This window comes from Thalassophryne amazonica, chromosome 10, assembly GCF_902500255.1.
Source record: "Thalassophryne amazonica chromosome 10, fThaAma1.1, whole genome shotgun sequence".
Lineage (NCBI taxonomy): Eukaryota > Metazoa > Chordata > Actinopteri > Batrachoidiformes > Batrachoididae > Thalassophryne > Thalassophryne amazonica.
The window spans coordinates 6,224,287-6,296,375 of record NC_047112.1 but is presented as its reverse complement, the minus strand read 5'-3'; the positions used below and the strand labels follow the sequence as shown (position 1 = coordinate 6,296,375).

The following is a 72,089-nucleotide window of genomic DNA, read 5'->3' as shown; positions in this document are numbered from 1 at the left end:
ATCAGATGAATGCTGGTGGTTGAAGGTGATGTTCCTGCTGACCTGACGTCTTATATTCTCCAGCAGCCATAACTACAACGTCTGAGTAAGACTGGGTGGAGAACAAAGAACTGGTTTTGTGGGCAACACCCTGTTTAATTATTGTCAGGAAAACATCAGACTAGAACAAAAAAGTAACACAAAGTTTGATTATCCTTGTCATGAGTTTTCTAATCGTTTGTTCTAATGTCTGGAATTTTTACTGAACTGACACAAATTGTCATTTTTATATTTTTATCAGTACTTCCTCTGGTTATAACATGTCCTGGATATGATGTAAAACTGGATCCAAGGAGTGCCGGTGGTTTTCCAGTTCCAGCACGTTGACGCCTCAATATTTTGGATTCCAGAAGCTGCAAAAGGCCAAAAGCACGTCCACGTTTCCAGGTTGTAGCAGATAACATGGTTACAGTGTTAAACAGTGTAAGTCAGGCTGGAGTGTGAGCTGCACCTCTTAAAAAATGTTTCTTGTCGAGAAAAAAACACACATATAAGTTGCCCCTTTTTTCTGTATTATCTGCTCCTTAATACGGGATTTTCATGTGTTGTTGTTGTGTACTTTTTATTGTTGACATTTATTCTTTTATTAGGAGAGTTTATTTTGTTAAGTGATTTGATTTCTGGGAAAGTCTGGTATAAATAGTCACTATATTTAATGTTATTAAAAACAAATATGTGGGGTTTTTTCGGAGGTAATTATTCACAGGACCTTCCAGTAACAACAAAGCTTCAGGGCGTTGGTGGTGACGTCTGTCTGTCACTCAGTCACTTTGATCAAAGCTTCACACCAAAAATAGTCACAGGACAAAACGTCCCCATTAAAGTTTCTTTATGTAAAAGGAACAAAGCCGTGGCGTCAGTGTGTTTGTGTGGCGGTTTGCTCGGTAACAAACTGTGAGAAAGAGCCTCCTTACAAACAACACATTGGACGTTTATGTGTATTTTGTTTGTCATGGGGAATGTTGAGAAACTGGTGTCTCTTCTAAGGACACAATTCAACTCTGGCGTCAGTTGAGGTGGAGCATTAAGTCGAGGTGTGGCTCCACACCTGTCTGGGCTGTTTGACTCATAGCCAGAAGGTCATTCAAGTGCATGAACTAAACACATCCATTTGATCACATCTCATTTAGCTGATGAAAAGTCATTTCTAACAGGGCTTTGAACTTGAATTGGAAACTAGTGTTGGTGGAGGTTTGTCCTCTACGAGCACGGTGCTCTGGTTTTGATTGTTTCATTTCAGCTCCATTCTGTTGCACAGAAGTAAAATTACCAAAATGTTGTGGCTGTCCATTAGCTTACAGACCTGACCATAAACGTATCCAAACAGAAATGCCAAAATTATTTTCCAGTCTCTGTAGCAAAACACAACATTCAACTGTATTGAAGGTTGCACTTTGGTCCAACAACAGCAAGACAGATTGACTATTTAAATCATGCACCTCCTTTGCACTCTTGTAAGCACAGTCCTGACAGAATGATGTCCCTAAAACTTGCTGCAATATCTAAAAAAAAAAAGGTCATGGTCTCACCAATGCACACAAAGTTTCTGAGTGAGCACTTTTTCCATTAACTTTGAAGAAAGACACAAATTGGGAATCAGTCTACAATTCACCAGCAACCCAGAATCACAGCCAGCTTCAAAGATTATGAACACATCCAGCAGTGAGCAGCAGGTTATGGCCCCTTCACACACAGTGTGAAGTTTGGACGGCGTTTGGACGAAATAGCGCAAAAAACTTTGAAATTAGTGCACCACGACAGGCAGGCATGCATGAACCTGGTGCAAGAGTTTGTGCAAGCGCCGGTGTCTTTCGGGCAGGAACACACAGTGCCAGCTGCAGCACTCGAGCCACTTATGTGGAGGAAATATAAAAAACCAGCCGGTACCTGTGGGACCACATCGCACCGCTTATGTGGAAAAAAAATAATAAATCATATGACCCACTGGACACGAACCTGCGCCATCCAAAAGCTCTGATTGCCAGTCAGAGACTTTACCACTGAGGTCCAGAGCTGTTCTTTAAAAGCTGCAGGAATCTGCCTCATATCAGGAAGGACATGGAAGTATTACAAACAAATTAAAATCACAAACCGTATAAAAATACCACATTTATCAAGCGAGCAATGCAAATATGATCCGTCTGTTCCTCTGTAAATAACCCATGGTGACAGACATACAGTCATGAAATGACATGAATGAGAAGCAGTTCGCTCATTCATGTCCACATCTGTTGGCACGTCTACAACCAGCCGCGCACGCATGTTTTGTGGACGACGGACACTGTGTCATGTGGAACAGAGCTCACGTGGGTGACGTGACAGTGAGATCGCCTGCTGCGTGTTTTGATCTGATGGCCCGTTTCAACCTGGAAGCAGTCTGTCCATGTGTGCGCCGTGTGAGCACTCGCTCAGTGCAGCATGTCGCCACAGTGATATATGCTTTTATTTATGTCCACTTAATAACAACAAACAGACATACGAGCATCACAGTGGGCCGTTGTTTGTCCATGTCCGTCCAAACACAGTACATGTTTTCCAGCTGGGATGTCCAGATCCACAGATTTTCACAGCCACTTCAGTGGGAGGACACACCTCCTGTCATCTCAGCGCAGACACCAAAGCCACACTTGTGTGGGACTTAGATAAATTTTTCTGCAAGTATGACAGTGACTGTCTGCAGTCTGTTGTCATGCTAACAGTGCGACTGGCCACAGATTTTCTAAGTGTCATGCGAGCGGAGTTAAATGTTTGTGCGTGTCACCTGGAATTTGGCCGGCACCTGCCGCAAGAGGGCACAGTGGGTTCGCACAGTGCACAATTTGTCTTTCAGGTGCTTTTGTGTGCAAATAGTTGTAGCAACAGGTGTATGAGGCATTGGAGGCAGGGACGACATTACAAAACTACATTTAAAAAAATGCTTAAAGAGGCAGGGGGTTAAGAGGGCTATAATTAGGGGGGTCAGCTGAAAAGCAAAAAAAAAAAATAAAAAGAAAGAAAAGTGCATATTAGTAAGATTTTTAAAAAAAGTCACGCAAAATGTGACTCATTTCGTGATGTAAGCACAAAAAAGAACTTGTGAGACTCGTGAGGGGTTGATGTATTCGAATGAATTCTGAAATTCATATTAAAAAAAGAAAAACAGACTCAGGAGCACTTTGACCCAGAAAAAACCTTGAGGTGTTCATCCTCATGTGCCATCCTCATGTGCATCCTCATGTGAAATCCTCATGTTTTTGGACAATGATACTGTAATAAACAAAGCTGGAGAGACCAGTGAGCTGTTCAGGTGTTTATTAATGTTTAGGGTCGGCCATGTTTCTTTGAAACTGCTCTAATGCAGAGGAACAAAAAAATAATGGCAACATTAGAAATTTATGTTATACTGTGATTAATAAACTTGCACAGAAAAGTGCACTAATTATTTTATTCTTTGTTCATACAGAATAGATATCTGTGAACACTGATTTGCTTGATATTTGATGCTGCTGAAAAGGACATTCTGATGGTGTTGGGAAAGTGAAGTACACGGACCCACGCCAAGGGACGTAAATGAACGGCCAATAGGATTTCTGAATAAATAATTTATTCTGAAAATGTGCACAAAAACCCAAATATGCTTTAGACAGTCAATTACAAAAGGGTGCCGCGTGGGCAGGCCCGAGGGTAGGAGACGCCTATCCAGAGAAGAGCCAGGACCCACGAAGTTCCACCGCCAACGGAGACCTGCAACACACCAGAGCCGCCAAGTCCTGAATCCCCAGGTGGCCACCGCTCCAGCTGTCAGACCAGGTACTGCTGGCAGGAACAAACACAGGTTAAGGTGGGTGTGTGTACACCCAGCAAACAGTCAGTAACTCACAGAAATCCTCCTGGAGGAAATAATCCAGATACTCCCAGAGTGCAGAGGAAAACTGGAGAACGTGCAGTGTCAATGGTTATACTCAGTAAGTCAGAAGTGAAGAGTGGAGATGCCAACTCCTCCAACTTCCACAAACTCGGCTACAAGCTGCAAGTATAAGTCACAACTGCAAAGACTTCAGTAACAATGAATGTGCGTACGGCACAAAACAGCTGAGTAGGTTTACCTGAAGGGTAAGCAGATAACTCGGCAGAGTTATGGTGTCTCTCCCAGGCTTTTATGGGTGGTGTGATGATGATGAATGACAGCTGACGGCTCCGGTGCACTTGGTGATCCCACCAGGCCACTGCGCCCTCTAGTGCCTGAAACCCGCCAACAGGCAGGGCGCCCTCTGGTGGTGGCCCACACAACAGGACCCCTCCCCCCAAAGGGCACCTCCCGGCGCCCGACCCGGCTTGTCGGGGTGTCGCTGGTAGAAGTCCACCAGGAGGGCGGGATCCAAGATGAAGCTCCTCTTCACCCAGGAGCGTTCTTCGGGTCCGTAACCCTCCCAGTCCACCAGATATTGGTACCCCGACCCCTCCGACGAACATCGAGGAGCTTATGGACTGTCCAAGCTGGCTCGCCGTTGATGATTCGGGCAGGAAGCGGCGCCGGTCCAGGGGTGCAGAGGTCCGAGGTGTGGTATGGTTTTACTTTCGACACATGAAACACCGGATGGATCCACAGTGAAGTTGGGAGTTTGAGCTTCACTGCGGCAGGGATGATGATCTTCAGGATGGGAAATGGTCCGATCTAACGGTCGGTGAGTTTGGGTGAGTCCGTGTGCAGAGGAATGTTCTTCGTTGACAGCCAAACCTCCTGCCCGGGCTGGTAAGCTGGGGCCGGGGCTCGTCGGCGATCTGCATGGTCCTTTGCCCACGTCCAGGCTCTCAAGAGAGCAGAGCGGGCTGTCTTCCACACCCGACGGCATCTCCTGAGGTGGGCCTGGACCGAGGGGACCTCGACCTCTCCCTCCACGGCTGGAAACAATGGGGGCTGGTACCCCAAACAGACTTCAAAAGGGGAGAGGCCGGTCGCAGATGAGATTTGGCTGTTGTGGGCGTACTCGATCCAGGCCAGATGTTGACTCCAGGCCGTCGGGTGCACGGAGGTAACACACATCAAGGCCTGTTCCAGATCTTGATTAGCCCGCTCTGCTTGGCCGTTGGTCTGAGGGTGGTACCTGGACGACAGGCTCGCTGTGGCCCCCAGTTTCCTACAGAAACTCCTCCAGACGTGCGAGGAGAACTGAGGACCACGATCTGAGACGATATCCGTTGGGATACCATGCAGACGCACGATGTGGTGGACCGGTCCACTATCGTCAGGATGGTATCAGGTGGATCCGACAGCTTTGTTTTAACTTCCTCTTCATGCACCCGGGACAGAGTGTCAGACCTCTGGTTTTTGGTCCCGGGGCGGTAGGTGATCCTGAAGTTAAAATGTCCGAAAAACAATGACCAACAGGCTTGCCTGGGATTCAGACGCTTAGCGGTCTGGATGTATTCCAGGTTCCGATGGTCAGTGAGAACCACAAATGGGACCACGGCTCCCTCCAACAGATGTCTCCACTCCTCGAGGGCCTCTTTCACCGCCAGGAGTTCCCGATTGCCAACATCATAGTTCCGCTCAGCGGGGGTTAACCTGCGGGAAAAGTGGGCACATGGGTGGAAAACATTATCGTACTCCCTGCTCTGGGACAGCACGGCTCCTATCCCTGAGTCAGAGGCATCCACTTCAACAACAAACTGGTGGTTAGGATCGGGCTGCACCAGAACTGGTGCAGTCGAAAACCAGTGTTTCAACTCCCTAAACGCGGCTTCGCACTGATCCGACCAGGTGAAGGGGACTTTTGTGGAGGTCAGGGCTGTAAGGGGACCAACAACCTGACTATAACACTTAATGAACCTCCTGTAAAAATTGGCGAACCCTAGGAACTGTTGCAGTTTCCTACAGTTTACCGGTTGGGGCCAATCTCTCACCGCCGCTACCTTGGCCGGATCAGGAGCGACGGAGTTGGAGGAGATAATGAACCCCAGGAAGGACAAAGAAGCGTGGTGGAACTCGCACTTCTCGCCCTTCACATACAGCTGGTTCTCCAACAACCGCTGCAGGACCTGACATACATGCTTAACATGGGTCTCAGGGTCCAGGGAGAAGATGAGGATATCGTCTAGATATACGAAGACGAATCGGTGCAGGAAATCCCGCAAGACGTCATTTACCAAAGCTTGGAACGTTGCGGGGGTGTTGGTGAGGCACGAGGGACAGCGTGCAACCCGGCCACACCCTTCGTCTCACTCCCACTTAAATTCCACTAACCAATGGTCTAATCGAATAACCAGATCAATAAGCCCATCTAAATCCTGCGGCTGATCCTTAGCCACCAGGTGCTCCTTTAGAGCCGGAGACAGCCCGTTTACAAAGGTAGCACGGAGTGCTACTGAATTCCAACCGGACCTCGCTGCTGTGATGCAGACGTCGATTGTGTAATCAGACGCACTCCGCTGTCCCTGTCTCATAGACAGCAGCATATTTGAAGTGGCCTCGCCTCCATTGGGATGATCGAACACCAGTCAAAACTCCCTTATAAACTCAGTATAAGTAGAGAGGACCTGTGAATCTCGTTCCCAGAGTGCCGTAGCCCAGGCGTGTGCTCTGCCCCCAAGTAAATTAATTACATAAGCCACCCGGCTGTGCTCAGACGCGTACATAACGGGCTGTTGTGAAAAAACGAGCGCGCACTGCATCAGGAAGTCCACGCACATTTCAACACAACCACCGTATGGTTCCGGGGGACATATGTAAGCTTCGGGGCGATGAGGGGGGGGACCTCTGAATGACCACTGAATTGATTCTGTTTGGCGGCTGATCCACTGGAGGGGGTGTGGCTGCAGCCGCGCGCGTCTACCTGCGCGGTGAGAGCCTCTATCCAACAGCTGAGGTGAGCATCCTGCTCAGTTAATAAATACAACCGAGCAGTGAGGTTAGACAGAATGTGCTGCAGCTCACCCAGCGATCCTCCTGGTGGATCCTGCGTACCTTGCACTTCCATTGATCGGTCAGTAGGTGATAAATGCCCCTCGGAGTCCATGAAGTGGCCGAGTTATCCTGTTGGGAAAGTGAAGTACACGGACCCATGCCAGGGGACATAAATGAACAGCCAATAGGATTTCAGAATAAATAACAATTTATTCTGCAAATGTGCACAAAAACCCAAATATGTTTTAGACAGTCAATTACAAAACGGTGCCGCGTGGGCAGGCCCGAGGGTAGCAGACGCCTATCCAGAGAAGAGCCGGGACCCACGAAGTTCCACCTCCAACGGAGAGCTGCAATACACCAGAGCCGCCAAGTCGTGAATCCCCAGGTGGCCACCGCTCCAGCTGTCAGACCCGGTACTGCTGGCAGGAACAAACACAGGTTAAGGTGGGTGTGTGTACACCCAGAAAACAGTCAGTAACTCACAGAAATCCTCCTGGAGGAAATAATCCAGATACTCCCAGAGTGCAGAGAAAAACTGGAGAATGTGCAGTGTCAATGGTTCTACTCAGTAAGTTAGAAGTGAGGAGTGGAGATGCCAACTCCTCCACAACTTCCACAAACTTGGCTACAAGCTGCAAGTATAAGTCACAACTGCAAAGACTTCAGTAACAATGAATGTGCGTACGGCACAAAACGGCTGAGTAGGTTTACCTGAAGGGTAAGCAGATAACTCGGCAGAGTTATGGTGTCTCTCTCAGGCTTTTATGGGTGGTGTGATGATGATGAATGACAGCTGACAGCTCCGGTGCACCTGGTGATCCCACCAGGTCACTGCGCCCTCTAGTGCCCGAAACCCGCCAACAGGCAAGGCGCCCTCTGGTGGTGAGCCAGCAGTACCTCCTCTTCGGCGGCCCAGTGTTGGAGATTTACCTCAAGTTCTTGTTGTATGGCTGGGGGGGCCTGGCTGCCTTTTGTTTCTGTTTTCTGTCTTGTCTTTTGTTTTTCCTTCCAGGTGGCTTGCATTTGGGACTGAGTGGCTGTGTGGCTGAGTTATCAGGACCTCACCCTGATCACCTGCGGCTCGTCAGGACTCACAGCTGTGGTGCATCTGCGTGGATTGGAACATGGTGGCATTTAAGTCTGGAGTACACAGTGTGTATTTGCCAGAGACTCGACCTTGTGACCAGATGGGTGAGATCGTCGTCTCAAGAGCCATCTTATCATCAGTGGATGCAGAGAACGTCCAGGTTTGATGCATGGTCTGTGAAAGAGGAGGAGGGGGTGGGGTTGGGGTTGTTTTGTTTGTATGTTTTTTTTTTTCTTTTGTTTTTCCCCCCAGTTTCCGTCCTCAGGGTGTGACTGTGGTGTCCTCTGGGGGGGAAAGGGCTGTGGGTCCATCTAGCCATAGACGGCCGGGGCTGGGTCCGTTGGTCATCAATCAATCAATCAATCAATCAATCAATCAATCAATCAATCAATTTTTTTATATAGCGCCAAATCACAACAAACAGTTACCCCAAGGCGCTTTATATTGTAATGCAAGGCCATACAATAATTATGTAAAACCCCAACGGTCAAAACGACCCCCTGTGAGCAAGCACTTGGCTACAGTGGGAAGGAAAAACTCCCTTTTAACAGGAAGAAACCTCCAGCAGAACCAGGCTCAGGGAGGGGCAGTCTTCTGCTGGGACTGGTTGGGGCTGAGGAGAGAACCAGGAAAAAGACATGCTGTGGAGGGGAGCAGAGATCGATCACTAATGATTAAATGCAGAGTGGTGCATACAGACCAAAAAGAGAAAGAAACAGTGCATCATGGGAACCCCCCAGCAGTCTACGTCTATAGCAGCATAACTAAGGGATGGTTCAGGGTCACCTGATCCAGCCCTAACTATAAGCTTTAGCAAAAAGGAAAGTTTTAAGCCTAATCTTAAAAGTAGAGAGGGTGTCTGTCTCCCTGATCTGAATTGGGAGCTGGTTCCACAGGAGAGGAGCCTGAAAGCTGAAGGCTCTGCCTCCCATTCTACTCTTACAAACCCTAGGAACTACAAGTAAGCCTGCAGTCTGAGAGCGAAGCGCTCTATTGGGGTGATATGGTACTACGAGGTCCCTAAGATAAGATGGGACCTGATTATTCAAAACCTTATAAGTAAGAAGAAGAATTTTAAATTCTATTCTAGAATTAACAGGAAGCCAATGAAGAGAGGCCAATATGGGTGAGATATGCTCTCTCCTTCTAGTCCCCGTCAGTACTCTAGCTGCAGCATTTTGAATTAACTGAAGGCTTTTTAGGGAACTTTTAGGACAACCTGATAATAATGAATTACAATAGTCCAGCCTAGAGGAAATAAATGCATCAATTCGTTTTTCAGCATCACTCTGAGACAAGACCTTTCTGATTTTAGAGATATTGCGTAAATGCAAAAAAGCAGTCCTACATATTTGTTTAATATGCGCTTTGAATGACATATCCTGATCAAAAATGACTCCAAGATTTCTCACAGTATTACTAGAGGTCAGGGTAATGCCATCCAGAGTAAGGATCTGGTTAGACACCATGTTTCTAAGATTTGTGGGGCCAAGTACAATAACTTCAGTTTTATCTGAGTTTAAAAGCAGGAAATTAGAGGTCATCCATGTCTTTATGTCTGTAAGACAATCCTGCAGTTTAGCTAATTGGTGTGTGTCCTCTGGCTTCATGGATAGATAAAGCTGGGTATCATCTGCGTAACAATGAAAATTTAAGCAATACCGTCTAATAATACTGCCTAAGGGAAGCATGTATAAAGTGAATAAAATTGGTCCTAGCACAGAACCTTGTGGAACTCCATAATTAACTTTAGTCTGTGAAGAAGATTCCCCATTTACATGAACAAATTGTAATCTATTAGACAAATATGATTCAAACCACCGCAGCGCAGTGCCTTTAATACCTATGGCATGCTCTAATCTCTGTAATAAAATTTTATGGTCAACAGTATCAAAAGCAGCACTGAGGTCTAACAGAACAAGCACAGAGATGAGTCCACTGTCCGAGGCCATAAGAAGATCATTTGTAACCTTCACTAATGCTGTTTCTGTACTATGATGAATTCTAAAACCTGACTGAAACTCTTCAAATAGACCATTCCTCTGCAGATGATCAGTTAGCTGTTTTACAACTACCCTTTCAAGAATTTTTGAGAGAAAAGGAAGGTTGGAGATTGGCCTATAATTAGCTAAGATAGCTGGGTCAAGTGATGGCTTTTTAAGTAATGGTTTAATTACTGCCACCTTAAAAGCCTGTGGTACATAGCCAACTAACAAAGATAGATTGATCATATTTAAGATCGAAGCATTAAATAATGGTAGGGCTTCCTTGAGCAGCCTGGTAGGAATGGGGTCTAATAAACATGTTGATGGTTTGGATGAAGTAACTAATGAAAATAACTCAGACAGAACAATCGGAGAGAAAGAGTCTAACCAAATACCGGCATCACTGAAAGCAGCCAAAGATAACGATACGTCTTTGGGATGGTTATGAGTAATTTTCTCTCTAATAGTTAAAATTTTGTTAGCAAAGAAAGTCATGAAGTCATTACTAGTTAAAGTTAATGGAATACTCAGCTCAATAGAGCTCTGACTCTTTGTCAGCCTGGCTACAGTGCTGAAAAGAAACCTGGGGTTGTTCTTATTTTCTTCAATTAGTGATGAGTAGTAAGATGTCCTAGCTTTACGGAGGGCTTTTTTATAGAGCAACAGACTCTTTTTCCAGGCTAAGTGAAGATCTTCTAAATTAGTGAGACGCCATTTCCTCTCCAACTTACGGGTTATCTGCTTTAAGCTATGAGTTTGCGAGTTATACCACGGAGTCAGACACTTCTGATTTAAAGCTCTCTTTTTCAGAGGAGCTACAGCATCCAAAGTTGTCTTCAATGAAGATGTAAAACTATTGACGAGATACTCTATCTCCCTTACAGAGTTTAGGTAGCTACTGTGCACTGTGTTGGTATATGGCATTAGAGAACATAAAGAAGGAATCATATCCATAAACCTAGTTACAGCGCTTTCTGAAAGACTTCTAGTGTAATGAAACTTATTCCCTACTGCTGGGTAGTCCATCAGAGTAAATGTAAATGTTATTAAGAAATGATCAGACAGAAGGGAGTTTTCAGGGAATACTGTTAAGTCTTCTATTTCCATACCATAAGTCAGAACAAGATCTAAGATATGATTAAAGTGGTGGGTGGACTCATTTACTTTTTGAGCAAAGCCAATAGAGTCTAATAATAGATTAAATGCAGTGTTGAGGCTGTCATTCTCAGCATCTGTGTGGATGTTAAAATCGCCCACTATAATTATCTTATCTGAGCTAAGCACTAAGTCAGACAAAAGGTCTGAAAATTCACAGAGAAACTCACAGTAACGACCAGGTGGACGATAGATAATAACAAATGAGGTCATGAGGGGAGGCGTCTCCTGGGGTTGATGGAATGGTCCTCTGGGAGGCGCTGGGAGTCCCCGTGGGTGACGTTGGATCCCAGAGGGACCTCGGTTAGCGTTTTTATTTGTAAGCTTAAGTTTGGGTTGTGTTTTTCTTTTCTCCTCCTCCCGGGGTTTGATGGGACGGTCCCCTGGGGAGGGGGGGGTGGTTTGGTTGTTTGTGTTTGTCTTTTTTGTTTTATGACTAATCAGACTGTGAACATGGCTGGACAAAGGCTGACCGCACAGGTTCAAGAACTCCTGGCCATACCTGTGCTAATTGACTGACAGAAACAAAGGCAAAGATGCAGCCAGAGGAGAAGACATCAACCGTTCTGTTAAATGAAGATTCTGTTGGAAGACGAATGCAGATACGGTTTCCAGCCATGGTCCCTGGAGGGGGGTGTTTCTCCTGGGCCAGGTTTGTGTGGTCGCCGGGAGGCTTCCCGTGAGTGTGGGGTGCTGTTGTATGGCTGGGGGGCCTGGCTGCCTTTTGTTTCTGTTTTCTGTCTTGTCTTTTGTTTTTCCTTCCAGGTGGCTTGCATTTGGGACTGAGTGGCTGTGTGGCTGAGTTATCAGGACCTCACCCTGATCACCTGCGGCTCGTCAGGACTCACAGCTGTGGTGCATCTGCGCGGATTGGAACATGGTGGCATTTAAGTCTGGAGTACACAGTGTGTATTTGCCAGAGACTCGACCTTGTGACCAGATGGGTGAGATCGTCGTCTCGAGAGCCATCTTATCATCAGTGGATGCAGAGAACGTCCAGGTTTGATGCATGGTCTGTGAAAGAGGAGGGGGTGAGGTCTCACGCTCGTCAGCACACTTCCTGAGGTACGTTAGATTTTGTGACTAACATTTATACAGTCAGTAAATGTGGTGTCCCTCACACCTTATTATATTGAGCTGTATGTAGTCGTTTAATCAGCTTCCACTGCAGTGGAGTTTTGTGAACGGGGTGTTCCATGCCTGCAGGTTGGGAAGCTGATTAGTGATTAAGCCAGGAAGTGTTTGCTGTTTGTGCACCTTTGAGCGGTCTCTCTGTGTGTGGAGTGTGGACTCACATAATGATTTCTTCTTTCACAGACTCGGTTTGTCGCGGCCACCTGGGGGGTGTCGGCGGGGTCCTTGGGTCCGAACTGGTTCTGGCTCCGGACCGTTTTGTGCTGCTAGGAGCGCACCGCAAATCCGCCACGCCAGACCGCGCACTTATTTGTTTGTATATTTATCACATCACTGTTATGTTTATTAAACTCAGTTATCCTTTGTACCGTGCTCTGCTTATTTTATACTGGGTCCTTCAAACGCTGGTCGGTTCTCCGGGCTGCGTCCGACACATAACAGTTCTCATATTTGTGAAATTTAAGTTGTAAATGTTGATTTGCCCTCATGCTGAAATAAATCTACACTGTGAAGCAACACTTACTCACAACTCAACTGGAAATATTTTAGGAAAATTCACTGAATAGATTCAATAAAACATCTCACACCACAAGATGATTGATGACTGCAACTGGAGGGGGTGAAGAGCAAGTTTCCAGAGATAGATTAAAGAATCTGAAACATTACTTTGTTTGAAAATGTTCACATTAATTTTATAGTCTTATAAATTTGGCATTAAGTACTTTTTAAATTTCATTGAATAAATGAATGATCCAGCACACAAGTACCTTAGTGATGAGGTACCTAGTGGCTGAAGAACGCCAAGAGGACACTTTCACCTGGCTGTGGCAGATAGATGGCTTATTTTGAGAAGTTGGGGGGACCAGTTCTCTGCCTGGATGATTGACACCCAGTGCCCAAGGTGGATCCAAAGTTTGGTGGTGATGCACTGAACCAGCACAGAATTCCAGATACAACAAGAGCAGGTCAGATGGAAGTGATCCTGAACATGAGCGACTGCAGTAGTGTTCAGAATAATAGTAGTGTTATGTGACTAAAAAGATTAATCCAGGTTTTGAGTATATTTCTTATTGTTACATGGGAAACAAGGTACCAGTAGATTCAGTAGATTCTCACAAATCCAACAAGCATCAAGCAAGTAGCATCAGCTGTTGACGCTACAAACGTCTTTTATTTAACAGAGGGACTTTGCGAGGGATTTTTGCAAATAAATTAGCTTCACACAGGCGTCTTCTAACTGTCACAGCACTTACAGGTAACTCCAGACTGTCTTTGATCATCCTGGAGCTGATCAATGGGTGAGCCTTTGCCATTCTGGTTATTCTTCTATCCATTTTGATGGGTGTTTTCCATTTTCTTCCACACATCTCTGGTTTTTTGTCCATTTTAAAGCATTGGAGATCATTGTAGATGAACAGCCTATAATTTTTTGCACCTGCGCATAGGTTTTCCCCTCTCCAATCAACTTTTTAATCAAACTACGCTGTTCTTCTGAACGTCTTGAACGTCCCATTTTCCTCAGGCTTTCAAAGAGAAAAGCATGTTCAACAGGTGCTGGCTTCATCCTTCAATAGGGGACACCTGATTCACACCTGTTTGTTCCACAGAATTGATGAACTCACTGACTGAATGCCACACTACTATTATTGTTAACACCCCTTTTTCTACTTTTTTTTTTAAATAATAGCCCAATTTCATAGCCTTAAGAGTGTGCATATCATGAATGCTTGGTCTTGTTGGATTTGTGAGAATCTACTGAATGTACTGGTACTTTGTTTCCCATGTAACAATAACAAAATACTCAAAATCTGGATTAATCTTTTTAGTCACGTAGCACTATTATTCTGAACACTACTATACAATTAGCACAATAATTAGAATAAAACAAGAATGTGAGAAAGACGTGTCACTCTGCACCTTATTTCCTTCAACCTGAGAAACAAATCAATGCCATAACTTTATTTCTGTACATCATGGAGAGTTGGACGGGCGTGTCCTGTCCTCCTCTGATGAGTTTTAGTAAAAGGCATTAATGAGTCACTGCTGTTACAATAATTGTGCTACTTAGGTGCAGTCGTGTTGTCATCTGCGGCAAAAATAGTTCTTTGTTGTCATGATGTGTTCAGCCTCAGCAGTTTTTTCGTATTACTCAGATGTTTTTTTCACAGTTGCTGGAGGATATAAGACATCAGGTCAGACTGAGAACCACAAACTTCATCCACGGACTTTCATCTGATCAACTCCTCATCATGAAGCTGGTTCTGACTCTGACACTCATCTGGACCGTCTACAGCACTGGTAACACCGCACACTCTGAAACATCGAAAATCAACCAAAATCATTCAACAGGTTTTACATGTCGTGCTTTAAAATTATTATGTCACAACTGAGGGTCGATATGTGTCGTCCTCATTTCTACATAAAACTCTAATTGCAAGTGGAGCTCTGATTATAAATTCAGACTCAAACTGACAAATCTTGAACACTAAAAACTCAGATGTTTGATTTGTAATTTGTTAATTTGCTGATGATCTGTTGATTTATTGTTTGTTTGTTTGTTTTATGGTGTAACTTTTTCATCTCTTAAATCCAGCTGGTAAATTTCTTGGATTCTATGAAAGATGCTGTTACTGTGAAGAAGATCATCTTTTAAATGTCTTTTTTCTCTCACAGCTGGAGCACTTCAGTGTTCCACTTGCTCAGGTTCATGTGCAAACCCAATCCTTGCCCCTTGTACTAATGGAGAGCTGATGTGTGTGACGGCATCTGTATCAGGTAGCTGTGACACACGCTGTCGTCTCTTTTTTTCTTTTCAGGGAAATTGTGTTTTCAAAACTCTTGAACAAATATCTCTTTGATTTTCTAGTGAACATAAGTGTCCCGTCTCCTGGTGTCAGCAAGCAGTTCCTCAGGGGATGTGCCCCTCCCTCCCTGTGTCCATCAGCGGGACCTCAAAGTTTTTCACTTCATGTTGGTGTTGTAGCTGCACGTGGATCAGCTGAGTGCTGCAACTCAGATAACTGCAACAACAAGACTCTGCCTGGTAAATCAGTTCTGATGGTTTGATGATCAACAGTCAGACTGCATCCTGGTGTTAGTTTGTGTTCTGGAAACATCAATCAGAATCTGATTCCTCTCTGTTTCAGTCCCCATCGCTCCTGCAAATGTCGTAAACAGTCTGCAGTGTAAGACTTGTGACCCAACAACATCTCAGTGCAGCATTCCAATACAATGTGAAGGAGTGGAGGACCACTGTGTCCAAACCACAGGTCAGTCTTTATGATGCAACAACATCAAAGCACACACTCACTTTCTTCATCTTCACAGTTTGATACTGGTGAGAATTCTACATTAAAATGTGTGTTTTTGTAGTGATGATTACAAGTCTGGTAAGAGATGTGCCCGTCTTTGGCTGCACATCTTCAAACTTGTGCACAAGTGCTGATGTGCTGAATTCTCTACAAATTCTGTCCAATGTTGGGAGCATCACCAGTGGACCCACCTGCTGCACCGGCAACTTATGTAATGCTGCAACCACAACAACTACTGCAACCACAACAACTACTCCAGTTGCAACAACCACAACTACTCCAGCTGCAACAACTACTCCAGCTACAACAACAACTACTGCAACCACAACAACTACTCCAGTTACCACAACAACTACTCCAGTTACCACAACAACTACTCCAGCTACAACAACAACTACTGCAACCACAACAACTACTGCAACCACAACAACTACTCCAGTTGCAACAACCACAAAAACAACAGCGTCCAGTCACTCCTGCTGTTTCAGACTGAGCTTGTTGCATCTCCTGTTTGGACTGATTGTTTTTGCCATGTTTTATTAGTTAATCAGTGACAGAATAGAAACAGAGTTCAGAGGATTTTACATCTTTGTGTAGCTTTTATTAATCAAACATCTGTGCATATCAATTTGGTGGTTTAAGTGTGTGTGTGTGTGTGTGTGTGTGTGTGTGTGTGTGTGTGTGTGTGTGTGTGTGTGTGTGTGTGTGTGTGTGTGTGTGTGTGTGTGTGTGTGTGTGTGTGTGTGTGTGTGTGTGTGTGTGTGTGTGTGATTATTATGACAGGATCTAACTTTTTGTGAAGTCACAAAGGATCAGATCTTTGAGCAGCACACAGAAACTCTGCCACACAAACAATGTGCATGAATATATAAATAACATATATTACATATATGGATTCATACTTCACACTATATCTCATCAGTTTCTATCTTATAAATGTTTGGTTCATTAAATGAGATCTTTGTGCGTGACTATAAATGATACAAAAATATTTGGGACTTAACATTATCACCTCATTGTGTTTTCTTTGAATTAATGTGACATGTTGCTTTAGTCTTTGTATATGTAATATGAAAATGATTATATACACTATATTACTATATATATTACATTATATATTACTATATTTGTTTTCTGTATCTCATTGGAAAAGGAGAAAAACAGTAAAAACAGAAATAAAAAAGAAAAGAAAGAAAAATTTTGAGGGGAAAAAACAAATTTGCTCCATTCTGGAATAAGGCTGTAACATAATAAAATGTGGATGAAGTGAAGTTCTGTGAATACTTTTTGGTCTCCACACAGATCAAAATGCTTTAAATGTAACTCTTAGCATGTGTGTGCAAATGGTTGTAGCAACAGGTGTACGAGGTGTGGGAGGCAGGGACTACATTACAAAACTACATTTAAAAAAATCCTTAAAGAGGCAGGGGGTTAAGAGGGCTGCAATTAGGGGGTCAGCTGAAAAGGAAAAAAAAAGTGCATATTAGTAAGATTTAAAAAAAAATGTCACGAAAATGTGACTCATTTTGTGATGTGTGCACAAAAAAACTTGTGACTTGTGAGGGGTTGATGTATTTGAATGAATTCTGAAATTCATATAAAAAAAAAGGAGCACTCTGACCCAGAAAAAAACCCTGAGGTGTTCATCCTCATGTGCCTCATCCTCCAAGAAAGAAATCCTCATGTTTTTGGACAATGATACTGTAAAAATCAAAGCTGGAGAGACCAGTGAGCTGTTCAGGTGTTTATTAATGTTTGGGGTCGGCCATATTTCTTTGAAACTGCTCTAATGCAGAGGAACAAAAAAAATAATGGCAACATTAGAAATTTATGTTATACTGTGATAAAAAAACTTGCACAGAAAAGTGCACTAATTATTTTATTCTTTGTTCATACAGATTAGATATCTGTGAACACCGATTTGCTTGATATTTGATGCTCCTGAAAAGGACATTGTTGGGAAAGTGAAATGACACGGACCCACAACGGGGCGTAAATGAACGGACAATGGAAATGCCAAAATATAACAATTTAATGTTGTGAATGTGCACAACGGAATACAGACAGATGCAATTTTGAGACAATAATCAATTATAACAAAAGTGACATGTGGGCAGGCTCGAGGATAGAAGACGTCTGTCCAGAGAAGAGCCGGGTCCCACACGATTTCCACTGCCAACGGAGACCTGCAACACACCGGAGCCGCCAAGTCCTGAGTCCCCACAAACTCAGCTACAAGCTGGGAGTGTATCCTGGTGTTAGTTTGTGTTGTGGAAACATCAATCAGATTCTGATTCCTCTCTGTTTCAGTCCCCATCGCTCCTGAAAATGTCGCAAACAGTCTGCAGTGTCACACTTGTAACCCACAAACATCTCAGTGCAACATTCAAACACAATGTGAAGAAGTGGAGGACCGCTGTGTCCAAACCACAGGTCATCTTTATGATGCAACAACATCAAAGCACACACTCATTTTCTTTATCTTCACAGTTTGATACTGGTGAGAATTCTACATTAAAAATGTGTGTTTTTGTAGTGATGATTACACTTCTGGGAAGAGATGTGCCCGTCTTTGGCTGCACGTCCTCAAACTTGTGCACAAGTGCTGCTGTGCTGAATTCTCTACAAATTCTGTCCAATGTTGGGAGCATCACCAGTGGACCCACCTGCTGCACCGGCAACTTATGTAATGCTGCAACCATAACAACTGCCCAGCAACAACAACTAGTCCAGTTACCACAACTACTCCAGTTACAACAACTACTCCAGTTACAACAACTACTCCAGTTACAACAACTACTGTTGGGAAAGTGTAGTGACACGGACCCACAACAGGGGGCGTAAATGAACGGACAATAGAGGGAGTTAAATTTGAACACTTTACTGTTGTGAATGTCACAACCACACACAGCTGATTATAGAATAAATACAAGTCAATGGATAAAGGTGTCGTGTGGGCAGGCTCGACCATAGGAGACGTCCGTCTGGAGAAGAACCGGAACCACACGATTTCCACCGCCACCGAACCCGAAGGATACTGGAGCCACCAGGTCCCGAGTCCCCCAGGTGGTCACCGTCTCCGCGTGTCGGATCTGGTACTGCTGGCGAAGAGCAAAGACAGTCAAGTGTGGGTGTGTGTACACCCCGTAACAACAACGGTGGGAATTCCACCTCCAACACACACTCGTGCAGCATCTGTGTAACCACTTATCTGAATCTGCAGGCTGAGAAGGTTACCTCCAAAGAAGTACGATATCTCGGCGACGTGGTGGAGGTGACATCCTGCTTTTATCCGGGGTGAAGTGCAGATGATCGGTGACAGCTGTCATAGTTGATGAGTGACAGCTGTCACCTCGGCTGTTCCTGTAAGGCGGCAGCGCCCCCTCGTGCCTGAAGCCCGCACTTCAGGCAGGGCGCCCTCTGGTGGTGGGCCAGCAGTACCTCCTCTTCTGGCGGCCCACACAACAACTACTCCAGTTACAACAACTACTCCAGTTACAACAACAACTACTCCAGTTACAACAACTACGCCAGCTGCAACAACTACTCCAGTTGCAACAACAACTACTCCAGTTACAACAACTACTCCAGTTACAACTACTCCAGCTACAACAACTACTCCAGCTACAACAACAACTACTCCAGCTGCAACAACAACTACTCCAGCTGCAACAACAACTACTCCAGTTACAACAACTACTCCAGTTACAACAACAACTACTCCAGCTACAACAACTACTCCAGTTACAACAACAACTACTCCAGTTACAACTACTCCAGTTACAACAACAACTACTCCAGCTACAACAACTACTCCAGTTACAACTACTCCAGCTGCAACAACAACTACTCCAGCTGCAACAACTACTCCAGTTACAACAACAACTACTCCAGCTACATCAACTATTCCAGTTACAACAACTACTCCAGCTGCAACAACAACTACTCCAGTTACAACAACTACTCCAGTTACAACAACAACTACTCCAGCTACAACAACAACTACTCCAGCTACAACAACTACTCCAGTTACAACAACTACTACTCCAGCTGCAACAACAACTACTCCAGTTACAACAACTACTACTCCAGCTGCAACAACTACTACTACAGCTGCAACAACTACTCCAGTTACAATAACAACTACTCCAGTTACAACAACTACTCCAGCTGCAACAACTACTCCAGTTACAACAACTACTACTCCAGCTGCAACAACTACTACTCCAGCTGCAACAACTACTCCAGTTACAACAACAACTACTCCAGCTGCAACAACTACTACTACAGCTGCAACAACTACTCCAGTTACAATAACAACTACTCCAGTTACAACAACTACTACTCCAGCTGCAACAACTACTACTACAGCTGCAACAACTACTCCAGTTACAACAACAACTACTCCAGCTGCAACAACTACTACTACAGCTGCAACTACTACTCCAGTTACAACAACTACTACTCCAGCTGCAACAACTACTACTCCAGTTGCAACAACTACTCCAGCTGCAACAACAACTACTCCAGTTACAACAACTACTCCAGCTGCAACAACAACTACTCCAGTTACAACAACTACTACTCCAGCTGCAACAACTACTACTACAGCTGCAACAACTACTCCAGCTGCAACAACAACTACTCCAGTTACAACTACTCCAGCTACAACAACTACAACCCCTGGCAATAATTATGGAATCACCGGCCTCGGAGGATGTTCATTCAGTTGTTTAATTTTGTAGAAAAAAAGCAGATCACAGACATGACACAAAACTAAAGTCATTTCAAATGGCAACTTTCTGGCTTTAAGAAACACTATAGTGAGTGATTCCATATTTTTTTTCCCTCTGCTTGGTCTAAAAAAGTAACCGTTACTGACTGCCACAATTATTTTTCCTGATTTCTTATAGTGTTTCTTAAAACCAGAAAGTTGCCATTTGAAATGACTTTAGTTTTGTGTCATGTCTGTGATCTGCTTTTTTTCTACAAAATTAAACAACTGAATGAACATCCTCCGAGGCCGGTGATTCCATAATTTTTGCCAGGGGTTGTACTCCAGTTACCACAACTACTCCAGCTGCAACTCCAGTTACAACAACTACTCCAGTTACAACTACTACTTCAGCTGCAACAACAACTACTCCAGTTACAACAACAACTACTCCAGTTGCAACAACAACTACTCCAATTACCACAACTACTCCAGCTGCAACGACGACGACTCCAGTTACAACAACTACTCCAGTTACAACAACTACTCCAGTTGCAACAACAGCTACTCCAGTTGCAACAACTACTCCAATTACCACAAAAACTCCAGCTGCAACGACGACGACTCCAGTTACAACAACTAGTCCAGTTACAACAACAACTACTCCAGTTACAACTACTCCAGTTACAACAACTACTGTTGGGAAAGTGTAGTGACACGGACCCACAACAGGGGGCGTAAATGAACGGACAATAGAGGGAGTTAAATTTGAACACTTTACTGTTGTGAATGTCACAACCACACACAGCTGATTATAGAATAAATACAAGTCAATGGATAAAGGTGTCGTGTGGGCAGGCTCGACCATAGGAGACGTCCGTCTGGAGAAGAACCGGAACCACACGATTTCCACCGCCACCGAACCCGAAGGATACTGGAGCCACCAGGTCCCGAGTCCCCCAGGTGGTCACCGTCTCCGCGTGTCGGATCTGGTACTGCTGGCGAAGAGCAAAGACAGTCAAGTGTGGGTGTGTGTACACCCCGTAACAACAACGGTGGGAATTCCACCTCCAACACACACTCGTGCAGCATCTGTGTAACCACTTATCTGAATCTGCAGGCTGAGAAGGTTACCTCCAAAGAAGTACGATATCTCGGCGACGTGGTGGAGGTGACATCCTGCTTTTATCCGGGGTGAAGTGCAGATGATCGGTGACAGCTGTCATAGTTGATGAGTGACAGCTGTCACCTCGGCTGTTCCTGTAAGGCGGCAGCGCCCCCTCGTGCCTGAAGCCCGCACTTCAGGCAGGGCGCCCTCTGGTGGTGGGCCAGCAGTACCTCCTCTTCTGGCGGCCCACACAACAACTACTCCAGCTACAACAACTACTCCAGTTACAACAACAACTACTCCAGTTACAACAACTACGCCAGCTGCAACAACAACTACTCCAGTTGCAACAACAACTACTCCAGTTACAACAACTACTCCAGTTACAACTACTCCAGCTACAACAACTACTCCAGCTGCAACAACAACTACTCCAGCTGCAACAACAACTACTCCAGTTACAACAATTACTCCAGCTACAACAACTACTCCAGCTGCAACAACAACTACTCCAGTTACAACAACTACTCCAGCTGCAACAACAACTACTCCAGTTACAACAACTACTCCAGTTACAACAACTACTCCAGCTACAACAACTACTCCAGCTGCAACAACAACTACTCCAGCTGCAACAACAACTACTCCAGCTACAACAACTACTCCAGTTACAACAACTACTCTAGTTACAACAACTACTCCAGCTGCAACAACAACTACTCCAGCTGCAACAACAACTACTCCAGCTACAACAACTACTCCAGCTGCAACAACAACTACTCCAGCTGCAACAACAACTACTCCAGTTACAACAACTACTCCAGTTACAACTACTCCAGCTACAACAACTACTCCAGCTGCAACAACAACTACTCCAGCTGCAACAACAACTACTCCAGTTACAACAACTACTCCAATTACAACAACTACTCCAGCTACAACAACTACTCCAGCTGCAACAACAACTACTCCAGTTACAACAACTACTCCAGCTGCAACAACAACTACTCCAGTTACAACAACTACTCCAGCTGCAACAACAACTACTCCAGCTACAACAACTACTCCAGCTGCAACAACAACTACTCCAGTTACAACAACTACTCCAGCTGCAACAACAACTACTCCAGCTACAACAACTACTCCAGCTGCAACAACAACTACTCCAGTTACAACAACTACTCCAGCTGCAACAACTACTCCAGCTACAACAACTACTCCAGTTACCACAACTACTCCAGCTGCAACTCCAGTTACAACTACTCCAGTTACAACTACTACTTCAGCTGCAACAACTACTCCAGTTGCAACTACTCGTTACCACAACAACTACTCCAATTACCACAACTACTCCAGCTGCAACGACGACGACTCTAGTTACCACAACTACTCCAATTACCACAACAACTACTCCACTTACAACTACTCCAGTTACAACTACTCCATTTACCACAACTACTCCAATTACCACAACAACTACTCCAGCTGCAACAAAGATGACTCCAGTTACCACAACAACTACTCCAATTACCACAACAACTACTCCAGCTGCAACAAAGATGACTCCAGTTACCACAACAACTACTCCAATTACCACAACAACTACTCCAGTTCCCTAACCCTAACCCTAACCACACAGATCAAAATGCTTTAAATGTAACTCTTCACATTCAGGCAGAATTGCAAGACAAAAGACAAAAAAAAATCTGTGGAACCTGCTTTTAAAACAAATAGTAATAAACGAAAAAGTAAATGGAAAGAAAGTAGTATTTGGGTGTAACAAAACTTTAAAAAAAAGTTGCTTGACCAGTTTTGCTTTTTTCTGGCATTATTCTGTCCTCCAACGTGCGTGCCGACTATGCACGAATTGACAGATAGCTAAACAGTAATTGCAGGTTGAATGATGAGCCAGATGAGGAGAATAAAGTTCAGTCTTCTTTACTCTGGAATGTCTTGGACACAGCTTCTGAATTACTGAATCTGTGAAACTAATCACAAAATAATATTTGGCTTAGCATATCTACCTTTGTCAGTACAATTCATGTAATTCTCAGTGACATGGCAAATCACATAAATAAAGTCAGAATATAAAGTACAAAATCCTGAGAGAGTGGTAATTAAATCAGTGTATAGCTACAACATAGATAACCTGACAACACAGCAAAGGTAATGGGGTGAGCTGCTTATGTTACACAGCATCACAAAGTGTACATAAACACACAATATTAAGAAACACTGAATCATTAAACTTAGATTAACTATATTACTTACAAGCAATACTTCTAAAAGGCATCAAACAAGCAGATGGTTCAAGAATGCACAGGCATGAAAATGCTCTCCAGTGTATCTAAACCATGTGGCTGAACAGAAAGTTGACCACATGACCACTTTCGGCCAATGAACGCTGACTCAAGACCATCTGACCACTCTCAGCCAATGAACTGGCGGCTTCTTACAGGCTAGGAACTACCTGTGCTGCTATGTTAAAAATGACCACTAGGTGTCACTATAAAACCAGGACAAATTTCTTACTGATAACATTACACTCCCCGTCTGATATTGAATGCAATATCACTAAACATTTTTTCTTTATAAGTGAGAAGAACATTGCTGCAATACTGCATTCCTGAGACTATAAACAGACATAAGACGTATCACCTCCACAATAGGTCTAAGGAATGTTTTCACAATTCCACCCTTAGTTACTCTCAGTTCTAATTTCCTGACTTTCCCATCAGTGCCAGGGATAGCTTTGGTCACGAGAGCCATAGGCCACTCATTTCTTTTCACTTGACTGTCCTTCAACAAAACTACATCACCTTCTTTAATGTTGGGCCTACTTTCTTGCCATTTCTTGCGAGTCTGTAGCGTAGCCAGATATTCTCGTCTCCATCTCTCCCAGAACATATTGGCAAGCTGTTGCACTCTTTTCCACTGTTGACGGTACAGATCAGTGTTTTCAAAGGATACAGGAGGAGGCTGAGGAGGAGACATTTTCTGCGTGAGAATCATTACTGGTATCAAGAGGAAAGGAGACTCAGGATCAGTAGAGATGGGTGTCAGAGGTCTTGCATTAATGATGGCGCATATTTCGGCCATGAAGGTGGACAACACTTCGTGAGTGAGGCATGAGGGAGTGACTTGGGACAGGATGGCATCCAGTATCCGTCTGGAGATCCCAATCATCCTTTCCCATGCTCCTCCCATATGAGAGGAGTGGGGCGGATTAAAGGTCCACTTGCACCCCTCTTCACTGAGATATCTTGACACGCTTGGTTCTGTTGCATTGTCCATAAGCATTTTCAACTCTTTGCATGCCCCTTTGAAGTTAGTTCCACAGTCAAAACGTATTTGCTTTATAGGGCCTCGCAAGGAAATGAAGCGGCGTAGAGCATTTATGAAGGATGAGCTATCCGTTGACTCTATCAGTTCAATGTGCACTGCTTGCACACTTAAACATGTGAAAATCACAGCCCACCTTTTACTGTTGGCTTGGCCTCCGCGAGTACGGCGTGTGGACACGTCCCATGGGCCAAACACATCCAGGCCCACATTAGTGAAAGGTGGTTCTGTGCTGAGGCGGTCAAGGGGAAGAGCCGCCATTTTCTGCTCCGCTGTCTTTCCTCTGAGCTTGTTGCAGATGACACACTTATGGAGGGCACTATTGACACATCTCCTCGCTCCAACTATCCAGAAGCCCTCTGAGCGGATGGAGGCTTCTGTGAAGACACGGTCTTGGTGTTTCACTCTCTCATGAAAGTGATTCGTGAGGAGAGTGGCGACATGGCTGCGGCCTGGGATGATGAGCGGATGTTTCTCCATGTTTCTCCAGCAGACCATTTTTGAGAACAGGGGACAACGTTTTGAGTGGACTGTTTTTAGGAATTTCTTTCTCCTTCTCCAGACATGCAAATTCTGTGACATGTGAGGAGTCAGGGTGCTGTAGGAAAGCTGGACCGGTGAGCCAGATGGTTTCGGTGAGATTGGCTGCAGGCACTGATCTGGTAGCCACATCCGCCGGATTCAGTAAAGTGGGCACGTAATGCCATTGCTCAGGGTGTGTAAACCTTCTGATCTTTTGCACTCTGTTGCTAACGTACACATAAAATCTTCGGGTGTCATTGCAGATGTACCCTAGCACCACTTTACTGTCCGCATAAAATTCTAGGGCATCTAGCTTACAGTCCAGCTCCTGCACAATCAGCCCTGCTAGGTCAACTGCAAGCACAGCCGTGCACAGTTCAAGTCTGGGGACAGTATGGTTTGGCTGAGGGGCTAATTTGGCCTTGCCCATGATGAAGCCTACATGACATGTAGCATTGCTGTTTGTAACCTTCAGATAAGCTACAGCTGCTATAGCCTGTACAGACGCATCAGCGAACACATGGATCTCTTTATTTGCTGTGTTTGAGAGAGAGGCTACTGTGTATGCTCATGGTGTTTCAAAGTGTATGAGAGCTCGTAGAGAGTCTCTCCAGGCATTCCTGGGGAGAGAGGAGCGTCCCAGTCTGTAGTCATGCTTGCAAGCTCTGTGAGCAGGAATTTCCCTCGGATAGTGATGGGAGCCACGAGAACAAGGGGGTCGAACAAGCTGTTGACTGTGGCTAGAAGGCCTCTGCGGGTGAACGGCTTATCAGAGCTGGCAACACAGAAAATGAATGTATCATTTTGAAGGTCCCAGCTCAGTCCTAGGCTGCGTTGGACTGGTCGGGAATCTATCTCCAGGTCCAGGTCTTTCAGATCCTTTGCATAATCAGTAGAAGGGAATGCTTGCATGACTGCTGGGCTGTTGGATGCTATCTTATGAAGCTTCAGGTTTGAGACAGCGAGCATGTCCTGTGTAGCTTTAAGTAGGTCAATGGCTTCAGTGACAGAGGGAAGGGACTTGAGTCCATCATCAACGTAGAAATCCCTCTGCACAAAGCCCTTTGCATCTGCCCCAAACTCAGCCTCTCCATGTAGAGCTGCACGGTTGAGTCCGTAAATCGCAATAGCAGGGGAAGGGCTATTGCCGAACACGTGAACTCTCATTCTGTATTCTACAATGTCTTTGAATGTGTTATTGTCTCTGAACCAAAGGAATCAAAGGTAGTTCCTGTAATCCTCTCGGACAATGAAACTGTGGAACATTTGTTCTATGTCTGCAGTGATGGCCACAGGCTCACATCTAAAGTGTAACAAGACCCCCATCAGGCTGTTATTCAAGTCTGGGCCTGTCAGCAGCACATCGTTCAGGGACACACCAAGATGACGAGCACTGGAGTCGAACACCACTCTAATCTCTTCAGGCTTACGTGGATGGTATACACCGAATGTAGGCAAATACCAGCATTCTTCTCCTTCATGGAGGGGCGGAGCCTGTTCAGCATGGTGGCGATCAAAGATGTTCTGCATAAATGCTACAAATTGCTCCTTTATCTGAGGCCTTTTGTCAAGCATTCGACAGAGTGAGGTGAAACGGCACAACGCTTGTTCTTTGTTATTCGGCAGGCATGGTCTTGGAAAACGAAAGGGAAGCGGTGCCACCCAGCTGTTGGTGTCATCCATGAACATCTCTTTCTCCATTATTTGCATGAACAGTCTGTCCTCAATTGACGGGCCCACTTTGTCATCATCTGCCGTTCTTTTGAAGATGGTGCTGCCTTGTGGGCTTTCACAGCGGAGGCTCCAACTGCGAGACAGGTGAGTGTCAATGGCTGACTGAGAGAAAGGGGGAGTTTTTGAGGCACTGAGTGCATTCAGAGACTCCTTCAGTATAATGTGGTTATGACATGGACTGAAGTGAGATGGGCGTCCATTGTGTAGAAGAATTTTTAGGTCCATATTTGAACTGTGATGAACTATCAAGTGTCCTGATCCGAACTGTATGTCCTCTGGTTGAACTAGCAGGTGTTCAACCCAAAAAAAAGGGCTCTATTAGTCATTTAGTCTGTCAGGGGCTTTCCAAGGCCTTTTAGGTGCTTTCCCGCAGGCCGCGTGCAGGGGCCTCAGGCCAGCTGCACGTGTGGCTGAGGCCACGTGCGGAGGGGGCCTCAGGCCAGCTGCACCTGTGGCTGAAGGTCTTTTAAAAAAATCAGTTGTAAATCCTTCATGTTTTAATGGGAGCATTTGTCACATTGAAATAATGGCCTAACACCTGCTTAGGGTTCACTAGAGGACGCTTCCAATAGAAAACCATGTCTTGGGAATGAAATAAATAAAAAAGTCGAAGGAGGAGCGATGCCCGCGGGTCTCCAATAAATAGACGAGCGCGGTTGTCATATTCAGTCTCTCTAGAGGACTCAGTTTGTCTAAGCTTTGTGTCGAAGGCTTAAATAAACTTAAAAACTCTGTGCATTTTATCTTGCTTAAGGCTGAATTATTCTAAAGTGTTGTGTCCTCTTTCTAGCATATCACTTGCAATTAGTTTGTGTTATCTAAAAGACGACATCCTGAGAAGACCAAAAAGACGAGCCGCGACAGAACTTGGCGAGCCAGCTTCAGGAGGGTCCAGGGGCATTCCGGCAGCCTGGGGCAGTCCAGCTCATCCCTCCAGACCGTAAATAACAGTGATCACGACTAAAAGGTAAGCAGAAACCTTTTATAATTTCTGCACGATCTGGAGGAGTGAGTCGGGATTTCCGCCCAAGTTGACAGGTGATATTTTTTAATTGCCTCTTACCCAAAAGAACCTGGACTAAGAAAATTGATAAGAGACTAAAAAAAGATAAGATTGAAAATTATCAGGCCTTGTAGATAAAATGCTCAGAAGGTGTGTGTGTTCCCGGGAAAAAGAATGTCTATGTGAGTGAAAGGTCAGGAATGTTCATGAACTCTGGTGCGGAAAGAGTGCGTGGAGAACTAACCTGGATGCTTGGGGAATAATTGGTGTTGAAATTCGTTACTAACGTGCCGGCTGATAGCATGCGCTGTAGGGGTTAATTTAGGGGAGTATACTGACAAATAGATACAAGGTAATACAAGGTTATTTAAAGAGTTTAACAGAGACTGAAGTGAAATAAGTGAGAAAAAAGAGTTTAACAAGAGAATACGTGCAGAGAAAGCACAAGATAAGCGCCTGAGGGGGCGCAGTAGAAATACCGTACGTGATAAAGAGATTTAAAGAGAAAAGTGCAAAGAAGCACAGCTGACAGTAAGTAAAAGAGCTCAATAAAGGACGTCATTTTTTAAGAAAAGAGAAAAACTATAAAAAAAATAATAAAATAAATAGAGAGTTAGTGCAGAATACATGAGAATTAATGAAGCAGAAAATAGTGCAGTAAGGCACCAAATATACGCTTGTGGGGCGTGGGAGAAGAATAAGTAATTAAATACACAGTAATATGAGTTTTTTTATAAGAAAAGAAAAAGAGAATATTTTCAGTGCAAAGGCACATTAAGCTCACGAGGAGCTCAGTAAGTGAAAAAAAAAAAGGCAGAAGAAAGTGCAGAAAGGCACAGGATACGCACGCGAGGCGCGGTAAGGCGTAGAAATAAATGAAATATTGTATGCTCAGAAAGGAGCTTGTGAAAATAATATATTAAGCACAGGATACGCACGCGAGGCGCGGTAAGGCGTAGAAGTAAATGAAATATTGTATGCTCAGAAAGGAGCTGGTGGAAAATAATATATTAAGCACAGGATACGCACGCGAGGCGCGGTAAGGCGTAGAAGTAAATGAAATATTGTACGCTCAAAGAGGGCTTGAAAAAAGTAATATATGAAGTTGCTGACAGCGCCGGAGAAGCTGTCTAACGTGAAGAAGAGATACATGCTTAAACAGAACACATTGGTGTTAAGTGAATAAAAAGGTTGTTTAAAGCCGCGGAGTGAAAAGTGGCAGAAGTCTAGATAGAGATATATAGAAAGTTGTTTTTAATAATTTTTGTGTATAAAGCTTTTGAAGATTGGTGTGTGGGAGAGTGGAGAGTAATCTGTGTAAAGCTGTGAGAACTTGCAGGCTGGCTGACATACAAGATTAATGTGAAAGAGTACGAGGGGGAGGTATTTAGACCCAACAGGAGGACTTGGGAGGTGCATGACAGGCAGAGAGGAAAGTGTGAAACAGACAGTGAAGAAAAAGACAGGAGAAGAGTGCTATGTAAATACAGAGAAGGTAGATATTATTTCAAAGAGAGAAAACTAATAAACAAACATAGCAGAAAAAGACGAGAAGCAGAAAGTTAAAAAAAAAAAAAATTAAATTAGAAGGGAAATAGAAAGTCGGGAGCAAAGACATTAGGAGGTGTTAGGGTTGTAAGAGGATTAAATAAATAAAGTTGGTTATAAATCAAAAGAGATAAAGCTTAGATTATAGTGAAAAAGCTGACAGACTGATCAATGCTTGGGACAGTCATTGATGGGAGACTTAAGTGATGATGAAATAATACTCCCAGAACATTACTTGACTGACGGAGACATCGAAACCCAGGGAATCAGGACACATTTTTGGCTGGAAAGGACCTATTTTGACAGGGTAGGAGCAGAACATTGGCAGGACGAACAAGAGATCAATCAGAAATTATGGCAGATTACTAAGGTAATCAATCTGAAGCAAAAGAAAGAACAATTCCCTCTAATTAATTGGGAGCTGCTGATAAGACGTCTGTGGCATCAGGGTTTAACCCCGTGGCTGGAGCTGCTTTGTGCTGACCCTAATAAAGAACTTAGCATACCATTAAATCATTTAGTAACACTACCAACCGATCCAGGTGAAGAACTGTTTCCTAGGTTGACTCTGACTGTGGTCCCAAGGAAGGTTCGGTGGGAAACAGGTAAATTTTCATATTTAGTTAAAGAAAAAGAAGACGGGCATAGCAGTTGGAAATTTAATCCTTTTAAGGGTTTAAAATACAAAACAGGTGTTACAGCCAGCAAGTTATTGGTCTGGATCAGGACAGCCCCTGAGGGACTACCAGAACACCATAGAAACACCTCACATAGCGTTTGTCAGGGTTACATGGGTAACTCTCAAGGTCAAGGTCGGGAAAGTACCCCGCTAGACTTAGTACTAAGAAAATATCCAGGAAAACGCACTAAGGCCAACCAATGTATGAGAAAGTGGCACAAAAGGTCACATGGGGGCAGGCAATGGCCTTTGGAGGGATCATTTGATCCGGTGATGTGTGAAGCAGTTGCGGTAGAAATACAGAAAAAAGAAATTAAAGATCAGCAGAAGAACGTAAAAAACAACAAAAAACGCACTGAAGAAAAAGAAGTTTTGGCCTTGTTCAAGCAGGAAGCACAGAGGCTACAGCAGAAAAGAGAAAAAATGACAGAGGAAAGATCCAAAGAGACTAAAGCCAGTGCACCGAGCTGGGAAGCAGAGCCACCCCCATATAAACGTCATGATATGGGGAAGACAGCTGGACAATTTGTATTAGGAACTCGTGAAGAGGACCAAGGCATGGATGTGGAGGGCAAATTCACACTGACACTAAAAGCTCGAGAGCCACAAGGAGACAGGTCCTCAGTCTGTCAAATGGATCATACAAGGTCTCCAAGTCCGAAAGTAAGTGGTCGCTCACCACGACCAGCAGGGGAGGCCACAAATAACAGTGACACGGAGGCAGACGAGGATAAAGAGAGAGACCTGAAGGCTCCGCCTGCACATCGAGGTCCACTGAAAACCGTCCCCTCCCACCATAAGTCAGCCGACTGGACCTTCACAGGCTATAGAGGCTCCGAAGAGTGGCACAAGAGCTTCTGTGACACACTGGATCTGGCCAGAAGAGATAATGAAGAACTAGCAGAGCAACTTCGGCTAGCGAAGGAAAGAATACAAAGACATAGGGACACCGAGGAAAGAAGAATATTACAACAGTCGACGCCCAATCAAGGGAATCACATTATACAGCCACCCACCCGAAAAATTTCTGGTGAGATCATCATTGAGAGTGCAAAAGAGGCCCGACTCAGGCAAAGACAACAATGTGTAGCCAAAGACATAGCGGCTTTAGAACAGAATATAACCGACTGGATGGACTGCCTGGAACCAGTCAGTCGCACTCGATCTGGAAGACAGTATGGAGTCCGCACAGAAGAAGAGGAGGACGAAGACCTCATATGCCCATTGGTGGTTAGAAATGGTCATCATGTGTATACCCCATGGAGCTGGACAGACATGGTGGGGCTGGCCAACAGACTGCCAGACATCACCCAAGGAGCTGGGAGATGGATAACTGCCTTAGAAGAAGGCACTGCAGGGGTAACCTTGTCTTTAGGTGACATAAAAGCCTTGCTAATGTATGTCATGGGAAAACATGACACTGAAGAATTAGCAGGAAAGGTTGGACTAACACAAATGATGGGCACAAATCAACATGATGAAGTCCCCTTTAATCGCTATAGAAACTCCATGTGGGAAGGACTGAGAAGAAAGTACCCTGAGGTCTTGGATCCCTCTAAATTGGATGATGAGGAGTGGACACCTGAAGAGTGCCCAAAGAAGTTCCTGCACCGATTCCAGAAGAGATGGGCGGAGGAAACAGGAAATGCATGGAACCATTCTCCAGCAACTGAAATCCTTTTTAAAATAACTGTAAAAAAGGCTCTACCAGATGAGGTTCAGAAAGCCCTAGATGGAGTTGTGGGACTATCAAAAATGAATTGGGCTTTATACTCTGAGCATATTTGTCACCATCTTGAAATCTACAAGAAAGAAAAACAAAAAGAAGAAGATGCAGCAAAATCCCTGACGAAAAAATTGGTGCAGATGCAGTTGGGAGAGCTAACCAAAGTCAAGAAAGAAAAAACAAAGACCCAGGCACCAATGATGACCCCTGTTCCTTCTGAGTCGGCAAGCACAGGCCCTACGGCAAACACTGCTGCCACCTTACAGGCACCTGTGGTAACAGCCACACAGAGCCCCCAAGGAGCAGCAGGGAGCACTGCTGCAGGAGAAGTCTCAGCACCAGTGGAGCATCACTATCACTACCATAGCACTGGCACACCCGGAAATGGACCCACCTACAGTCATGGGTGGAGAGGAGAGTCACGGAATTTTCAAGGTCAAAGAGGAGGGTGGCGAAGAGGATCTCGCCAACCTTCATTTGGAAGCAGATTCCAGAACTCAGCTCCCAGGAACAGTCAAGCGGGACCGCCTATGGGACCAACACCCCCAATAGGGGATCAACCCTCTAATGAGTGTTGGAGCTGTGGACAACCTGGACATCGAATGAGAAATTGTCCGGCCCGACCTTGGGTTGGACCCTCTGCCTATTGGCAATAGGGAGGCCTAGAGAAGACAGAGGGGGAAACGGTGGCATTGGCTATTTCGATGATACCTAAGGAAGAGCCAACCGTCACCGTTAATATACAAAACAGAGATTTCCCTTTCATGGTGGATACAGGGGCAACATACTCTTGCATAGGGAAAATGGGCGCTCATCTCCCCCTCTCTGGGTCTGTAATTAAGACCATCGGCTTCTCTGGGAAAACTCAAATAATACCTTTTACACGCCCACTTCCTGTAACGATTGCAGGAAAAACAATTGAAGCACCCCTGTTATACTCACAAAATACACCTGTGAATTTGCTGGGAAGAGACATTTTATGTAAGCTACAAACCCAGATAGTGTGTACCCATCAAGGACTGCAAATACACTTTCCTGACGAAGCACTCACCAACATTATGGTGCTTATGGACATGGAAAACAAGGTCCGACCTGTGCAACCCATGGTATACTGGCTGAAGTTACAACCAGAAAATTCAAATCTTCAACTGGAATGGGAAAAATGGAAGCCCTGGGCAGAACAACACTATGAAGCAGTATGTACACCTAGTTTACCTTTACATGTCACCCTGATGTTCGATGCCAAACAAGAACAAACTGACTATGCATGCTGCTGGGATGCATTGATGAATCAACGGCTGTTTCACATAACCACCACAGAAATTTATTTAGGCCCCCAAGGGGCCGCAGCTTCTGTCAAGCTAACTTCAGCTGAACAACAATGGTATCAAGTGCCGAATGCCACACCTCATGTGACCCTTTTAGTCTCAGAAAAGTACGAATCTCATGACCTAGGTCCAATGGTAAAGACAGCCTCAGAAGTTGAAGAATGGCAAAACATGGAAAGTCCACAAGTACATCTGTCAAAAGACCAGCAGTTTATACGAATTAATTTAAAAGTAAATGATGAGGCTATAGCTCAAAAAGTGGAGCTCAATCCTAGACCAGAGGGACAGATGGTGTTATCGGCCCAACAAGAGAGATTGTTAGAGCAAATACCACCAGTGGTGTGGTCCAAAAGCAAAACGGATGTAGGACTAGTAAAAACAGCCTTACCAGTAAAAATAAAAGTAAAACCGGGAGCAAAACTGCCTCACCAAAGGCAGTATTCATTAAAACCTCAGGCTATTGAAGGCATAAAACCAGTAATCAAGGGACTATTGGCAGCTGGAGTTTTAATAAAAACTGCAAGCCCATGCAATACTCCTATCTACCCTATCCCTAAAAACAATACCAAAGAGTATCGGCTGGTACATGATCTGCGTCCTATCAATGCAATTATAGAAATGGATGCACCTATAGTACCTGATCCGCATACTATACTATCAAGCATCCCTGCTGGAGCAAAATGGTACACAGTAATCGATCTGTGTTCAGCCTATTTCAGTGTGCCTGTGCACCCAGACTCACAACATTTGTTTGCATTCACATTTCTGGGACAACAGCTAACGTATACACGGCTACCTCAGGGACTGAACCTGTCCCCAGCCATCTTTAACAAAGTCCTGGCTGAAGATTTACAACACCTTGACATACCCAGTACATTGGTGCAATATATGGATGATCTCCTTATTGCATCAGAGACTCAAGAACAGTGTGAAAAAGATTCATTAATTGTATTGCATGCATTGGCAGATGGAGGTCATAAAGTAAGTAAGGACAAATTGCAGTTCTGCAAACAACAAGTAGAATACTTGGGAAGACAGTTGTGTGGGACCACGCGATGTATAGCCCCAAGCCAAGTGGAGGCTATAATCAAGGCTCCCAAACCCCAAACAGTGGGACAGATGCTTTCATTCCTTGGGATGGCAGGGTACAGTCGGCCGTGGATTTGTGATTATGCTATAAAAACTGCACCTTTGCGTGCCATGATTAGAGCAGTGGGGCAAACAAGCAATGCAGCTCTCCTCGTCTGGACAGATCAGGCAACGGGAGCTTTTGAGGCCCTAAAAACAGACATGCAATCTGCTCCCGCGTTAGGTAACCCAGATTATGGGAAACCTTTCCATTTGTATGTTACTGAAAAAACTGGATATGCTTGTGCTGTACTAATGCAGGAAACAAATGAAGGAAAACAACCATTGGCCTATTATAGTACAAAGCTTGACAACATTGAAACAGGATTGCCACCATGCTATCAGGGTCTAGCAGCAGCTGCCTTTGCATTTCAAAAAGCATCATCCATAATCATGGGACATGCAGTAACGTTGTACACGTCGCATCAGTTACATGCCCTGCTAACCAGTCAACGTTTTGTCTTAACACAAGCTAGACGCACTGGATATGAAGTTGTGTTGTCCGCTCCAGAAATAACAATACAACGTTGTCACACGGTGAATCCCGCCACCAAATTGACCACACCGTTAGATGGTACTCCACATAACTGTGTGGCAGAGACAGAGAAATTTTTGAGAGCCAGAGAACATTTGTATAATCACGCCATAGATGCAGATCTAACCCTGTTCGTGGATGGCTCATGCTTTCGGGATGCCGCGGGATTGCATGCGGGTATGGGGATTGTTAAACTAAACACGGATGGCGAGACCTTTGAATTACTGGAGTCCCAAGGAATTGATCAGCCTTGTTCAGCCCAACTGGCAGAAATCAAAGCCTTAACTATGGCTTGCCAGATAGCTAAAGATCAACGTGTTAATATCTACACAGACTCAGCCTACGCTTATGGCGTATGTCATGTACATGCAAACATTTGGAAACAAAGGGGATTCCTGAGAGCAGATGGCACCCCTGTCACTCATGGAGAAGCGATTTCCCAACTGTTACAAGCTCTCCAATTACCGTCTGAGGTAGCCATCATTAAATGTGCAGGTCATCAAAAGAATAATAACATCATAGCTCAAGGTAACAACCTAGCAGATGGCGCAGCGCGCAAAGGAGCACAAGGAGAAAATATGTTTCCCCTGCTAACCATCCAAGATTGTGCCCCACTGGTTTCACTTGACGCACTGATAGTGGCTCAAAGTAGGGCCAGTGGAGAAGAAAAACAAATGTGGGTTAAACGAGGCGCTATTGAGACACGCAGTCAGGGGCCAGCGGACAAGCTGTGGCGCAGTAGTCATGGACATTTTGTGTTACCCACCAATTTATTACGACATGCAATCATTTGGGCCCACGGACCCGATCATTGTTCGCGAGTCCAAATTATGAACAAACTAAAAGCTGTCTGGTGGTCACCATATATGGCAGCAACAGTGGACCGTTTGTTGAATGAGTGTGAGGTATGTGCACAGTACAATGTCCAGAAATCATTCACAGCCCCTTTAGCCCACATTCCGGTCCCTGATGGGCCATTCAGACATCTTATGATGGATTTCATAGACATGGGAGCTGAAAATCGAGTTAAACGAATGAGATATGTTTTGGTAGTGATATGCAGATTCAGCCGATGGATTGAGGCAGTAGCCTCTGCAAATCAAGACCATAAAACGGTAGCCAAATTCTTGTGCCGAGATGTCTTTCCAAGATTTGGCATTCCAGATACTATCTCATCTGACAACGGTAGGGCTTTTGTAGCCAAGGTTACACAAGAAACATTCAAACAATTGGGTATCAAACAGAAGTTTGGGTGTGTTTATCACCCCCAATCAAATGGGGCGGTGGAACGGGCTAATGGCATTTTAAAGAACAAACTAGCAAAAATCATAGCAGACAGCAATGGCAAACTAACCTGGCTGGATGCATTGCCGCTTGCTTTATTGTCAATGCGCTCACAATCTAACCGACTAACCCATTTGACACCATTTGAAGCTCTTACAGGTCGGCCGATGCCTATTCCATACCTGAGAGGACCCTACGAAGGACCATCGCTGGAGCAGCTACAAGACGAATGGCATAATTATCTGAGACAGTTAACCCAAATACACAAAACTATCTTTTTGCAGGTCAAAGGTGCTACAGAAGACAGAGAAGCAGAGATTCCACTTGAAAATCAGAGCATCCAGCCTGGTGATCTGGTTTACGTCAAGGTGTTCAAAAAGAAGTGGGACAGGCCCCGCCGAGAAGGTCCTTTTAAAGTTATTCTTGCCTCACGTACAGCAGTCAAAGTAGACGGTAAGGACACTTGGTTTCATTTAAACCACTGCTGTAGGGTTGGTGGCCCAGCGCCCCTGCGGCCTCGGCAACCTCGTCTTGGCAGAGCCGCCGGGCCAAGGGGGGAAGCAGGAGAAGCCAGAGACCCTACAGCAGCACCGAGGGACGGCCACGCCTCCCTGCAGCCAGAAGAAGCACAGAGGGAAGGCCACGCCTCCCTGCAGCCAGGCGAACACTGGCCAAGGCGCTCACAGAGACTGATTGAACAAAGACGACGCACAGCTTCAGAGAGTAGTGGATCCCTGCCAGATAGAGCAGCGACAGACTCAGATGCAGACTCAGAGACAACTGGAGACGCAGGCCAACAGACAGACAGAAATACAGACCAACAGATAGACAGGCCACAGGAGACATCAGACTCGGACAGCAACTCAGTAGATTTACCGACAGAAGAACCGCAGGAAGTACAACCCAGACAAAGCACAGATACACTACACATCCCTAGTGACAGCTCATCTAGTGACGGCTCACTTAGTAGCACATCTAGTAGCACATCTCAACAGTCATCAGAGCAATGATTAAGGAATTATTCAAGGGATTGACAATACTACTGGTGGTCAGTATGGGAGAAAATAGACATCCAAAACATACAACGGACTGTGCCGTGGCCATGGCCGCAATAGCAGCTAAACAAGGCATTCTAAACACAGGAAAAACATATAATTTGGTATACATTAAATCAAAAGCCTACAAGAACATAGGAATACAGGGAAAGCTGGGGGATTACATATTAGGCGAAGCCATTAGCATCAAATGTGAAGAGGAGGGAACACTCAACATAGAGGTAATTTGTGATAAAAGAGGATGCAGGGAAACCAAGCAAGACGTAACTGTTACAGTACATGAAGCCACAAAATGGGTAAAAATCAAACCAAGGAAAAAGAGGACAATTAGAAGCCTAGAAACAAGCAGTCACTTAGGGAGATGGGATCCCAGTACAGACCTAGCCCGCACACAAGGGTTGAAGACCAATTTATTTTACCAATGGTTGAAATTTTCGGCTAGGCAGATCAGTGAAAAGCCTTGCATAGCCTGTCACCGGAAAGGTGTGATACCTCAGGCTAAACCCCTACCTGATATCAACAACTGTTATAGAAGCCCCCAACATAACTCAGACCAAGCAGAATGCTATACACAATGTGTTATGAAAATGGCAGTAGGTGATGAAAAATATGCTGCCGACAGTAAACTTTGTCCAGTGCCCCTAAGTACAGAAGGAACCGTTCCACCTATGATTAAAATAGAGAAAGGGATGATACACCCATTCTGTATAGCTAAAGGCTTAGTAGCACAATACATAAGCGATTGGCAGGTAGGGACGACCCAGCCAAAACACCACATACAGTGTATGCAAAAGCAGCAAGAATACAAACCGGCCAAAACAGCATGGAACATTACCGTCTGTCACACCCTGCCAGCAGCAGGCATACAGTGTGAACAAATAGTACCGGCCACAGGGGGGTCGGTAATTGGACTGAATCTCACCCATGCTTCATGGGTATCTACTCCAAATTTAGCTAAGGGAACGGTACCCTTAGCTGACATCTTTTGGATATGCGGACAAAGAAGGAAACTCCTGTCATCGCTGTCCCCTAATTGGAAGGGCCTTTGTGCTCCTGTGATGCTCACAGGAGCTATAACAGTAATTGAAATGCCAAATTCAATACAACCCATGCCACAGAAACTTCGTAAGAAAAGAGGAATAATGACGTTTAAAACAGACTACAACATCACAGTAAGAAACGGGATACCAGAAGGGATACCCCGACAGTTAGAAGCCATAGACAGTAGCAGAGTTAAAGCAGATGAAGATGCGGATAAATGGGGATGGGCATTGGCTCTGTTCGGGGTTACTCCAAAAATCCGTTCTAGGTTCCAGGAGGTGCAGTGGATTAATTACTTGTGGTATAATCAGCAAAGATACCTGAACTGGACATTGGCAGCAGTAGGAGCCTTAACCGAACAACTGCACGCCACCTCGCTAATGACAATGCAAAATAGATTAGCTATCGAGATGATGATGGCTGATGAACAAGGAGTTTGTATTATGATCAAAGCCACCGAATGTTGCACAGCTATTCCCATGCGTACAGGGGAAGACGGAAATTTGACAGAGCTCTTAATCACACTTGAAGAGATGCAACAGGAACTGTTAAGTAACTCCATAGGAGGGAGAAATGAAACTGACGATTCTGGATACATTGTAGGGAATGGAATGAATATTGGCCCACTGTTTTCACTGTTTGGGACTCTAAGGAGAGGGTGGATATCATGGAAAGACTGGTTATACCAGATAGGTGTAATCTTGGCACTAACAGGGGTGGTGGTCTTGCTGGTAATATGTTGTGGTATTCCCTTGATAAAATTTCTGGTCAATAAATTGCTTTCATCCACAGTAGGACAGCTCCCACTGTAAGCCATCCGAGCCCTAGAAGAAAGCACAAACGAAACAGACAGAGAACCAGAATATATGGAAATGGATGAAATACCAATTATCCTCCCCGACAGCCCCCAGCTCCCTAATATTGTGGCGTACACCCCAGATAGGGAGGACTGGGATGGACCGTGCTGGGTGATATTGTAGACGAGGAAGAAGACATGCACGCACATTTACATTCACACACATGCACCCACAAAAATGAGGGATAGGATAGACAATATCTGAAAGAATGACATGGAGCTGTAATAATGAACGTATATGTATATTACTAGGACACAGGAGTATGGCTGAGAGACCAGACTCCCCTGATCAGGGACCTATGCCTGATCTGCCTCTATCAAGTCTGATTGGACTCTCAGAACTGTTTGGAGAAGAGGATATACAGGAGGGATGGTCGAGACATGATTGGTCGCCACAGCCGCCATCCATCCAGCAGCTAAACCAGTTGGCAACAGAAGGATCTTCATCGTTCCAGCACCTGGCGATGACGGCTTCACAGAATCTGCCTGCAGCAAGAGTCGGCCCGAGGACTCCACCATCACCTGAAAGACCCTTTGGACTCAGGAACAGCCATGGAGACAGTCACATGTGCCAGTGGCAACGATACCCTCCAGGGGAGGCAGCCAAGGTCGGCCATATGCAGCAACCGCCCGAGTGCATCCTAGACCCAATTCACTGCTAGGACCTGTCCCCAGCTTTCCACCCCCAAGGCAGGAGAGATATTCTGATCAGCCCAGTACCTCTGGAGGAGGATCAGCAGGGGTAGACCTTAGCCGAACTCACCCACCAGGACAGAGGGGAGCTTTGTACAGGCTGCTAAATGCCCAGAGTGTCCCACCCACTTGCCTGTGCGACATCAACAATACTCCCCCCACACACGAAATGCCTTCCCCCTTGTACTTCCTGTCCCCTGGACTGCACAACCTTAATCTGGTCATGGTCACCCCACAGGACATGGCAATCTTGGTTCGAGAGCTTCGTCTTCCACAAGAGTCTGTTCCAAAAACCTTGGAGCAGCTCCTGCCCCTCACAAATCACATTCCCCATGAGCTATTTGAGGAAATCATGCCACAACTAAGTCAGACAGCTGCATACCTGTTCAGGATACACCGTGACAATGCCAACATCTCTTGTGCTCAGGAGGGCCTCCATACTCAACTGTGTGGTCTTCAGTCTAGTATGGACATGCTAGCCTGCATGATGGAGCATATGGAAAGGGAACAGCTAGGGCTGGTCACCACCACCCTGAATGTGGGCAAGAATTCTCTGGGGGCCCTGTACAACCTGGCCAAGCAGCACAAGGAGCTGGAAAGATCCATCAGAGAACTGCACGACTGTCTGAAAGCCAGAATTCCTGATCCTTCCCCCACTACCCCTGAAAGGCCAACCTCCCCATGTTCCCCAACTTCTCCCAAAACTTCAGATGCTGAGTAAATGCTGAGGAGCGCGGACTGACGTAATGGCACTGAACACGGACTATGATCTTGGTTCTTGAGTTTGAATTGCGGACTGGTTTCAGAAATCTGAGTGTAAATAAAACAAAGAAGGATATATGTTAGTAACAAAGGTTGGGTAAATGTCTGTCCTTACCATCATCTGCGTAACACAGATAAAGCTAAATGCATACACATAGATACCACATTGCAAAGTTATAAAAAGGGGACCCTTACACGGCGTGTTTGTAGATTTAGTAGTAAAGATGCACCATAGGGACCCCTTTTTCTTAAATTATAGCATGCCTCAAGAGACATGCATCGCCTAAATTTGGCGTCTGGCCAAAAAGGGCATTAGAAAACAAGCTGAAAAAGAAGAAAAACAAAGTGGAGAATGTTGAGAAATGGCCTATAATGAAAACCATTATATGATTGACTAAGGCAAATGACTTAAGGACGGACATGAAGGGAAACCATTTATTGTGTTTATCATTTAACTAGACATAGCTGCGCTAACCTTAGAATAGTTTCTTGATTGGTTGACTAAATAGTGGTAACGTAGGCGTTATTTGATGCATTTAAGTAATACATGTGTGACTCTTTAACAAAATAATATGTAGAACCAAGTATAATGGGTTGGAGCCTCTGGTCGAGTGAGACAATAGATGCCAGAAGATGATTGGTTGCACTGATGTCAATGTAAAGCCTTTACTTTGCCATGATTAAGAGGTTGCTGTAACTTGTTTTAGGTGGCCATTTTAAGTGCCTTAAATTATACCAAAACTCAATGTTTGAATGTCACCTTGTGTTGATATAATCCAGCTAATTGATCACCTTGTGCCTTAGTATGTAGGTTCACCTGCACTTCAATATATTTACCGTGTGACGTATCACTGATATTCATATCCGCACCAGAGTTATCAGTACGTCGAGTGATGTGTTTTTCTTTTTTATTGCAATGCACAAATGAGGATGTCTTGTCAGTAAACAACCCAAGAGTATAGTTGATGTAATGGGACTCTTTCGAGTCCCAGAGGAGGGACTGTAGAAGAATTTTTAGGTCCATATTTGAACTGTGATGAACTATCAAGTGTCCTGATCCGAACTGTATGTCCTCTGGTTGAACTAGCAGGTGTTCAACCCCAAAAAAAGGGCTCTATTAGTCATTTAGTCTGTCAGGGGCTTTCCAAGGCCTTTTAGGTGCTTTCCCGCAGGCCGCGTGCAGGGGCCTCAGGCCAGCTGCACGTGTGGCTGAGGCCACGTGCGGAGGGGGCCTCAGGCCAGCTGCACCTGTGGCTGAAGGTCTTTTAAAAAAATCAGTTGTAAATCCTTCATGTTTTAATGGGAGCATTTGTCACATTGAAATAATGGCCTAACACCTGCTTAGGGTTCACTAGAGGACGCTTCCAATAGAAAACCATGTCTTGGGAATGAAATAAATAAAAAAGTCGAAGGAGGAGCGATGCCCGCGGGTCTCCAATAAATAGACGAGCGCGGTTGTCATATTCAGTCTCTCTAGAGGACTCAGTTTGTCTAAGCTTTGTGTCGAAGGCTTAAATAAACTTAAAAACTCTGTGCATTTTATCTTGCTTAAGGCTGAATTATTCTAAAGTGTTGTGTCCTCTTTCTAGCATATCACTTGCAATTAGTTTGTGTTATCTAAAAGACGACATCCTGAGAAGACCAAAAAGACGAGCCGCGACAATTGCTTAGAATGTTAGTGCGATAAGTGTTCACAGTTGTGGGTTTGTGAGCAGCGCCTAAGCAGACCTCACCAACTATGACCCAACCAAGGTCAAGTTTCTGAGCATAAGGTGCATTCTTTGGCCCGTTGCGTTGATCTCTGACCTTGTGAACTTGCAGGACATCACGGCCAAGCAGGAGGAGGATCTGTGCATCTGGATTGAGAGGGGGAATGAGGCAAGCAATAGATTTCAGGTGTGACTGGTGTTTCGCTGCTTCAGGAGTAGGTATCTCTGACCTGTCATCCGGCATGCCCTTACCAAAAAATAGTACTGATAAGTATATAAAAAGTAAACTGGAAGTATACTTGAAACATACTTGCATGTACTACTTTTTGGTAAGGGTGTGATTGCACTCAATGAGCATAGGAAGGGACACGTGACAGGTTCCATCAAGTGACTGTGCGATGAAACCTGCTGCTCTCCTCCCAGACATCTCTTTAACTCCAGAGCATGTGCGAAGAGTATAAGGAGACTCTGTGCTCTTGAGGCAGAAGATGTCGAAAAACTCTGACCTAGCGAGCGACCAGTTACTCTGGTCGTGAAGTATTGCATAAAGTTTCACGGCTTTGTCTGGCTTGCTTTTGTGATAGAACTCAATGAGACAGATTTTAGAGCAGGACAGAAAACTCAATGAATCACCACAGATCTCTGTGCATTTGTTGTTAACTGCAGGAGAGGCAGTCTCTTCTTCCTCCCCGCCGTACTCTGCACTTGGGGATGTAACAGTCCATGAGGGTGGCCCAGGATGAAGGGCTGTGACGTGTGCATCACTGTTACATTCTGAACACTGCACTGCTGCTTTACAGTCCTTTGCTAGATGCCTGTTTGACGAACAGCATCTGAAACAGATGTTATTTTCTTTTAGGAATGTTTTGCGTTCCTCCATGCTTTTAGCTCTAAAGCCTCTACAGTGTCTGAGAGGATGGGGTTTTTTGTGAATGGGACATTGCTTGTTGATGTCTGGCTTGTTGCTTGAAATGTTGTCAGCAGTGTCTGAAGTCTGTGCATGTGAGATCTCAGTCTTGCTGGCAGACACAAGGCTTTTAAGCTGTCCCTGTCTTTTCACAGGATAGTCTGGCTTCATAGCGTTGCCAGTACATAGGCTCAAAGTGAAGCTGGGGTCATTACGTGTGTGGGCTTCTCGGCAGACAAAGTCAGCAAAATATGAGAAAGGTGGGAAGACTACCTGGTGATCGATCTTATACTGGGAACCCAGAGACATCCATTTCTCTTGGAGGTTGTGAGGGAGTTTGTTGGAAATAGGGGTCACACCTCGTGCTGTGTCCAGATAAGAGAGCCCAGGCAGGTAGCCCTCTAACTTTGCAAACTCAATTTCTTTCAACAGGTCTGCGAGCTCTCTAAGCTTTAGAGGTTCTTTCACGTTAATTTTGGGAAAATGTTCTAGCTTGTCAAAAAGAGCCTTTTCAATGATCTCTGTACAGCCATAGCAGTCTTCAAGACGTAGCCATGCCATTCTTAGGCCAGTGGTGGGGTCAGTAATATGAACAGCTCTTAGCCTCTTGATGTGATCTGAAGACTTGGGTCCTAGCCATTTAACTAAAAGATCAAGCTCTTCACTAGCAGTCAGCCTTAGCTTTTCTATGGCACTGGTGAATGAGGACTTCCAGGCCCAGTAGTTTTCAGGGCGATCATCAAACTTACTAAGCCCTGAATTAACAAGCTCACGGCGCACTAAGTACCTGGCCATGTCACTCATGCCTGCATGGTCCGTGGTGCATGATGGGTGCCCTGCTTCCTTAGGAGGGGGAGAGGGCAGCTGGTTTGCTGTGCTTTGATCGTGAGTCTGATCATGAGCTGGATAGTAAGGAGAACGAAGATGCGGCTGCATATCTGTATGCTCTGCTTTGTGGATGGCTTTGATAGAAGGGGAAGTGTGGAGATGATGTGCTCTGGTTTGAGTTGGGTTATGACGAAGAGGGGAACATGACTGCACATGGGCCTGCTCTGCAGTGTATGGCTGATGGACTGCTCTGATGGAAGGGGGATAAAATGGCTGGGACTGATAGGGAGAGGGCTGACTATGGTGCATATCAGATACATGGTCAACATAGTCACTGGTCCTCTTTTGAGCAGTTTCATGAGGCAATGACACAATGTCACCTCTCCTTTCATCCAGTTCCAACTCTGCTGCCGCTGACTCCAGAATTTCAGCTTCTGCTGTGGCTGCTGCAACTACTTTTTCATGCTGCAGCGTGTGTAGCTCTGCTTCCAATCTGGCCTTTTCTAGTATTACCTCAGTCTCTCTCTTCATGAGTGTGGTGCATGCTTTTTCAGCTTCTGCTTTTGCACACGCTCTAGCTGCTTCCATGCTCGCTGAGGTCTTTCTTGAACTTGATGAACGGCTGCATGAGACTGACTTGGTTTCCAGACGATGAAAGGAGTTGGTGGATCTCACCTCTGTATTCTCTTCCATCTTGGATTTGTCACAAAGGGACATAAGACTGAAGAGGGGAGAGGATGAGAGAGCAGTTGTCTTCCTTTATGAGATCTGTTGTTGTATGTAGCCCTCTGTGTTGCTGCTTTTTCACTATTCTGTCCTCCAACGTGCGTGCCGACTATGCACGAGTTGACAGATAGCTAAACAGTCAGTAATTGCAGGTTGAATGATGAGCCAGACGAGGAGAATAAAGTTCAGTCTTCTTTACTCTGGAATGTCTTGGACACAGCTTCTGAATTACTGAATCTGTGAAACTAATCACAAAATAACATTTGGCTTAGCATATCTACCTTTGTCAGTACAATTCACGTAATTCTCAGTGACACGGCAAATCACATAAATAAAGTCAGAATATAAAGTACAAAATCCTGAGAGAGTGGTAATTAAATCAATGTATAGCTACAACATAGATAACCTGACAACACAGCAAAGGTAATGGGGTGAGCTGCTTGTTACACAGCATCACAAAGTGTACATAAACACACAATATTCAGAAACACTGAATCATTAACTTAGATTAACTATATTACTTACAAGCAATACTTCTAAAAGGCATCAAACAAGCAGATGGTTCAAGAATGCACAGGCATGAAAATGCTCTCCAGTGTATCTAAACCATGTGGCTGAACAGAAAGTTGACCACATGACCACTTTCGGCCAATGAACGCTGACTCAAGACCATTTGACCACTCTCAGCCAATGAACTGGCGGCTTCTTACAGGCTAGGAACTACCTGTGCTGCTATGTTAAAAATGACCACTAGGTGTCACTATAAAACCAGGACAAATTTCTTACTGATAACATTACACTCTCTTGTTACGCAGATGATACCCAGCTTTATCTATCCATGAAGCCAGAGGACACACACGAATTGGTTAAACTGCGGGAATGTCTTACAGACATAAAGACATGGATGACCTCTAATTTCCTGCTTTTAAACTCAGATAAAACTGAAGTTATTGTACGTGGCCCCACAAATCTTAGAAACATGGTGTCTAACCAGATTCTTACTCTGGATGGCATTACCCTGACCTCTAGTAATACTGTGAGAAATCTTGGAGGCATTTTTCATCAGGATTTGTCATTCAATGCGTATATCAAACAAATATGTAGGACTGCTTTTTTTGCATTTGCGCAATATCTCTAAAATTAGAAAGGTCTTGTCTCAGAGTGATGCTGAAAAATTAATTCATGCATTTATTTCCTCTAGGCTGGACTACTGTAATTCAATATTATCAGGTTGTCCTAAAAGTTCCCTGAAAAGCCTTCAGTTAATTCAAAATGCTGCAGCTAGAGTACTGACAGGGACTAGAAGGAGAGAGCATATCTCACCCATATTGGCCTCTCTTCATTGGCTTCCTGTTAATTCTAGAATAGAATTTAAAATTATTCTTCTTACTTATAAGGTTTTGAATAATCAGGTCCCATCTTATCTTAGGGACCTCATAGTACCATATCACCCCAATAGAGTGCTTCGCTCTCTGACTGCAGGCTTACTTGTAGTTCCTAGGGTTTGTAAGAGTAGAATGGGAGGCAGAGCCTTCAGCTTTCAGGCTCCTCTCCTGTGGAACCAGCTCCCAATTCAGATCAGGGAGACAGACACCCTCTCTACTTTTAAGATTAGGCTTAAAACTTTCCTTTTTGCTAAAGCTTATAGTTAGGGCTGGATCAGGTGACCCTGAACCATCCCTTAGTTATGCTGCTATAGACTTACACTGCTGGGGGTTTCCCATGATGCACTGAGTGTTTCTTTCTCTTCTTGCTCTGTATGCACCACTCTGCATTTAATCATTAGTCATTGCTCTCTGCTCCCCTCCATAGCATGTCTTTTTTTTTTTCCTTCCTGACTCTCTCCCTCAGCCCCAACCAGTCCCGGCAGAAGACTGCCCCTCCCTGAGCCTGGTTCTGCTGGAGGTTTCTTCCTGTTAAAAGGGAGTTTTTCCTTCCCACTGTCGCCAAGTGCTTGCTGACAGGGGGTCGTTTTGACCGTTGGGGTTTCTCCGTAATTATTGTATGGCTTTGCCTTACATTATAATGCGCCTTGGGGCAACTGTTTGTTGTGATTTGGCGCTATATAAATAAAATTGATTTGATTTCATTTGATTTGGGAAATTGTGGATGAGCCTGGACATGCCAGAACATGTCCTGTGAGGCTTCATCACGGCGTTGCTTTGCACCATGCGGCACCACCGCGACGCACGGAATTCCTCCGCACGTCTGTCTCAATGTGCCAAAAAAGTGCTGATGTCCACGTCTTCCACAATTCCTGTGGTAGTCAGACAACGTCCCAGATAAAACACAGCGTCCAGTTTGGAAATGAACGGCACATTCCACTGTTACAGGAGTTTTGGTCATGGATAGAGAAGCGGAGGAATCCCGCACGTCGCGGCGGTGCCGCATGGCACAAAGCAACGCCGTGATGAAGCCTCACAAGACATGTTCTGGCATGTCCAGGCTCATTTTGCATCACAACAAGCGTCTGCGTGACGCTCTGACGTCATGAGAACGCTTTTGGTGGATATAGTGATGACTCAACATGAGGATCATCGGGGAACGTTCATCGATGCTGATGACAGGTATGGCAAGCCAACCATGCCACTATTACCCCACTCTCAGACACGTTTCACCAAAAATATGCGATAAAAAAAACGCCGTTTTGTCAGTTATCACGGTGCTTTTTGTAGCGTAATTAAAGAGACGCTGTTTTTTACGCCACAATGGAGCCCTTAAAAAATGCCGTAAAAACTCTGTTCAGATGCCCACAACGCGTGTAAAATACGCGCGTCTGTGCACTTCACAACGAGCGTAAAAAACTGTGTTTGTATGGTATGATAATTATCTCCAGCCTCCTTTTCTCTCAGCCACTGAACTTGAAGTGTTTGTGTCCAATCACTGATCAAGACGAGCAGACAGAATCAGTCCAGCACAGATCTATTTGCGGCAAAGTTTGCTCCAACTTACCTGTAAATTTTGGGGGGTTCGGCAGAAAAATATGTCATAAATTAACATCCTCTTTCATACATCGTTTCATTGGGGTTTTTTTTTATTAAATACGTTTCTCTCCTTATTTATTTGAAGGATTTTATGAGTGGATTTTGTAATTACAGTCGTGTCGTAGCTGTAAGACTCCCATTTAGCTTTCAGCTCTTTTTTTTTTATTTAACCAGAAAAATTCCCTTTGAGATTAAGAACATCTTTTCCAAAGGAGTCCTGGTCAAGATAAACAGCAGCAAATACAAAGTACAGTTACACTTTTACACAAACAAAGGGCAAATAAAAAGATGATAAAAATTTAAATTACAGGCATACTATAAAAAGCAAGTGCAAATTATGGAGCCTCAAGTGCTCTAATGTGGATTTAAAAGCACTCAGTGAAATTAATACGTTTTATTTCCACTCCTCTTGCAATTTATTCCAGGCAAAAGCAGTCAAGGAAGTCAGTTTGGACAGTTTCAGTTCAGATTGGAGAACGTTCCAATCAGAGGGAGCTGAAAAACTAAAGGCATTCTTTCCAGTTTCGGTGAAGACACGAGTTACATGGAAACATAACATGTCATTAAGAGCTTTTCCTCACAGAGAGAGATTTAATAACTTTCCAAAATTTCTGTGGCTGTTTGGGTTATTAGTGGTGACAGACAAAGACGATGGACTCAGTGATGACAGTGTAGATGTTCACCATCATTGTTTGTGGCAGGTCGAACGTCCTCAGCTGCCGTAGAAAGTACATCTTCTGTTTTGCTCTCTTGGTGAGAGAGCTGACGTTCAGCTCCTACTTGAGGTCCTGGTGATGGCGATCCACAGGTAGCAGAAGGACTCTACAATGGCAACTGGGGAGTCACACAGAACTTGGTTCTTTCAGAAGTCAACAACCATCTCCACTGTCTTGAGGGTATTGAGCTCCAGCTTGTTCAGTTTGCTGCAGGACACCACGTGACCGATCTCCGTCTGTAGACAGACTCGTTCCCATCAGAGATGAGTCAGATGAGGGTCATATCATCCGTGAACTTCAGGAGCTTCACAGACTGGTGACTGGAGGTGCAGCTGTTGGTGTACAGGAAGAAGAGTAGAGGGGAAAGGATGCACCCATGGGGGGATCCGGGGATGAATGTGGAGGCCATGAAGCCTGCTGCCACCTGGCAGGTCTCCAGTGAGCAGTGGAAATTATGACATATACTTGATCTCAGAGTGGAGAAATTATGTGGAGACATTATGTTTACACTCCAGTTACATCAGACAGCAATTAGTCCACAATTATTACTTGTTTACCGTAATAATGGCACACATCAGAATTAAAGACAGCACATACACATTTGACATTGTTTATGTGCACTAAGTTTGAAGAAGTCCGTTATCCAAATTGAGACAAGTGGGTGAAGGTCACGCAGCAACCCTGAGATGTGCCAGCGTCAGCTTGGGGGGAGGAACGGAGGCCAGCTGCCGCTAAAACTGCACCGCCACTGCAGAAGGGGAAAGGAGTGACATAAGCAGACGCCGGAGTCGGGAGTATTTGATGGGGGATAGGAGGGGGGTAGGGGGAATGGAGCATGCTTCAGTCCTGTGAAAACCGTTTATTGTCTTTGTGAGTTGAGATAAGAAACAGCCAAATGATCCCCAGGCTGAAGAAATTCGTCTGGAGGGAAAACAGTCGGGCAATTTGACCTTCAGACTTGATAAGCCTGTAGTGTTATGGTTTGAGCAGTGAAAAACACTTTTAACAGTTTCACTTGAACAACCAAATCCCATTTATGAATTAAGAATATTCCCAATTATAATTTAAAAATATTCACCGGCCTCTGAAATCTTCCAACTTCAAAAATTAACTTCGATAACAGATAATCAGGTAACTGAAAAATTATCTTTGATAAAGATAAAATGAAAAACCACCCAGACATGTATCGGAAGTAACAGATAACAAATAACTTCCAGTATTGTCATCTATTAACAAACTGAATTTGAGTTTTAACACCACAATCACTTCTGGGAGTATCAAAAGTGACAACAGACCCAAACAAGGAGCCCACACTTCTGTCTTTGAACATCTTGCCCCCTGCTGGAAGTTCTTGTTTACTACATGGCTTCCAGCACAGAGGCAAGCCACAAAGCCCAACTCTCTATCAAATCACAATGGTCAGGCGGAGGTCTTGGAAAATAAAGCCATGCTGACTTATGGTTTGGTGTGAATACTGATAGAATAAATCCATTAATGTCAATTCTGTCATTTGTACAAAGTTAAAATATAACTTATATCTTTTAATGTTGAATAATGCACTAATTCTGAAGTTTTGAAACAAACAGATTGCAAAGGATTCTGGGTAAAATGTGCCTCTTCTGCTAAAAACTGATTGGTTGAGTCATTCATTATGTAAACCAACATGTTAATGTGTCGTGTGTTGGTGTTTACAGATAAATGTGCTTTTGTAAAATATTCCATTTTTTATTTGTAAAAACGGGCATTTTTACCGAGCCCTGGAAGTGTCATCGCAAAATGTTTCGCATGTGGCGAGAATGTGTGCACGTTTTATGATGTTATGCGCACATTTTATGATGTGCGCATGCTTTATTATATTGTAAAATGTGCACTCACTATTGTCTTGAAACATAAATGTTGGCTATTCACCCTATTGATGTTTCAAATCCCGCAAAACCTCGGAGAGGTTGCCGCACTGCAAGATCTCAGAACACAGAACTGCATTGAGATGCTCTGATCACGCTGCACTTTAACTGCTGCACACGGACAACAGCATTAACATCGCAACATAAAACTATTTTTTATATTGTGCCTAAAACGCTCGTGAATATATTCTCTGGGTTTATAGACGTTGTTATTGCGTGTGTTTTATGTAAACATGTGAGAATCACAGTCTGTCTCTCCGTTATTTTCAATGTGAGCTGCTGTGAGCTACAATCGCTTCCTGATCATGTCGTTCTGGGGGAAAGTGAAGTTTGCTCTTTAACATCTTATTGTTCTTTACAACACTGTTTGTCCTCTTTGTTCAAGACTAATATATATAATATGTCTGAAATTTGGTTTGCGCTTATTAAATTCCACGCAGATTAAAGGTAACAGACAGATTTTATTATAATTGTTTTAGCAAGTTTTCAGGGTATCATGCAGCAGTCTCTTATTAACGTGATGAAAAGCATAAAAAATACATTTTTGTAGTATAAAATTCATTTACAACTGTCATCGTGTTGATTCTCTATATGTTGACTGCAGCGACTCTGTGGCACACAAGGGATTATGGGATATGTCAATAGGGTGAATGACCACTACTGGCCAGTAGATGGCAGTAGAGACCTTGAAAACTTGCAAAAGAAAATCCAGATAATCCGTGTCTGCTACATTTAAGATGCATGGAATTTAATAAATGGAGACACAGTAACAATGTCTATAAACCCAGAGAATATATTCACGAGAGTTTTAGGCACTAGAGTTTAATGCTGTTGTCCGTATAGCCTTATCAGAGTGTTTCAAATGCATTTCTCATGTCGTGAACGTACTGAGATTACCCTATCACCCATAATGCACTGCTGGGCACAGCATACGAGGTCTGTTAGAAAAGTACCTGACCTTTTTATTTTTTTTCAAAAACCTGATGGGTTTGAATCACGTGTGCTTGCATGAGCAAACCTTGAACCTTCGTGCGCATACGTGAATTTTTTCACGCCTGTCAAATGCGTCATTTCCTGGTAAGCAGCCTTTGTGTGAGGTGTGTGTAGTCTCTCGTCGGATTTTCTTTGCAAGGTAAATGGCGGAACAACTGGAGCAGCGCGACTGCATCAGATTTTGCCAGAAACTGGGCGACAGCCAGGTGGAAACCATTTGGAAGATTCAGACGGCTTTCGGTGATGATGCTATGAGCATCACACAGATTAAGGAGTGGTACAACCAGTTTAAAGACTTCTGCACAACGGTGGAGAGCGAGCCACGCTCCGGGCGGCCATCAACATGCAGAAATGACCAGATCATTTCCAAAATGAACGCTGTGTTGATGTAGGACCGTCGTGTGACTATCCGAGAAATTGGAAGAGGTCGACATCAGAACTTTTTCGGCACATTCCACTGTGACAGAAGATTTGGCCATGAAAAGAGTTGCAGCGAAATTTATGCCGATGGCTTCAGCACGAAGCTGCTGATGGAGCAAAAGCGCCACTGCGTTGAAGTCTCACAGGACATGCTGGACTCCGAAAAATGATGCCCACCTCTTCCACCATTCGTAAGATTCAGACGGCTTTCGGTGGCTTTTCAGTCATGTGACTATCCAAGAAATTGTGGAAGAGGTGGGCATGTCACAACATGTCCTGTGAGGCTTCAACACGGAGGCGGTTTTGCTCCGTCAGCTTCTTTTCTGTTGTGTGGACCGCTGAAGAGGAGGTACTGCTGGCCCACCACCACCAGAGGGCGCCCTGCTTGAAGTGCGGGCTTCAAGCACGAGAGGGCGTCGGAGCAACAGAGAGTGACAGCTGTCACTCATCAACAGCACCAGCTGTCACTCATTCTACTATCATCATCCACATCACCATAAAAGCCGGACTGCAACTCCACCTCCCCGCCGAGAAATCAGCTGCCACTCAGGTAACCTTCTCTGCTGTGATTTTCTGCATATTTGTTCTGTGTGCAGCCATTCGCCCTGTGGATACAGTCTTCTGCTGGATTGGCGTACAGTGTGGGTTGCAACGTCTTCGCCTCTCACTCCTTCCAGAGAAGCGACTGACAGGAGCTGCATGGGTGTTTCTGTTTCTGGAGGTGGAGGTTCTCCCTCCCGGAGGAACTAAGTACGGAGAGATTACTGGGTGTGTATCCACACACCCACCATTAACTGTTTCTGCCAGCAATACCAGGTCTGACAGCTGGAGACGGTGGCCACCTGGGACCCAGGACTTGGCGGCTCCGGTGTTCTTCAGATCCGTAGGCGGTGGAAGCCGTGTGGGATCCGGCTGTTCTCTGGACAGACGTCTTCTATCCTCGAGCCTGCCCACACGTCACCTTGTGTATGATTGACTCTACTCCTCAACTGCAATTGTCTGTATTTCGTTGTGCAAATTCACAACATTAAATTGTTACTTTTTGACTTAATCCATTGTCCGTTCATTACCGCCCCCTGTTGTGGGTCCGTGTCACTACACTTTCCCAACACTTTTCATGGCCCAAACCTTCTGTCACAGTGGAATGTGCCGAAAAAGTTCTGATGTCCACCTCTTCCGCAATTTCATGGATGGTCACACAACGGTCCCGCATCACCACACCATTCACTTTGGAAATGATCTGGTCATTTTAGCATGTTGATGGCCGCCCGGAGTGTGGCTCGCTCTCCACCATTGTGTGGCCGTCTTTAAACCGGTTGCACCGCTCCTTAATCTGTGTGATGCCCATAGCATCGTCACCGAAAGCCGTCTAAATAATCCAAATGGTTTCCACCTGGCTGTCGCCCAGTTTCTGGCAAAATTTAATGCAGTCATGCTGCTCCAGTTGTTCCGTCTTTTTCCTTGGAATGAAAAAACGCCGAGCGCAGGACACACACCTCACACAAAGGCTGCTTACCAGGAAATGACGCAATCAACAGGTGTGAAAAAATTCACGCATGCGCATGAAGGTTCAAGGTTGGCTCATGCAAGCACACGTGATTCAAATCCATCAGGTTTTTGTTAAAAATAAAAAGATCGGATATACTTTTCTAACAGACCTCGTACACGTACAAAATTGATTAATGTGCACTTATTTCTCAATATCTTAACACCACACTTTAAAATGTTGAAGTGCCAGCGACTGTGACCTTGACAGTTTTATCTAAAACAATTCACAATATTACACACAATGGGCCTCATGTATCAACGTTGTGCACTTGTGGCGTAAATTTACGGTGTAAATTTGAAGTACACCAAAGTTGCCGTGACATGTATCAAGCAGTGCGCACCTGCCCATTTCCGGCGTACGCCCAACGTGCCCTTGATAAATGCGGCGGGTCAAAAGCGGCCGTCGTATTAATTGTTTTGTAGTATAATCAAAAAAGTGTTGCAGTGGTCCCTCGTTTATCGTGGGAGTTACGTTCTAAAAATAGCCCGCAATAAGTGAAATCCGCAAAGTAGTCAGCATTATTTTTTACAATTATTATAGACGTTTTAAGGTTGTAAAACCCCTCACTACACACTTTATACACTTTTCTCAATCAGGCATGAACATTTTCTCACTTTTTGTCTCGTGTGTAAACACTCTCAAAGTTCAAACCTTAGTAGAAAAATAAGACCAACTTGTTTTCAGGCCCAAACATTTGTTTGAGAAATAAAAATAGAACGTTTTCCTATAAATAATTATGATGGCTTTTAGAACTAACAAATTTAATTTTAACGACCAACGTACGAGGTTGGACACATAAGAAATTATTAATAGTGACTGACCAGTATTTCACAGTTCCTCTGATCGCGCCTCTTTGTCCTGACGCCGCGCCTTTTTCCACTGAGTCAAACCTCGCTGTAGGTGTCTGTTTCCGAGTGACAAACACAGTTATGAGTAGTTGTTGGCGCTCTTTTTTCTTCTGGACGAGAAGATTCTTATAAACAGACACGCAGAACACAGAACACTGTAAAAAAAAAAGGCATGCAAAATTGGACTAAAAACTCCGTGGGACTGCGAGGCCGCGTTATAGCGAGGGACCACTGTATTCTCTTTTCACATGTCAATAATTCTTGACATGTGGATATTTGCTAGCTCAGTTAATAAGACACGCCTAATTTTTCAGATTTCTTTATTTTTAAAATGTATTTCTTTATTTATTTTATTGTGACAAACGAATGGAGAAGACAAAACCTGATTGCAGCACGGATGAAGGGAATGACAACACTACAGTTGTAATGATCAGTTCCATTGTCTAAAACGATCACACCACATAAAGTTAAGCTCAGCGCTGCTCTGGCTCCAGGCTCGAAGTCTGGAGAAAAAGGCGAGCAGCGCTTTCTTTGCGGTCAGCGCTGTGGCCACGGATCGTACTCGATAGTCCAACAATCCTGCAAAGGTGGGATTTGTATTAATTATTATGCAGTATAATCAAGAAAGTGTTATTTATGTAACATATGCATTGATTTGTATGATGGCACTGTTTATCAGGCCGATCATTTTCATTTTTATGTGGATTCCAGCGCTGGTTCATTTTGGTGTATATTTACGCCACCTCTCGACCTGGTGTATATTTTCAGCGCACCGTACGCCAACGACCACATTGATAAATGCCAAGTGGTGCAGCCAGTTTGGCGTACACCCCATATACACTCAAATATCGCCGTACGCAACGCTGATACATGAGACCCTCATGATACTTTTCTTTGCCTGACCTTTGCCCTTTCCTACAAAATACACTTCTTCCTCACACATTATTGTGACTGCTCTGGCAGGTTTAAAAACTTCTGTTTTTGGTGCAAAAGCATGATCTGGTGTACTTTTCACTCCACATCTCTCTTGCCTTTTTGTAAAATCACTGGTGTTCTCTTTTATGGTATCAAATGACTTTGTTGTGGAGTTCAACTGTAATTTTCCAGAGAAGTTAACTGTCTCTCTCCACATTTTTAAGTGTTCAGGTGATGCTGGATCTTTGGTCATTGTCTGTGGTCTGGTGAGTGTAGGGAGGTAGAAAAGGCGCACTTGCTGTAGCTTCAGCATTATCTCTGGCTGGGTTCTGCGGAGGGGCCTCTGGCTCCCTCCCGGTGTCTCGTTATCAATTTAATTTTTATTATAAAAGACGCTTTTAAGATCATCTTGTCCCTGCTTCAGTTTGTTTTTGACTTTATTCTCAGCCTCATGTCACCTGTAGGCTTTACCTTTCCACTTTAGTGCATTTTCTAACCCACATTTTTTTTTTTTTTTTTTTTTGCAGAGTCCTTAGCTTTCATCTTTATATTTTCCACTAATTCTGTTGTTGTTTCTGGCTGTAATTTCCCTGAGAAATTGAACTGTTTTTGCCACATGCTTAAATGTTTAGATGACCCGGGATATTTAACCTCCATATACCTGAAATCATTAGACTGTGGTTGTGTGTCATGTTTACTGTGAGAACAACAGCAGTTACCCATTTATCTGTTCGTGGGGTTATCTCATAGGGAGATCTAAATGAACAGGCTGTTGTTCTTTTTTCACTGTTTGGTCACCGATCAGTCTGAAAAGTGTCACCACTTCGACCTCTAAGAGGTGGGTGACCTTGCTTATGGCTTCTTTCCAGACTCGTAGGTTCACAAACAGGTGTGGTGCGTGTAGAACGCTTACAGCCTACTTCACAGACAGGGCTTTGTTTCTGCCAGTGGGTTAAAACTGGTGACAGGCCCCTGTGATTCAGTTGAGCATATTCTCAGTCATAAAAACACACACATTCACACAAACACATTCACACCGCTGCGCTTCAGCTTTTATCAAGTTTTAGCTCCACTGTTATCACGCTTCTGCTCCAACCGGTTTTTATATCTGAATTTTACGACTCGCCCACCGAAGGTTTCACCGACCTAACACTGTACACTTTTTACGCGCTGTTCCGGACCTGAAAGTGGTCTTTCAGTTGTCTCTTGCTTTGTAACCACTGCCGGCTCAATCTGGAGCCAACAGCCACATCAGGTGTCTGACACAGCGGGAATGCAGCGCGAGCACGCGGCTCTGTAACAGATGGTCTTTAACCGCTGCGCCACCTGACTTTTCTCTTTCTCGTGGACCTTTTATTAATTGAACATCTATCAATCAATCAATTCAATCAATTTTTTTATATAGCGCCAAATCACAACAAACAGTTGCCCCAAGGCGCTTTATATTGTAAGGCAAGGCCATACAATAATTATGTAAAACCCCAACGGTCAAAACGACCCCCTGTGAGCAAGCACTTGGCTACAGTGGGAAGGAAAAACTCCCTTTTAACAGGAAGAAACCTCCAGCAGAACCAGGCTCAGGGAGGGGCAGTCTTCTGCTGGGACTGGTTGGGGCTGAGGGAGAGAACCAGGAAAAAGATATGCTGTGGAGGGGAGCAGAGATCGATCACTAATGATTAAATGCAGAGTGGTGCATACAGAGCAAAAAGAGAAAGAAACACTCAGTGCATCATGGGAACCCCCCAGCAGTCTAAGTCTATAGCAGCATAACTAAGGGATGGTTCAGGGTCACCTGATCCAGCCCTAACTATAAGCTTTAGCAAAAAGGAAAGTTTTATGCCTAATCTTAAAAGTAGAGAGGGTGTCTGTCTCCCTGATCTGAATTGGGAGCTGGTTCCACAGGAGAGGAGCCTGAAAGCTGAAGGCTCTGCCTCCCATTCTACTCTTACAAACCCTAGGAACTACAAGTAAGCCTGCAGTCTGAGAGCGAAGCGCTCTAATGGGGTAATATGGTACTACAAGGTCCCTAAGATAAGATGGGACCTGATTATTCAAAACCTTATAAGTAAGAAGAAGAATTTTAAATTCTATTCTAGAATTAACAGGAAGCCAATGAAGAGAGGCCAACACGGGTGAAATATGCTCTCTCCTGCTAGTCCCCGTCAGTACTCTAGCTGCAGCATTTTGAATTAACTGAAGGCTTTTTAGGGAACTTTTAGGACAACCTGATAATAATGAATTACAATAGTCCAGCCTAGAGGAAATAAATGCATGAATTAGTTTTTCAGCATCACTCTGAGACAAGACCTTTCTGATTTTAGAGATATTGCGTAAATGCAAAAAGGCAGTCCTACATATTTGTTTAATATGCGCTTTGAATGACATATCCTGATCAAAAATGACTCCAAGATTTCTCACAGTATTACTAGAGGTCAGGGAAATGCCATCCAGAGTAAAGATCTGGTTAGACACCATGCTTCTAAGATTTGTGGGGCCAAGTACAATAACTTCAGTTTTATCTGAGTTTAAAAGCAGGAAATTAGAGGTCATCCATGTCTTTATGTCTGTAAGACAATCCTGCAGTTTAGCTAATTGGTGTGTGTCCTCTGGCTTCATGGATAGATAAAGCTGGGTATCATCTGCGTAACAATGAAAATTTAAGCAATACCGTCTAATAATACTGCCTAAGGGAAGCATGTATAAAGTGAATAAAATTGGTCCTAGCACAGAACCTTGTGGAACTCCATAATTAACTTTAGTCTGTGAAGAAGATTCCCCATTTACATGAACAAACTGTAATCTATTAGACAAATATGATTCAAACCACCGCAGCGCAGTGCCTTTAATACCTATGGCATGCTCTAATCTCTGTAATAAAATTTTATGGTCAACAGTATCAAAAGCAGCACTGAGGTCTAACAGAACAAGCACAGAGATGAGTCCACTGTCCGAAGCCATAAGAAGATCATTTGTAACCTTCACTAATGCTGTTTCAGTACTATGATGAATTCTAAAACCTGACTGAAACTCTTCAAATAGACCATTCCTCTGCAGATGATCAGTTAGCTGTTTTACAACTACCCTCTCAAGAATTTTTGAGAGAAAAGGAAGGTTGGAGATTGGCCTATAATTAGCTAAGATAGCTGGGTCAAGTGATGGCTTTTTAAGTAATGGTTTAATTACTGCCACCTTAAAAGCCTGTGGTACATAGCCAACTAACAAAGATAGATTGATCATATTTAAGATTGAAGCATTAAATAATGGTAGGACTTCCTTGAGCAGCCTGGCAGGAATGGGGTCCAATAAACATGCCGATGGTTTGGATGAAGTAACTAATGAAAATAACTCAGACAGAACAATCGGAGAGAAAGAGTCTAACCAAATACCGGCATCACTGAAAGCAGCCAAAGATAACGATACATCTTTGGGATGGTTATGAGTAATTTTATTTTATCATATGTCCGACACTGCTAGACATTTTCTCTTAGATTCTTTTCCACAACGTAATATTTCTTCTGTTACCTCGGTCTTTGTTTAGAATACGCCCTCTCCTCCTGCTAGCTTGTCCATCAGCGCAGCATCCATGCGGGGAGAGCAGACGAATTTCCACAGAAAACCAGGTCGATATAGTCCGTCTCATCCGCCTGTCTTGTGCACGTTAGGGATTTCAACAGCCTCGTCGCCAATTCAGTTATGTTTCTCACTTACATTAACAGCATTAAATAATTAGCTGAACCACGAGATACAGTTTCAGGACTTTTACTGTTCAAGTGCAAATTCAGTTAACAGGTATCAATGCGCTGACACATCACTCAACCAAACATGTTCACTGACAACTGTGCTAGCCAACAAAAAGTAGAATAGAATAGAATAGAATAGAATAGAATAGAATAGAATAGAATTTATTATTATCATTGTACATGACACCAGAAAAAAAATATTGTGCATAGCAATGAAATGAAAAACAATCTCTTAAAAGCACAACAAAAAGTAGAATAGAATAGAATAGAATTTATTATTATCATTGTACATGACACCAGAAAAAAATACTGTGCATAGCAATGAAATGAAAAACAATATGTTAAAAGCACAACAAAAAGTAGAATAGAATAGAATAGAATTTATTATTATCATTGTACATGACACCAGAAAAAAAAATACTGTGCATAGCAATGAAATGAAAAACAATCTCTTAAAAGCACAATTAAAATAAATAAATAAAATAAATAAATAACCCTAAAAAATTCTACATAAACCTAGTTAAAAACACTCAATCGCAATCATAAAATGGCAGGTCCAGCAGCATTCAGTGCACAAATAGCTCTTCCCACAAAGCTATTTTTAAGTCTGTTTGTTCTGGCCTTAAGTGCCCTGTATCATCTGCCTGATGGCAGCAATTCAAACAAATAGCATCCAGGATGGGAGGGGTCTGTGATTATAGTCCTTGCCTTCCTGAGACAACAACTTGTATACAAGTTGTATCCAAGTATCCAAGTTCATTTATATACATAATGAACAGAAGGGGACCTAGTATTGAGCCCTGTGGCACCCCCTTGTGGACAGTTGTATATTCAGAACAAACACCACACTTAATGCAGAGTCCTGCCACTTAAATAATTAGCAAACCAGGAAACTGCATGATCTGACTTGCCAAAACAAAGAAATGTCTGCTGTAAAACAGCATGATCGACAGTATCAAAAGCTTTTGACAAGTCGATAAAAAGTGAGGCACAATACTGTTTTGTTTTTGTCTTTTTTTTTTTCAAGAGAAACAAGTATGTCATTGATCACTTTAGTTGCTGCAGTAAATAGGGCTGTGCTTTTTTATAAAGCCTGATTACAAATTTGAGAGCAGGTCTTTTGAATTTAAGAACGCTTTTAGCTGGTCACAAATGAGAGATTCAAGAATTTTTGACAAGACACAAGTTTGATATTGGCCTGTAGTTGGTTAGAACAGCAGTATTCCCTCCTTTTAATAAAGGAGTAACAAAAGCAGATTTCCAAACAGATGGAATTTCTTTATTTTGGATTGTAGGATTAAAAAGAATTGTTAATGGTTGCGCTATAAAATCAGCTGCAATTTTTAAAAAATATGGCTCTATCATGTCTGGTCCAGGAGATTTCCTGTAATCTAATGTTTTGAGAGCTTTATGAACTTGCTGCACTGTAAAAGGATCAAAATTGAAAGAATCTCCAAAAGACAATGGAGGGTCTCTGCAGGAAGTCACATGAACTGCTCCTAAAGAGTCACATAAAGAAGCAGATGAAACAAAATGCTTATTAAAGCAGTGTAATAAACAAAATGTTTATTAAAGCAGTGTAAAATTTCACTTTTATCATAGACAGGGCCTGAATCTGTTATGACAAATTTTGGTAGAGACTGGTAAAATTTGTTTACAGATAGAGACCTAATCATTTTCCAAAATTCGTTTGGATTATTGAGATTCTCCGTTGTGACGGATAAGTAATATTCTGATTTAGTCTTTTTAAGAAGAGAGGTACATTTATTTCTTAATTGTTGAAAAACAGACCAATCAGTGGCAGAGTCACCTTTTCTGGCTTTGGCCCAAGAAATGTTGCGCTGATGGATTAAATCGGACAATTCTGCAGAAAACCGGGGATTTTCACGTCCCTTCACTCTACATTTCCTGATGGGAGCATGCTTCTTTACAATATGCATAAAACTTTTCCTAAAGAAACTCCAAGCAAGCTCGACATCAGGCAACAGATTTATTTGCCCCCAACTGGCCAAAGATAAATCATGATGAAAAGCTTGTTCATTAAATGTTTTAAAATTATGCTTGTTAACAATGCAGGGTTCAGATTTGGGAATTTTACAGCTCCTTGAAGTAGCAACAACACAATGGTCACTCAAGTCATTGCAAAAGACACCCAGGCATGAGAATTTGTGAGGGACATTGGTAAGAAATATGTCAATCAAAGTGGATTTATCAGGACAGAAAAGGGAGTTTTTCCTTCCCACTGTTGCCAAGTGCTTGCTCACAGGGGGTCATTTTGACCCTTGGGGTTTTTCCGTAATTATTGTATGGCTTTGCCTTACACTATAAAGCGCCTTGGGGCAGCTATTTGTTTTGATTTGGTGCTATATAAATAAAATTGATTTGATTTGATTTGATTTGACTTTTAATATTTGGCCTAGTGGGTTGATTAACCAACTGGCTAAGATAAATGGAGTTACAAAATTATTTAAATTCATCAGAAGCCATATTTAACAAGTCCCAATTCAAATCTCCAGCCAGTAGGAGTTCGCTATAGTTTAATTTGGACAAAAGGCACTTCAGGGACATTAGTGCATCCTTGGTGGCAGATGGAGGCCTGTAACACCCAACAAGAGTTATAGACAGGGACTTGACAATTTGCACGTTCAAGACAAGAAACTCCATTTGCTTATTAATAGACTCAGACAGAACAGTTGTTACATCAAAGTTACACTACAGGGTAGTCCATTTACCCTGATGGACTACCCTGCAGTGGGGAATAAGTTTCATTACACTAGAAGTCTTTCAGAAAGCGCTGTAACTAGGTTTAAGGATATGATTCCTTCTTTATGTTCTCTAATGTCATATACCAACACAGAGCAGAGTAGCTACCTAAACTCTGTAAGGGAGTTAGAGTATCTCGTCAATAGTTTTACATCTTCATTGAAGACAACTTTGGATGCTGTAGCTCCTCTGAAAAAGAGAGCTTTAAATCAGAAGTGTCTGACTCCGTGGTATAACTCACAAACTCGTAGCTTAAAGCAGATAACCCATAAGTTGGAGAGGAAATGGCGTCTCACTAATTTAGAAGATCTTCACTTAGCCTGGAAAAAGAGTTTGTTGCTCTATAAAAAAGCCCTCCGTAAAGCTAGGACATCTTTCTACTCATCACTAATTGAAGAAAATAAGAACAACCCCAGGTTTCTTTTCAGCACTGTAGCCAGGCTGACAAAGAGTCAGAGCTCTATTGAGCTGAGTATTCCATTAACTTTAACTAGTAATGACTTCATGACTTTCTTTGCTAACAAAATTTTGACTATTAGAGAAAAAATTACTCATAACCATCCCAAAGATGTATCGTTATCTTTGGCTGCTTTCAGTGATGCCGGTATTTGGTTAGACTCTTTCTCTCCGATTGTTCTGTCTGAGTTATTTTCATTAGTTACTTCATCCAAACCATCAACATGTTTATTAGACCCCATTCCTACCAGGCTGCTCAAGGAAGCCCTACCATTATTTAATGCTTCAATCTTAAATATGATCAATCTATCTTTGTTAGTTGGCTATGTACCACAGGCTTTTAAGGTGGCAGTAATTAAACCATTACTTAAAAAGCCATCACTTGACCCAGCTATCTTAGCTAATTATAGGCCAATCTCCAACCTTCCTTTTCTCTCAAAGATTCTTGAGAGGGTAGTTGTAAAACAGCTAACTGATCACCTGCAGAGGAATGGTCTATTTGAAGAGTTTCAGTCAGGTTTTAGAATTCATCATAGTACTGAAACAGCATTAGTGAAGGTTACAAATGATCTTCTTATGGCTTCGGACAGTGGACTTATCTCTGTGCTTGTTCTGTTGGACCTCAGTGCTGCTTTTGATACTGTTGACCATAAAATTTTATTACAGAGATTAGAGCATGTCATAGGTATTAAAGGCACTGCGCTGCGGTGGTTTGAATCATATTTGTCTAATAGATTACAGTTTGTTCATGTAAATGGGGAATCTTCTTCACAGACTAAAGTTAATTATGGAGTTCCACAAGGTTCTGTGCTAGGACCAATTTTATTCACTTTATACATGCTTCCCTTAGGCAGTATTATTAGACGGTATTGCTTAAATTTTCATTGTTACGCAGATGATACCCAGCTTTATCTATCCATGAAGCCAGAGGACACACACCAATTAGCTAAACTGCAGGATTGTCTTACAGACATAAAGACATGGATGACCTCTAATTTCCTGCTTTTAAACTCAGATAAAACTGAAGTTATTGTACTTGGCCCCACAAATCTTAGAAGCATGGTGTCTAACCAGATCTTTACTCTGGATGGCATTTCCCTGACCTCTAGTAATACTGTGAGAAATCTTGGAGTCATTTTTGATCAGGATATGTCATTCAAAGCGCATATTAAACAAATATGTAGGACTGCCTTTTTGCATTTACGCAATATCTCTAAAATCAGAAAGGTCTTGTCTCAGAGTGATGCTGAAAAACTAATTCATGCATTTATTTCCTCTAGGCTGGACTATTGTAATTCATTATTATCAGGTTGTCCTAAAAGTTCCCTAAAAAGCCTTCAGTTAATTCAAAATGCTGCAGCTAGAGTACTGACGGGGACTAGCAGGAGAGAGCATATTTCACCCGTGTTGGCCTCTCTTCATTGGCTTCCTGTTAATTCTAGAATAGAATTTAAAATTCTTCTTCTTACTTATAAGGTTTTGAATAATCAGGTCCCATCTTATCTTAGGGACCTTGTAGTACCATATTACCCCATTAGAGCGCTTCGCTCTCAGACTGCAGGCTTACTTGTAGTTCCTAGGGTTTGTAAGAGTAGAATGGGAGGCAGAGCCTTCAGCTTTCAGGCTCCTCTCCTGTGGAACCAGCTCCCAATTCAGATCAGGGAGACAGATACCCTCTCTACTTTTAAGATTAGGCTTAAAACTTTCCTTTTCGCTAAGGCTTATAGTTAGGGCTGGATCAGGTGACCCTGGACCATCCCTTGGTTATGCTGCTTTAGACGTAGACTGTGGGGGGGGTTCCCATGATGCACTGTTTCTTTCTCTTTTTGCTCTGTATGCACCACTCTGCATTTAATCATTAGTGATCGATCTCTGCCCCCCTCCACAGCATGTCTTTTTCCTGGTTCTTTCCCTCAGCCCCAACCAGTCTCAGCAGAAGACTGCCCCTCCCTGAGCCTGGTTCTGCTGGAGGTTTCTTCCTGTTAAAAGGGAGTTTTTCCTTCCCACTGTAGCCAAGTGCTTGCTCACAGGGGGTCGTTTTGACCGTTGGGGTTTTTCATAATTATTGTATGGCCTTGCCTTACAATATAAAGCGCCTTGGGGCAACTGTTTGTTGTGATTTGGCGCTATATAAAAAAAAAGTTGATTGATTGATTGATGAAATCTAGTTTTGACATAGATGGCTACCCCACCACCTATTTTAGGTCTGTCAGTGCAATGAACATTGAATCCAAATATGTTAATGTCTTCATTTCTAATAGATTTAGTCAGCCAAGTTTCAGAAATTATTACAACAGCTGCATCTGTTGAATCAACCCAAGTTCTAACCATGTCCATCTTTGGTAATAGGTTACGTGCATTTAGATGAACAAATTTAATTCCTGATATGGATTTAAAATCAGTGGGACTCTGAACATATTGCATCTCTGGTCCAGGATTTGGTTGTACATTTCCAGATATAACTAAAAGCAAGACAATCAATCTTTGTTTCACGGTGCTTTTAGAAGCAATCTTTTCATTTGATGCAGCTAGGTAATGCCTTTCTTTTAGTGAAAAAGTTAAATTGTATTAAGCTAAAAAACGTTGAAGTTTAGGCAAAATAAAGCGCAAATCTGACCACAAATTTAAGGCCCAAGCTGAAAGAGTCTGTGGCGCTCAGGTGGTCTTGGAGGGCGTTCCACAGCCTTGGAGCTGCAGAGCAAAAGGCCCGGTCACCCATGGTGCTGGGGGAGCTAGGGGTTGAGGAGTTCCTTGAGATATTGGGGGGGCATGTCCATAAAGGCACTGGTGGGTGAGGAGGGAGACCTTATACTCAATTCTGAGTGGGACAGGGAGCCAGTAGAGAGATTTGAAGACGGGTGTGATGTGGTCGTATTTGCACACCCTCATCAGGATCCTGACAGCACTGTTCTGGATGCACTGCAGTCTCTGTGATACTCTGTGATATTAAGGCAATATTGGCACGTTTTGTGACAGTGTCACAAACCAATAGATTAATGTATATTTCATCATGCTGAATTACGAAATGCTGTGAGATATGGTATAATACATTTCATGACGGCAGCACGAAATGAAAAGGGATGTGGGGGGGGGGGGTCTAGGGAGTTATGGTGAGGGTTGGGGAAGAAGCAGGGTTTGTAATAGTAAGATTTTTAAAAAAAAGTCACAAAAATGTGACTCATTTCATGACGTGAGAACAAAAAACTTGTGAGACTGAGTATTGGAATGAATTCTAAAATTCATAAAAATTAAAAAAAAAAAAAAAAACAGACTCAGGAGCACTTTGACCCAGAAAAAAACCTTGAAACGTTCTCCCTCATGTGCACCGAGAAAGAAATCTTCATGTTTTTGGACAATGATATTGTAATAAACAAAGCTGGAGAGACCAGTGAGCTGTTCAGGTGTTTACTAATGGTTTAGGGTCGGCCATGTTTCTTTGAAACTACTCTAATGCAGAGGAACAAAAAAATAACAGCAACATTTGAAATTTATGTTATACTGTGATTAATAAACTTGCAGAGAAAAGTTCCCTCATTATTTTATTCTTTGTTCATACAGATTAGAGATCTGTGAACACTGATTTGCCTGATATTTGCTGCTGCTGAAAAGGACATTCTGATGTTGTAAAGAATATTTTTGGAGATTTGCCCTTTACCTCAAGAAATTTAAGTTGTAAATGTTGATTTGTCCTCATGTTGAAATAAATCCACACTGTGAAGCAACACTTACTCACAACTCATATGGAAATATTTTAGGAAAATACACTGAATAGCTTCAATAAAACATTAAATCACCATTAAATCACTTGGGCACTGGGTGGTTAACACCCAGTGCCCAAGGTGGCTCCAAAGTTTGGTGGTGATGCGTTGAACCATCATAGACTTCCAGATACAACAAGGTCAGATCAGATGGAAGTGATCCTGACTGTGAGCGACTACAATTAGCACAATTACAAGAATCAAATTATTTCATGCAGTGAGTACTGACAGTAAGTCCCTTCTTCTTCCTCTTCTTCACCAGTTTCTCAGCATTCCACAGGAACAAACAAAATGCACGTAAACATCTCACAAAGAATGTGACAAAGACGTTAATGAGTCACCGCTGTTATGATAATTCTGTTTTCTTGGGTGGGGTCATGTTGTCACCTGTAGCAAAAATAGTTCTTTGTTGTCATGATGTGTTCAGCCTCAACAGTTTTTTCATATTACTCAGACATTTTTTTCACAAATGCTGGAGGATATAAGACATCAGGTCAGACTGAGAACCACAAACTTCATCCACGGACTTTCATCTGATCACCAACTCCTCATCATGAAGCTGGTTCTGACTCTGATACTCATCTGGACCGTCGACAGCACTGGTAACACCGCACACTCTGAAACATCGAAAATCAACCAAAATCATTCAACAGGTTTTACATGTCGTGTTTTAAATTATTATAACGTCACAACTGAGGGTCGATATGTGTCGTCCTCATTTCTACATAAAACTCTAATTGCAAGTGGAGCTCTGATTATAAATTCAGACTCAAACTGACAAATCTTGAACACTAAAAACTCAGATGTTTTATGTGAAATTTGTTAATTTGCTGATGATCTGTTGATTTATTGAGTTTGTTTTATGGTGTAACTTTTTCATCTCTTAAATCCAGCTGGTAAATTTCTTGGATTCTATGAAAGATGCTGTTACTGTGAAGAAGATCATCTTTTAAATGTCGTTTTCTCTCACAGCTGGAGCACTTCAGTGTTCCACTTGCTCAGGTTCATCATGTACAAACCCAGTCCTTGCCCCTTGTACTAATGGAGAGCTGATGTGTGTGACGGCGTCTGTATCAGGTAGCTGTGACACACGCTGTCGTATCTTTTTTGTGTTTTCAAAACTCTTGAACAAATATCTCTTTGATTTTCTAGTGAACATAAGTGTCCCGTCTCCTGGTGTCAGCAAGCAGTTCCTCAGGGGATGTGCCCCTCCCTCCCTGTGTCTGTCAGCGGGACCTCAAAGTTTTTCACTTCATGTTGGTGTTGTAGCTGCACGTGGATCAGCTGAGTGCTGCAACTCAGATAACTGCAACAACAAGACTCTGCCTGGTAAATCAGTTCTGATGGTTTGATGATCAACAGTCAGACTGCATCCTGGTGTTAGTTTGTGTTCTGGAAACATCAATCAGAATCTGATTCCTCTCTGTTTCAGTCCCCATTGCTCCTGAAAATGTCGCAAACAGTCTGCAGTGTGATACTTGTGACCCAACAACATCTCAGTGCAGCATTCCAATACAATGTGAAGGAGTGGAGGACCACTGTGTCCAAACCACAGGTCAGTCTTTATGATGTAACATCAAAGCACACACTCATTTTCTTCATCTTCACAGTTTGATACTGGTGAGAATTATACATTAAAAAATGTGTGTTTTTGTAGTGATGATTACACTTCTGGGAAGAGATGTGCCCGTCTTTGGCTGCACATCTTCAAACTTGTGCACAAGTGCTGCTGTGCTGAATTCTCTACAAATTCTGTCCAATGTTGGGAGCATCACCAGTGGACCCACCTGCTGCACCGGCAACTTATGTAATGCTGCAACCACAACAACTACTGCAACCACAACAACTACTCCAGTTACCACAACAACTACTGCAACCACAACAACTACTCCAGTTGCAACAACAACTACTCCAGTTGCAACAACTACTCCAGTTGCAACAACAACTACTCCAGTTGCAACAACTACTCCAGCTACAACAACTACTCCAGTTGCTACAACAACTACTCCAGCTGCAACAACAACTACTCCAGTTACAACAACTACTCCAGCTGCAACAACAACTACTCCAGTTGCTACAACAACTACTCCAGCTGCAACAACAACTACTCCAGTTGCTACAACAACTACTCCAGCTGCAACAACAACTACTCCAGTTACAACAACAACTACTCCAGCTGCAACAACAACTACTCCAGTTGCTACAACAACTACTCCAGCTGCAACAACAACTACTCCAGCTGCAATAACAACTACTCCAGTTGCAACAACAACTACTCCAGCTACAACAACAACATCAACAGCGTCCAGTCACTCCTGCTGTTTCAGACTGAGCTTGTTGCATCTCCTGTTTGGACTGATTGTTTTTGCCATGTTTTTTTAGTTAATCAGGGACAGAATAGAAACAGAGTTCAGAGGATTTTACATCTTTAATGAACGTGGACCTTTTATTAATTGAACATCTATCAATCAATCAATTCAATCAATTTTTTTATATAGCGCCAAATCACAACAAACAGTTGCCCCAAGGCGCTTTATATTGTAAGGCAAGGCCATACAATAATTATGTAAAACCCCAACGGTCAAAACGACCCCCTGTGAGCAAGCACTTGGCTACAGTGGGAAGGAAAAACTCCCTTTTAACAGGAAGAAACCTCCAGCAGAACCAGGCTCAGGGAGGGGCAGTCTTCTGCTGGGACTGGTTGGGGCTGAGGGAGAGAACCAGGAAAAAGATATGCTGTGGAGGGGAGCAGAGATCGATCACTAATGATTAAATGCAGAGTGGTGCATACAGAGCAAAAAGAGAAAGAAACACTCAGTGCATCATGGGAACCCCCCAGCAGTCTAAGTCTATAGCAGCATAACTAAGGGATGGTTCAGGGTCACCTGATCCAGCCCTAACTATAAGCTTTAGCAAAAAGGAAAGTTTTATGCCTAATCTTAAAAGTAGAGAGGGTGTCTGTCTCTCTGATCTGAATTGGGAGCTGGTTCCACAGGAGAGGAGCCTGAAAGCTGAAGGCTCTGCCTCCCATTCTACTCTTACAAACCCTAGGAACTACAAGTAAGCCTGCAGTCTGAGAGCGAAGCGCTCTATTGGGGTGATATGGTACTACGAGGTCCCTAAGATAAGATGGGACCTGATTATTCAAAACCTTATAAGTAAGAAGAAGAATTTTAAATTCTATTCTAGAATTAACAGGAAGCCAATGAAGAGAAGCCAATATGGGTGAGATATGCTCTCTCCTTCTAGTCCCCGTCAGTACTCTAGCTGCAGCATTTTGAATTAACTGAAGGCTTTTTAGGGAACTTTTAGGACAACCTGATAATAATGAATTACAATAGTCCAGCCTAGAGGAAATAAATGCATGAATTAGTTTTTCAGCATCACTCTGAGACAAGACCTTTCTGATTTTAGAGATATTGCGTAAATGCAAAAAAGCAGTCCTACATATTTGTTTAATATGTGCTTTGAATGACATATCCTGATCAAAAATGACTCCAAGATTTCTCACAGTATTACTAGAGGTCAGGGTAATGCCATCCACAGTAAGGATCTGGTTAGACACCATGTTTCTAAGATTTGTGGGGCCAAGTACAATAACTTCAGTTTTATCTGAGTTTAAAAGCAGGAAATTAGAGGTCATCCATGTCTTTATGTCTGTAAGACAATCCTGCAGTTTAGCTAATTGGTGTGTGTCCTCTGGCTTCATGGATAGATAAAGCTGGGTATCATCTGCGTAACAATGAAAATTTAAGCAATACCGTCTAATAATACTGCCTAAGGGAAGCATGTATAAAGTGAATAAAATTGGTCCTAGCACAGAACCTTGTGGAACTCCATAATTAACTTTAGTCTGTGAAGAAGATTCCCCATTTACATGAACAAATTGTAATCTATTAGACAAATATGATTCAAACCACCGCAGCGCAGTGCCTTTAATACCTATGTGCATATTAGTCTGGTGGTTTATTTGTGTGTGTGTGTGTGTGTGTGTGTGTGTGTGTGTGTGTGTGTGTGTGTGTGTGTGTGTGTGTGTGTGTGTGTGTGTGTGTGTGTGTGTGTGTGTGTGTGTGTGTGTGTGTGTGTGTGTGTGTGTAAATTAGTTCCCTTATTCTTGGTCATTGTGTGATTATTATGACAGGATCTAACTTTTTGTGAAGTCACAAAGGATCAGATCTTTGAGCAGCACACAGTAACTCTGCCACACAAACAATGTGGTTCTTTAGTTGTGATGAAAAATGTACATGAATATATAAATAACATATATTACATATATGGGATTCATACTTCACACTATATCTCATCAGTTTCTATCTTATAAATGTTTGGTTCATTAAATGAGATCTTTGTGTGTGACTGTAAATGATACAATAATATTTGGAGCTTAACATTATCACCTCATTGTGTTTTCTTTGAATAAATGTGACATCTTGTTTCAGTGTTTGTGTAAGTAATAATAAAATCATGTTTTACTATATTTGTTTTCTGTGTCTCATTTGAAAAGGAGAAAAACACACAAAAAAAAACAGAAATAAAAAAGTCAATAATGTACATTTGTTTCATGTCACCAAACACCATTCCCAGCCACTGCTGAAAAATATTAATAAATTAACAAAAAAAAAACAGAAATATTGTATATATTTGCCACAAAAAAAAATCATGTCATTATGGGTGTTGTGAGAAGAATTTTGAGGGGAAAAAACAAATTTGCTCCATTTTGGAATAAGGCTGTAAGATAACAAAATGTGGAAGAAGTGAAGTTCTGTGAATACTTTCTCGTCTCCACACAGTAGTTCAGATAGGTAGTTTTTGAATTCACCTTCATACACTAATGAACAGATGCTGATGAACAAGGGTGGATAGGATCACTTTGAAAGAATACATTTGGATTACTTGTAATCTGATTACTTTTGGATTACATTTAAAAGTAATCCTATCCAACCCTGCTGATGAATGCTTTCATCATCCTGACCTTGATTGGTATCACACAGTGAGACTTGTGCACAGATGCCACACTGATGGAGATGTTTATCATACATGGCTGCAGTGTGCATGACTTTGTGTGTGCTCCCAGACTAGACTTGTATCATCATGTTGTATGTCGTGTGTAGAGATGGGTATTGATAAGATTTTATCGATATCAATGCCATTATCGATTCTGCTTATCGATCAGATTCCTTATCGATTGCCTTATCAAAAACCTCTTGTGAATTTTGTACTAAAAGTAGGCTTTACAGGTTTTCTATGTATTTCATTGAGTCTTAAAGTAAATAAATATGAAATTGGTCACTGTATCCTTGATCTCTGGACATAAATAAAAATAAACATTCTAACTTGACTGCAGCGTTTGGAGCTGTGTGAACAGAACGGAGGACAATTCTCGTTTCTTTCTCGCAACAAGACAGGAGTCCCAGTTAGTAACTTTAATCCGCACAAACATGACTCACGATTTCACATATTCAGGGATGAAAGTGGTGAAAAACAAAAAAAGCTGAAACCCAAAATTACCCCCCAACATCACGTGCATGAAAATGTTTCAATTCTAGAACGTCTGAAATGCAATCTGGGACTATTCCAGACAATAAACTGGAGTGAGTGCAGCATCCATTTAATGAGAAAAAAAACCCAACTTTCCTTATTCAAATTCATTCCAGTAGTATTCTGCTCTTACTAGGATGCAGCAGTTTTCTAGTTTGGCAGATAGTTCTGGAGGAAATCACTGAAGAAATTAACACATTGAAAATATGGTTTGACCGAAACAAACTGTCATTAAACGTAAATAAGACAGGGATGAAATGGAGGTGTGAGAGTCACTAGGTGTTCACAGGAAACACTTATTTATTTCTGTATGTATTTATTTATTTATTTATGTATGTATGTTCATTGTTAGTTGGTTTTATATTTTCTGTTGTGTTTCTATTCACAACATGCATTTAATCATTAGTGATTGATCTCTGCTCCCCTCCACAGCATGTCTTTTTCCTGGTTCTCTCCCTCAGCCCCAACCAGTCCCAGCAGAAGACTGCCCCTCCCTGACCCTGGTTCTGCTGGAGGTTTCTTCCTGTTAAAAGGGAGTTTTTCCTTCCCACTGTCGCCAAGTGCTTGCTCACAAGGGGTCGTTTTGACCGTTGGGGTTTTTACATAATTATTGTATGGCCTTGCCTTACAATATAAAGCACCTTGGGGCAACTGTTTGTTGTGATGTGGCGCTATATAAA

At 43.3% G+C, this 72,089-nt stretch overlaps 1 protein-coding gene and 1 long non-coding RNA gene across 2 annotated transcripts; both read left to right on the top strand.

Moving 5' to 3' along the window:
• The first annotated feature begins 14,398 nt into the window (after positions 1–14,398).
• LOC117519433 (putative uncharacterized protein DDB_G0282133) lies at positions 14,399–23,073 on the top strand. Its single transcript, XM_034180780.1, has 7 exons — positions 14,399–14,584; positions 14,960–15,061; positions 15,153–15,329; positions 15,433–15,555; positions 15,659–15,957; positions 20,646–20,940; positions 22,706–23,073. Exons 1-7 carry the CDS (start codon positions 14,440–14,442, stop codon positions 23,071–23,073), a joined length of 1,509 nt encoding a protein of 502 aa, XP_034036671.1. The 5' UTR covers positions 14,399–14,439.
• An 18,846-nt stretch (positions 23,074–41,919) lies between these two features.
• LOC117518265 lies at positions 41,920–59,585 on the top strand. Its single transcript, XR_004562933.1, has 3 exons — positions 41,920–41,932; positions 52,483–52,487; positions 59,455–59,585. It is a non-coding gene; the product is annotated as an uncharacterized LOC117518265 (long non-coding RNA).
• The last annotated feature ends 12,504 nt before the right edge of the window (positions 59,586–72,089 follow it).

Excerpts from the sequence above, each read along its gene's own strand:
- LOC117519433 (XM_034180780.1), top strand. The coding sequence starts at position 14,440 with ATGTTTTTTTCACAGTTGCTGGAGGATATAAGACATCAGGTCAGACTG. Across the intron at positions 15,330-15,432 it reads CAACAACAAGACTCTGCCTG|TCCCCATCGCTCCTGCAAAT; the intron begins GTAAATCAGTTC and ends TCTCTGTTTCAG. Across the intron at positions 15,958-20,645 it reads TTACCACAACAACTACTCCA|GGGTTGTACTCCAGTTACCA; the intron begins GTTACCACAACA and ends AATTTTTGCCAG.